Consider the following 72,089-nt stretch of genomic DNA (forward strand, 5'->3'; position numbering starts at 1 on the left):
GACATCAAGGTGCTCTAATTCATGATAATAAATATTTGCTAATCCCAACACTGCTCTAATGTAAATCATTTTTACAACTAGTGAAAAAAATTCAATGGAATCAATTCTTTTGCTGATCATATCCTTTGACCACCAATTTGACCATATATCTTTTCTTTCTACCTTCTTCTTCCTTCAACATATATACCCATCTATATTTTTTTCCTAATTACGTGGAAGAGGTGCTAAATGGATTTTAAATTAGCAAAAGCCATGATCGCTATTTCTTTGTATTAATGCAAAGTGCATATTTTGTAACTTAATTTTTTTCCTTATTATGACTTCTATAAGGGGGCACCATAGTATTTTATTGCCTTAATTTTTTTTTATAAAAGTAATGAAGGGGTTTCAAAATGTTACTATGGAGATACAATTGTAAAGTCAATTAAGTATATTTTTTTAATATATAAATACCAAATAAATTTAAAAACAAGTGTTTTTATTAATATGTATGTAACATTAATGATATATGAACTATTAGATCAATTAAATAATGTAATTAATTTAGATAAATAATTTGAGATTCACATCAATAGATACTAAATGAAATGAATATAAATGCACATGTTTAACTAGATTTGAGAGATGTTATTATGTGAGGAACTGATTTGTCATACAAATAGAATTTTAGGACATAATTTAATAATTGACATAAAATCTACAAAATAATCGTGTTTCAATATTTTTTACATCTATGTTTATAAAACTCATTTCCATCAATGTGGAACTATCAAGCATGGACACCAAAATTTGTTCCCATGAGAATGATCTTCCAAAAAGTCAACTAGTTGATTTTTTTCCTTCAATATTTTGATATCAAAATGTTGGTAATAACTTGAAGTGCTTATAAGCATCTTTTTACGAATTTGTTGAATTATGAGAGTCATGTTCTCATTAGTCATACCACTAGGATGATTTATTGAGTGACTTAATTATAGTTATCAAGGATAGGAACTTCATTCCTCTTTGGGAATGATGATCTCATTTTTATACCTTTATTTTTTTATTCCTCGGTCATACCTATAATATCCAATTGTTCCTAAGTGGGTTCCTTGCTCTACATTGGCTCTCTTCGTATTTTGGCTTCTTTGAATTGAAATTTATTTAATTCTCATTATTTCCTCAACAAAAGCCATGACCACTATTTCTTTGTATTAATGCACCACTATTTTTTTTCTAATTAGGTGGAAGAGGTACTACATGTATTTTTGTTGTTCTCCTAATTGTCGGTCTTAAGCTATAGATATAGTGTTGAGGACTTATTTAGAGAGGTATAGGAAATTGTTTGTGGCTTTGGGCATATTTCCCTTTGTTGTGGGAATGGATGGTTTGTTTGATCTACCTTCAAGGTATGAGAGGCTTACATATATTGATGACATGTTTCATTTGATTGAATGTTAGATGTTGACATCCTTTCAGTATGGGAAGGTGAAGGAGATATTACATTGCACAACTTGGTACATGTTAGTGTGGGACAAGGATATGGTTTGATTTGCAAGTTCTCTCTTTGGTCTTGTTTTTCTTCATGGGTGTTTGTATACACATAATTAGGTGTGAAGAACTTGGGAGAGCTATGGAGATTGATGGTGAGAGAGGTATTGCACCTTTTTTTATTGTGGTATTTGCAAATCATGTATATTTCCTTGACACTATTTGATAGAGGAGTTAGTCACATCTTGTATATGAAGTACAATAGATGGACTTTGTATGCTTTGATCTTTTTCAAATTTGACATTACTCATACAGTAGGAGTATTTGGATATATGTTTGTTTATCCTCTGTAATATCTTGGTTTCCTGATTACTAATGTGATAACGGGTTTGCATGTTTTATTGAATTTGGATCTACAAGTTATACAATTTGTAGGTGTGTACAACCTATTGATTATAGTGGCATAACTTGAATGTGGACTGTCTATATTCACGATATTGTTTAGTGGTGATACATACTTTGTTATTTGGCGTTGTTTATGGTCATTTGTGCATTGGTATGTTTCTTTGAGATAGGAGGTTGGATATAAAGAGACTTGATTGCAGGTTTAGAGTTGATATGTTGACAACATGAAGTTTATCTTGGTTTAAGGTATGATTCATTTCGATGAATTACAATTTGTTGTGGTTGCTATTCTAGGTTTGGAATGAGTAAATCAATTACTCAAAGACTTTGTTATCATTTGAATATGATGCTTATGTTCAAGTAGAGATTGGTGTAGGTTTCAGTGACAGTTGACATGGTTCACCTTGGCATGTTCCTTTTTCTTTCATATGTGACATTTTGGAGGATGTGTGGAGTTTGTTGCTTAATGCTAGTTATCATGGTTGCTTTAGCAAGTATCTTGTTCGAGCAAGAGAGCATTGTGAAGATTCAAATGATACATGGATAGGTAAGGGATGGTTTTCCCTTATTTCTGATTCCTATGGATGTATTTACAATGTGTAGTGTCATAAATTGTCACCAGACCAATTTGCACCTCATGTTTGTGCCCCTACTTTCTCATCGTCTATCTAGGTCCGTTTTGTGCCAATTCTCTAGTTCTAATGCCATGGACACCCATTGATGGATTTCCTGGTGAGGTACCCCCTTCCACTGAGGCTTATTCTGGTCCCTTTTGGAGAAAGACCATGGCACCCAGTGCCTTGGTCCCTCTCAATGGGGCCCAAATTTGAATTAGGGCAGGAGTCATATCTCTCTGGCGAGAATTTATCTCGATGGCTCTGCATGACTGTTGGAGGTTTACCTTATGGATAATTTACCTAGACACCTCTATATAAAGACATTTTATTAACCTAATTTCATACAAGCAATATATCGAATCTAAGAAATCAGTTCCTAACATCCTTGCATTCGTGAAGTATTCATTATCAAGCGTTTTCAAAGATCTTCAAGGCTACATATTCATCGTTAAACCGTTGTGGAGAAAAATCACATCATTCATATGCAATCATGTGTGTGTGATTAGGGTTTTTTCATGTTCATGTCATTTTTTACAACATATTACATTCAAAGAACAAGCATCATCATCAATAATTGCAGATTTGAGGTATATCTTTCCAGTATTTATTTCAATATTTATATTTATTCATTCAAGGTTAATTCCTAAATCGAGGTTTGACTTAGGCAAACCCCTATTCCCAACCATTTTCCCCTTTTCACTGTGTACGGGAATAGGTATAGAGCTATGTTTTGGAGGAACAACAAGATTCATACAGATGAATAGGTTTCCCTATGGACAACAAAAAGTTAGGAGGACCAAGGCGACCACCACCACGATCCCGACAATTTAAACCAAATCTCATATGAATCATATTTCTTAGACCAGATCTAGGTTTGTGGCTCCATACAAAGATTGTGTCTCACTATTTATGCCCAATATTCACCCATTTACCCTAATTTCAACATTTTCACAATTCAACTTAGAAAGAGGGAATAAAACCCTTACAAAGATGAACCTAATCAGTATTTCAAAGCTTCTTTTTTCCCAACAGGGATTAATTCTAGTTCTATTAGGTCCCTCCCTCTTTCAATGTGATGGTCTTTTAAGCAAAATTAGTGGTTTTACTACATTTTATGGTGAAACCCGAATTTTCACCCATTACACAATGTATGGTGTCAAGTGGGAGAATGTTAGGATAAAGGTGCCATCTACCTTGTAAATCCTATGACATGGTTCCAAAATCCTTTAAAATTTTCCTTAGGCACTTAGGATGTATTGATAAAATAATTTGTAAATATTTAATTCTCATCATTTTTTGTAATACATTCATAAGGGAAGGGGTGATGGGTTACACTAGCAATGGTAAAAGTGGGTTGTGAACACAACTATTTGATATTGTTTTTCCCACTTATGGATGCCTATAATAAGATATTTAATGACTTATGAAAGTGGAAAAAGAGTGACCTATGGTCTTGTCCAAGTGGGAGCATGGAATAGGTAACATGTGTCTCTTGGTTTTCGATCATTTATTATATTTAATGTAATGTGTATCTTGCAATTATAGGTGTCCATGTTAGAGGGAAGGTATTGGAATATAAATTGATGTCTTTTTGAGTTTCATGGAGGCATTCCAAGGGTTGTGGTCATGAGTAAGGAGGACTCTTCTTTGGTAACCTTTATTGGTGGTTTTGGAGCTCTTACCAGTCTATAAAATCGATCTCTGGTGTAGATTTCACGAGAAACAAAATGTGGAACAATTGAATGTAGTTTTCTTTGTAGGAATGAAGGATGAATGAGAGGCATAAAGAGGTTGTTCACATGTAAATAAGTGCTTCTATGGTGGAGGTAAATACCAGAATGGAAGTGATTGTATTGTAAGAACTTTTATTGTTGTTAATACAAGCTTGTTCTCTCTTCTTGGTGGAGATTTTTATCACAAGTGTTTCTCCATGTAAATCATGTGTTATGTGTCGATGTTATGTTACTAATTTATGCCTTATTGCTGCTATCTTATGATAATGTTAAATATTATTTAGTGTTGTTATAAGTTGACATAAATAGGTTTATAAAACATGGTTAATAAGCTGATTTTTGGCATCATAAAAAAGAAGGATTTAATCATAGTTTTTTCATAATTAAGGCAACTTAATTTTCAGATTTGAATATGAGTTTTAGATTTTCATGTTGTTGATATCCAAGCCTTGAATCTCATCCTTTGATTATTATTGGATAGAGATTGATCTTCATAATCTTTGGTATTGAACCTACTTATTTCCCAACACAAGGGACTTTTGAGAATGAAAGTGAAAAGGCTCTATTGATGGCTATAAAAAATACTAATGGTAATGCTAAAGATATAAAGTCCAAAAATAATGGTGATGATATAGATCTTGTGGAAGAACTGTATTGTGCTATCAAAGAGATCAAGAGGTTGTAGAAGAGGATCGTTGAAGAAGTGAAAGCTAAAGATAAATTGTCTTAGAACCTTGAGAAGGTGGAGAATATGGCTATTTATTTGAAAATCTGAGTGGAAGAAGAAAAGAGGAGATAAGTGTTTATGATAGAAAGGTTGTTGAAAAGAGACAAGGACTGTGAAATAATTTCAAGAGAAAATCTGTTATTGAGAAGGGATTTGGAAAAAAAAAAATAATCAACTAAAATTGAAGTTTGGGAAAAACATTGAGATCTTGGATCAAATTATAGAGAGTCAGACATCGCCACATATAAAAACCAACATTGGGTTTACATAGATACTGATTGAGCAACCCATAAACTCAATTGACAAGAGTCCAAAAGAGAATGGTTCCAGAAGCTCAAACTTTGAACAAGTTGTAGCAACCAAAGAGACCAAGAAGGTGGATGATGGTTTGACTCAAGTGCACATATAGAATAGAAGGTCTAGAAGAGAAGATTCAAGAGGAAAAGAATGCAATAACTGGTTTAATTATTCCTTTTCTAGTTACTATTTTAATAGCAATCAATTTTGAGTTACAAGTCTATGAATTATAGAAAGGTTCTATTAAAAAGAAATAACTTTGTTATCATAAATGTTTTTGCACCTATGTTTGATTTCAATATTATCTATCATAAGTACAACAAATTTGGACATATTGCAAGAAAATGTAAAAGCAATTTTGTGAGTCCTCCTACTTGGAATATAAAAGGAAATAAATTAGTAAGTCAAGGTAGTGAAATTGGAAAGGATTGAAGAAGAAACCAAAAGGATAAAGAACAAAGAAATCCATGGTGGATTAGGCTAATTTACATGCTCAAAAGGAGAAGAATATATTGATCATTAATAATAGATGTTCAAGTCACATGACAAGGGACAAGAGAAAGTTCATGCATTTCCAAGAGGTTTGACGAAGGAGTTGTGACCCTTGGTAACAACTCCGTTTCTAAGATTATTAGTAAGGGTAATTTGAGTATTGATGGTGGAAAGACAAAAACATATGATGTATTGTATGTAAAAGGATAGAAACACAATCTTCTAAGTGTTCAAGTGAAAAATGTGATAAAGACTACACACTTTCATTCAATGCAAAGGGGAGTGAGAAAAGAAAAAATAGACACCAGTGAGCTAGTTGCAAAAGGAAGTAGAACCAAAACTGATGTGTATCATCTCAATGAAGTTGACAGGTAAAAGTTCCATTCAGAGGGAATAAATTTGTCTTTGGCACATGAGGTTGGGGCACATTAATTTTGATGATCTTTTGAGGATTAGTTCAAAAGGTACAGTAAGAGACATGCCTATAGATGCTATAACACAAGGTTTAGAAGGATAATAGAAAGTGTCAATGTAAGCATTGGTGAGACAATATAGTCAACTAATATTCTAAATGAAAATGACAATGATGATTTAGTTCGTAGTGGAGATGAATATACAATATGCAAGTCACGAAATATAGTTGCTAAGACTTTGGCTAAGTATGTCCATAAGAATCATTGTGAAGATTAAATCATATGAGATAAAGACAGTGGAGTTCAGACTTAAAAAAGATTTGAGAAAGCAAATGAACAAGTATTGAACCAAGTACTTATGCAAAGGGAGGCAAAGAAAAAGGTTGGTCAAAATCTATGGAGGAAGAAATATCTCAAATTGAAAAGAATGGAACTTGGGAGCTGGTTCCAAGACCTAAAGACAAGAATTGGTACCAAATGGGTCTTTAGAAATAAGTTGAATGAAGATAGAAATATGATCTAGGACAAGGACATGATTTTATGCAAAGTATATGTGAAAGTTGAGGGAGTTAATTTTAAGGATACATTTTCTCTAATAGAAAGGTTAGAGGCAATCAAAATATTTTTGGCATTATCAACATTCAATAATTTCAAGGTGTATTAGATGGATGCCAAATTTGTATCAAATGGATGTCAAATTTGCATTTATAAATGAAGAGTTAGAAGAGAAAGACTACCTTAAACAACTAGAAGGGTTCTAGTGTTTAAGAAAACCAGATTTTGTGTGTTGGTTAAAGAAGGCTCTTTATGAACTTAAGAAAGCCTCTAGAGTGTAGTATTCCAAACTCGATAGATATCTGCGACAAAAAGGTTTTAGGAGAGGTAGTGGAACCAACAATTTGTACATAAAAATAGAAGGTAATAAGTTATTGATTATTGTTGTTTATGTTGATGACATTATTTTTGGAGGTATTAGTGATGCAGTGTGCAAAGAGTTCTAGGATGCAATGCATAAAGAGTTTGAAATGTTAATGCTTGGCGAGTCATCATTCTTTCTTGGCTTTTATATTTCTTAGTCAAAATAAGGAAAATTCATATCTCAAACCAATTACATAAAAGAGATGTTGAGTAAGTTTAAGATGGAAGAGAGCAAACCAATATGCACACCTATGGTTACTACGTGTAAATCAAACAAAGATGATAAATTTGCACCAACAAATCAGACCTTGTACAGGTCAATGATTGGTAGTTTGTTGTATGTGATTGCATCTAGACCAGATATAATTCATGTAGTTGGAATGGTAGCTAAGTTTCAAACAATGCTTAAGGAAACCCATTTCAAAGTAGTAAAAAGGATATTTAGATTTCTAAACGTTACATTGAATTTTGGGTTGTAGTATCCTAAGAGTGAAAACTTCACATTGACTGCATACATAGATGCAGATTGGGCTAGAATTATAGATGACTAAAAGGGTACAAGTAGTGGAGATTTAATTCTTGGTGACAATATTGTATCTTGATTAAGCAAGAAGAAGGATACAATATCCTTATCTATGATAGAAGTGGAGTACATTGCGATAGTATCTTATTGCATTTAGGTGTTGTTGATGAAGCTAAATTTCAAAGAGATGAAAGTTTATTTTGGTGAGCTCATTTCCATTCTTTGTGACAATACAAGTGCCATAAATATTTCCAATAATCTTGTGATGCATTAAAGAACACAACATATTGTAATTAAATATCATTTTTTGAGAGAGAAGGTTGTTGACAAAGAGGTGAAGCTCAAGTATGTTGAGAATAAGGAGAAAATTGTAGACATTTTCACAAAAACTCTTTGAAAGAAGACTATTGAGTATCTTTGGTATAAGTTGGGAGTGATTTCTTCCTCCTCTCAAACCAAGAGGAATTACAAGTTGAGGGGGAGTGTTGACTCCTTGATTCAAGCTGACTTGGTGGTCTTGCATAGTGTTTTAGTTCATTATTTAGGGATAGCGAAAGAGCAAGTGAGATGATGAAGTAAGAAACTCAAGATGAAAGGGGGAGTGTATCCAAAAAGATGTAAAATGCTATGATGTTGTCATTTGCCATTGATGTCAAAGGGGGAGAAAAAGACCCAAAATGCTAGATCTTTCAAGAGGGGTAAGGTGGTCAAATGCTCATATGTTTCTTATAGATCAAGTATACATCATAGGGGGAGTTTCTAATTGGTTTGGTTTGTGTTTATGTGCTAATTTTTTTGTTGTTGTTTATCATCTATAACAAAGGGGGAGATTGTTGAACATATGATTGTCATTGATGTCAAATATGTGTCAAAGGTGTAATAGAGGTATGATGTCTAAGGTGTCATTGAATGAGCATTTGAGTTTCAAAATGAATTATTATGATGTCTAAATTGACAAGTTATGATGGATATCTCTCTTAATGTTATCATTATACTTTGGTTTGAGTTGTTCCTAATTGAATACCTTATGTGATGTTTTCTAGAGGCATCTATGGTATGCTTATGAATTTTGTTTCTTAGGATCAAAATGTAGATTCAATTGCACTATCATAATGTTGGGTTCCACATTCTACCATAGATGGTAGTTATGGCCTACAGTTTGGAAGTAAAGTAAGTTTACACATGATGTTTCATATTCGAGACTTTTAGAGGCCGAGATTCAATATACATGAAGTTAGAAGTGATAGAGTGTTCATCATGCTTGTTGATTAACTGGGTTAATGTTCACATTGCATAGATAAAGTAAAGTGTAAGTACATAGAAATAATCCATAAAATGACATAAATCACAAGTACTGAAATACTGCAAATAAATTATGTATCTCATATCCAGATAAAGCATGAAATAATGTCATATAAGTCTGAATAATACATCATGGTAATCTATCCATTGAAAGTAAACAATAATAAAATATAAGTCTAATAAGTTCAAACGAGTAGGGGTACTACATTCTCCCCCCCAAAACTAGGCTTACTCAGTTACACTCTTGTGAGTGTCGTCAGTTGGTCGTCCTGTCAGTTTGTTTGGCCTTCATGTATTGTCGTTTAACTTTTTATGAGTCTTTGCTTGGGGTTTGCTCAGTTTGTGTGCTTAGTGGTTTTAATTAATTAATTAAATTTATGGAGTTATCTCATAGTTGGTATTTTTGAATTATGTATTTTATGCATTGAGATTATAAATTTAATTAATTAAAAGAAGTTATTAAATTAAGTTGCAAGCTGCATGATATTAGAAATATATTTTATTTAAATCTTAGTGAAAAATAAATTAGATTAATTTCATTTATTGTTTCCTAGAATTTTAAATAAATAAAAGAATAAATAAATAAATAAATGAATAAAAGAATTATTTAGAATTAAAGTATTGCTTTAATTTCTTTATTTAGAAAATTAATCAATTTGCATGAGAAAAGAAAAGAAAGGAAAAAAGTTTTTTTTTTTAATTATTACATGTTAACTTATTCCTTTGTTAAGAAATTAGAAAATAAAATAAAATGGTTTTTAATTACTAAGATTAAATATTAGGGTTTTGGAAAAAATATATTCAACCTAGAATTTTAGTTTAAAAGGGGGAATATGTCTTTTATTTTTGGGGAATCACGAGAAAGAGATAGGAATTTAGGTGAAGAGAAATTATTTGAAAGCTTGTTGAAGGATTGATTCTCTCCATCAAATTTCTTCCAGGAAAGCTATACCAGGTTGGGTGACTTCTTTTGATCGTTTGTTTTAAAGAGAATATTTCTATTTCTTCCCTCTTTCTGAATGATGTGTGTGTTAAAATGTTTGTCAAATCTAAAATCCTGTCTGATTATTTCTTGTTCTTGGCTAAAATCCATTCCTGAAATTAGTTCTAGTTTATGGAAAGAAGTTATTTCCTGGGTGTTTATAGATTAAAATTTTGAAAAGATTGGGAAAAGTTAATATGGCAAATTTTGCCAAGATTTTTATTATGCATGAAAATTGCAAGATTTGGGAGGAATGGGATTTACCAGAGAAAATATTCCCTCTTGTTTGATTTTTGTTTCGATAATTGGCTATGACAGTCTTTTTTAATATTTGTGTATCTCTGTGAAATTATTTAGTTATTATAGAAATAAATTTAATCATTAATTAAATTTATTGTGTTATTAAAAGTTAAGGGAAATTGTTTTATTATATTACTTTGGAGAAAATATGTATTAATTAATTTCCCTGGAAATAAATTTGATTGAAAATAGAATTTACTGGTTTTAGGTTATTGAATTTTTTTTAAAAAAAAAAAATTAAAAAAATATATATATTTCACCCTTTAGTTGCCTAGTTATGTTGTTTTCCTTTAGGGTTCCTGGCAGGGCATTACATTTGGTATCAGAGCCAAAGTTTCAACACTGGTTACTCTGGGTTTGTAGTGAGCCTATTTAGTTTGACCTTTTTACTTAGGTCTTAATGTTTGCATTTCTCTTGTCTTATCCTTGTCGTAGATCTGAACCATTTTCTCTTTTATGGTGCTAGGTCATGGCTAGGAAAGCTAGGGGAGGTGGCCAGTAGAGTTGGCTACAGGTGTCCATGTCTCTGTAGATTCCTTTATTCCTAGTTGTGAGTTGGACCTAGGAACCATAGTTATCTCAGTTGACTTTCGATTCATTCCTTTGGGTTCTTATGGAGTTGTGTTGGGGATGGATTGGCTATCATCTCATAGTGCTTGCGTAGATTGTCACAAGAAGAAAGTGGAGTGTTTAGATGACCTAGGCAAAGAAGTGGAGATTGTTGGAGTTCAAAGACTGATATCCCTACGTATGATTTCCGCTATGCAACTTAAGCGGTGCATGCGTAGAGGGTGTCAGCTTTTTGCAGTTACTCTTGAGGATGTGGATGAGTCAGAGAGTCAAGAAATCACTCTTGATAGTCACCCTATTCTTAGAGAGTATGCTGATGTGTTTTTGTTGGATATTCCTGGTATGCCTTCGAAGCAAGACATAGACTTTCGCATTGATTTGGTTCTTGGTGCAAAACCTATTTCGAGAGCTCCATATTGGATGACTACTTAGGAGTTGAGTGAGTTGAAGTTGTAGATAAAGGAATTGTTGGCCAAGGGATTCATTCATCCTAGTGTTTCCCCTTGGGGTGCGCCTCTTATCTTCATTAAGAAGAAAGATGGTTCTCTTCAGTTATGCATTGATTACCGACAGCTGAATAAGGTAACCATCCGGAATAGATATCCATTACCACATATAGATGAACTTTTTGATCAGGTTAAGGGAGCCAAGGTGCTCTCTAAGATTGACCTGAAATCTGGATACCATCAGTTGCGCATTCAGGATGCAGACATTCATAAGACAATGTTTCATACTTGTTTTGGTCACTATGAGTTCACAGTGGTGCCATTTGGGTTGATGAACGCGCCTTCAGTTTTCATGAGCCTCATGAATGGGTTTTTTTGCACCTACCTTGATCATTTCATCATTGTATTTTTGGATGACATTATGATTTATTATAGATCTATGGAAGAGCATGAGGGTCACTTACGTCAGGTATTGCAGTGCTTGAGAGAGAATCAACTTTATGCCAATTTGGCAAAGTGTGACTTCTTCCAGTCTGAGATGAACTATCTTGGTCATGTGGTTTTAGGAGAAGGTATATTCGTGGATCCTTCAAAGATCCAAGCCATTGTTGATTGGCCAGCGTTGACCAACGTTTCAGAAGCTCAGAGTTTTATGGGTTTGGCCGGATATTACCATTGCTTTGTTGAAGGCTTTTCCCGGATAGGACACTCGATTACTTCTCTTTAGAGAAAAGGGAAGAAGTTTGTTTGGTCAGAACAGTGTGAGGCAACTTTTCAAACCTTGAAGGAACTCATTGTCAGTGCTCTGATTTTGGCAGTTCCTGATCCATCTAGAGATTTTATGGTATGCACATATGCTTCTTTGGAAGGTATAGGTGCAATGCTTATGCAAGATAAGCAAGTGGTTTCTTATGAGTCTCACAAACTCAAGAACCATGAGTTGAACTATCCAGTTCATGATTTAGAGTTGGCAGCTGTAGTTCATGCTTTGGTTAGATGGCACCATTTCCTGTTAGGGCATCGATTTGAGTTGCATAGTGATCACCACAGTTTGCAGTATATATTCACGCAGCCAAACTTGAATGCTTGACAACGAAGATGGATGGAATTCTTCTGTGAGTATGATTTTGAGGTTCGTTATATTTAGGGGAAAGAGAACGTAGTGGCAGATGCTTTGAGTCGTAGGCGACATGAAGTTTCAGGATTGTCCCTTGGAGAAGACTTGAGAGAGAGGATTCTTGGAGTTCTTCCTTAGGATACTTGGTAGCAAGATGTTAGAGAAGCGATAGAGTCCAGAAGGCCTTTAGAGGGTAGATTTTATGGATATAACCTTGAGGCAGATGGACTTCTTCGTCACCTTGGACGAATCTATGTACCTCCTTTGGAGGGTCTTCGTGTTTTGATCATGACAGAGGCCAATCGTGCACCTTATTCGGCACATCCAGCTGTCAAGAAGATGCACACAGATCTTAGACAGATTTATCATTGGGCTAGCATGAAACGTGACATTGCTGATTTTGTGTCGAGGTGTTTGGAATGTTAGTGGGTGAAGGCGGAGCATCAACACCCAATAGGGCTTTTACAACCTAATTTGGTACCGGATTGGAAATGGGATATCATTTCCATGGATTTTATTGTTGGGTTGCCAGTCTCTTCGCATCGTCATGATGCTATCATGGTCATTGTTGACAGATTGACCAAGGTTGCTCATTTTGTTCCTATTCGAGCTTCCTATATGGCAACAGTGGTGGCATGAGCCTTCTTGGAAGATGTAGTGAGATTGAATGGGATTCTGAGGCGGATCATCTCTGATAGAGATCCTATCTTTACCTCAGCATTGTGGACCTCACTTCAGCATGCTTTGGGGACTTAGTTGAACTTTAGTTCAGCTTATCACCCAGAGACAGATGGTCAGACTGAGCGAGTGAATCAGGTTTTGGAGGACATGCTTCGCATGTATATTATGGACCAACAGTCGCGCTGGGAGGATTATATCTATCTAGTGGAGTTTGTTTATAACAATGGATATCATAGCTCCATAGGTACGTCCCCCTTTCAGGCATTGTATGGTCTTCCTTGCCATACTCCTTTGAGTTGGGATTGACTAGAGGACAGGGTGCTTATAGGACCAGATATTCTTCAGGAGATGGAGCAGCAGGTAGAGCAGATTTGTGTGCATTTGGTAGCTGCACAGGATAGGCAAAAGAAGTATGTAGATGCTCATAAGATAGATCGTCAGTTTTCTGTTGGCGATCGTGTGTTTTTGAGAGTGCGTCTGTGAAAGAGTCCGATCTGTTATGGAAAGGGTTCTAAGTTGGCGCTTCGGTTTGTTGGCCCTTTTGAGATCCTTGAGAGGATAGGACTTGTTGCCTACCGTCTTGCCTTGCCACCAAGTCTATCCCGCATCCACGATGTCTTTCATGTTTCAGTTCTTCGACCTTATCATCCTGATGTGACACGTGTTCTTGATTGAAACTCTTTGCAGGTTGAGGACGGACAACTTTCCATGGAGCGCATGCACATTCTTCAACGTCGGGATTTGATCCTCAGGGGCCGCACCATCGACCAGGTAAGGGTCCTATGGGACCCAAATGATGAGACCTCGGCAACTTGGGAGGATGTAGTGAAGATGAGAGAGCTGTATTCTTATTTATTTTAGGCTTCCAGGAGTAAGCCTAGTTTTGGGGGGAGAATGTAGTACCCTCCTCGTTTGAACTTATTAGACTTATATTTTATTATTGTTTACTTTTAGTGGATACATTACCATGATGTGTTATTCAAACTTATATGACATTATTTCATGCTTTATCTGGATATGAGATGCATAATTTATTTGCAGTATTTCAGCAATTGTGATTTATGGCATTTTATGGATTATTGCTATGTACTGACACTTTACTTTCTCTATGCAATGTGAAACTATATGTTGCATGTCTGCGAGTGTATTGGATGCAAGGGGACGATTTTCCTTCACTCATTCCGGTGAGACAGGGAACATCGTGATTCTCCTTCATCGGTGTGTATGCCGTGTTTTCTATATTGTATATATGCATGTGTGGTTTGGTGATGCAGGATATTGCATGTACAAGTACCGGGTAGGTACAGGGTATTGTCTCCACCTGGCTTTACAGGTCTGAGCATGCCTTATATTGTCCGATGGAAGTGGAGGAGGTAGTAGTTGACCCTATTTTACTCAGTTACACTCTTGCGAGTGTCGTTAGTTGGTCGTCCTGGTAGTTTGTTCGGCCTTTGTGTATTGTCGTTTGACTTTTTCTGAGTCTTTGCTTGGGGTTTGTTCAGTTGAGACCTTGTGGTCATTGTATCAGACTTTTATGTAACCTTGATATTGTAACTTTTGGATTCCGTGGTATTTTTGGAAGCCATGTATTTATGGATATTGTAATATTATGTCAGTGGATTGTATGTTAATTCAATTGCTTTGATCTTTTGTATAGATGGTTTATGGATAAATAAATGCATTGGAATACTTTGATTCTTTCGTTATGGAATTTAGATGTATGTGTAGTTTTAAATATTGAGCATTTAATTTACCTAATTAAATGGACAATTGAATTAACCATGGAGTTAATATAATCTGCGAATCAATCTTCGTTGGTAACCCTTAGGAAATCATGTGTTAGACTTCCACTGTGTTATTAAACGTGCTATTGTAATAATTAATGCACTTAATCTTTTAAAACAAATATTTCACCCTTTAGTTGCTTAGTTGTGTTGTTTTCCCTCCTGGCGGGGCATTACAGTGTTCATCATGCTTGTTGATTAACCGGGTTAATGTTCCAATGTAATGCAATAGAGGATTGCAATGTGTGCTAGTCGAAAGTAGCATGATTGTGCATTGGGTCCAATGGAACATGTGTTGGGTAATACTTGGTGTGTCCATTCTTTTAGAGTAACATGTGGACTTTTGAATCGAGTCTGTTACATATTTTGTGTAAGGTTTATTGTTGTGGCCGACTTGCAGATGTAATAAGATTATTATAGGCTAGGATGTGAATGCAATTATGATTGTATTTCATATGCTTTCCTATGCTTCCACACTCCACTTGGATGGATGTCCATATTTCATTCCAAAGCATGTCATTTTATTGCATGAAAATAATATATTGATAAGCGATTTTCAATGGTTCTGGATATTATCTTATCCAAGTGTTTATACAATAACATTTCTTATTTAATAATAAATCTGATAGTTATTGATCTAATATTATGTTATGTTATCAATAATTTTATATATAAAGAATACATCTTTTTTTCTTTTTCTTGAGGAGGTTTCTACACCTTCTTAGTTATGTAAATCTTAACACAAGATATATAAGAACTTATGAGGATTTATTTTATGTTTACTTTTGACTTGAGGTAAGAGAACAATTTACTCAATGTGTGGGGAAACATTAGGAGAAATCATTACTCATTTTTACATGTTCTCTATATGGCTTTCACATCTCGTGCTAATTAGGCTACAAAATTTGGCCATTACATATCTTTTCCACTTTCTTCAACTAGAATCCACAATATATAAACTCAAATTGAGTGGAAAATTTCCATCATTTTCTAACGTTAATTTTATTCTTGTATATGTCATGGAGAACAACTTGGTCACAATACCATGAATTTTTATATGTTGTAATTGCATTCTCACATTTATATGGTTTACACTTGCATGCATCATGAGGGTAACATGGTCATAAATTAATTTCATCTTAGATTTACATGGATTCATGCTTATACATGTTATAGGGGCCAAATTGGTCACAATTTTAAATTGACCAATATGTATTATAAGATGGTTTCTCTTTATACACCATGCCATGCATTTACTTTGAGGGATCTAACTTAGTTGTGCAACCCCATAATGAGACATTATGATATGCAATGCACCTTACTTTGCACATTATATGCTTTTATTCTTACAAAAAATATAATGTCTAATGATTGTATATTTGTGACACTATCATTGTTTTAAAAGTACAAGTAATGATTTTTTGTAAGTATGTGTTAGTGTAGGTTTTTATTTTTTTGGTGGGATATTTGTTTTCTTTAGTCTTAAGATTTCTCATAGTTTTATTAAATTTTATTAGGTTAATAAAGTGATTTTAATCAATTAATTGAAAACTAGTAGATAAGTTGTTGAGGTGTCACCATCCTAAAAAGGAGGAGCATTTACTATTTTTAGATCACTTGGTGCTCATCCCCTATCAATTGGATTGTTCACCCACATCCTCTCCTTAGCTCTATATAAACTCATAAACTAGCTTGTATTTTCATTCATTTAAGTATATTGATGCATGAAGCAATTATCTTGTTGCTTCTCTTTGAGTTCTTGACGCAATATTGTTATCTTGACATTTGCACAACTCTTGGATTCATAGGTCTATAATTGTGTTATTTTATTCACAGTTTTATAACTCGTTTCTCTCATATAAAGATTTTGGTTATTCATCTGTTTCAAATTTTTAATAGTATGGAAGAAGCCACTTTGCAAGTACATAAATAATTACTAGGTGTTGTCAAAATATTGTATCTTAAATCTTCTTATTATTTCATTTACTACATATTTTACTTTGGTATGTTTGATTTGTGTAGTTAAAATGTACACACCAAAGTGGAGACAAAATGCAAAGAATAAAAGTGCATGTCATGCACTTTTACACATTTGTTTTACACCTCTTTGAGTACTTCCATAAATAAGTTGTTGTAGTCCTATAATTGACTATTTTGTTAAAACTAACCCTAATATTGAATCCACCATTTTAGATAGAATCATTGTAATCCCATAAAACTTTTGGAATCTTGGACTAGGTTATATGCATAACCTTATTTGTGGACTATGTCGCATGGACAATCTAATCCACTAAATTTAAATTTGGGATCTCTAGATCCCTAGTCTACCAAGTCTTGGAGATTTTTACCATAAGTATCTTGCACACCAAATACCTCAAGTTTAGTGACTAGGATCATGATCATGTATTTCTATATAAATATTTCTAAGTCATTAGTTATCATCAAAATATCAACAATATATTTAATTTAAAAGTATTTAAAATTGCCTACATAAAGATAACTACAATATTATGTCAAGATTACTTGGTATGACTATGATTATTGGTAAATAACCTAAGGGGTTTAACTACTAGTAAGAAATTCCATAGTGTTCTCCTAGTGAATAGTAGACCCCCTATTATTTTTAGCACAAAACTCCATCCAAACATACATACAAAAGATAAGAGTGTAGCATAGGTCACATCAACATTACATTTAGTTCAGAAGAAAACATTGGTTATATGAATCTTAAACCAAAACCTAGGATTTTAGATTTGATTGTTGACTTGAACAAATTAGCAAGTTGACTCACACTAACACATTATAATAAAAAGATAAACACATTTCATGATTCTTATCACTTATATTTCAATCTAACTCTCATCTAATTTAGGCCTAATTATTATTCATTATTTGCTCCATTAATTAGATTTTCAATCTAGGGAAACTTAGAGATTGAAAGAAAGACAAAATAAAAATAAAAATAGACAAGTGTTTGTAAGTGGAAGTACCCAACAATTGAATCAAATTTAATATAATTGTGAGTATATTAAATATCAAACCCAATTATTTTCTTTTTATTATAAAAGCATTATTTTAATGTTAAAAGCTATTAATTATATAATTTTTATTTATTTTTGGTTGGTAATATTTTGATTTCATTAATAGTATATAAAAAAGAGTACAATATCATATCAAAATTTCCTATATATGGAGGACATGCATGTCATTTCTATAGACTACCCCTACACCAAACCACCCCGCAAAAACCTACAACATACATTTTGAAATCCCTAAACAAAGTAAAAATAACAAACCCTTGCCAACCCAAATTGCCAAAACAGGGGAAACCCTACTCTATAAACCAACCCTAAACCCAAAAATGGTTGGACATGTATACATTTTGTAAATGTCATAAAATTTTATAATTATCAAAATTATAGATGAGAATTGAACAACATATCTAGACAATCCAGAAAAAAAACCATCACTAGACACAGCACCCAAACTCACCACCCATCCCTGCCACCACCTTTCCTACCTTCTTCCACTTCCCTGCACCTCCTGAGTTTTTCTCAACCACCAACGCATTGTCTTGTGACACCACCATCTTCTCTTGTAGGAAAAACCTTAGTGAATCCCATCCAATTGCCGCCTACGCTCGCCGTTCATCCTAGTTTTCTCCAATTTCCCAATGCATGAAGGGTACCAGTTTGCGCACTTCCTCATAACCCTCAACCCCTTTTTGAATTTCAAATCCTACACCTAAAATCACCCATTCCAAGATTGAGCCCAACTTGTGAGTCCAATCATCATGGATGCAAGCGTTCATGACCCATTTTATCTCCTCCTCTCCACGACCCAATTCTAGGCAACCACCATTGATGCAATGCCAACATTGGTGCGATATTTGTGCTTTGAGTGCAGGAAAGTATCCCCTAGCAAGGTCACCATGATCTCCACAAATGCATCATCCTAGAAATTGAAAAGGGCTTTGAGTCATTTTGCAGAAATTGACCCTAAATAAGCCAATTGTTGTTGAGGAGTTGTAAGTGAGAAATTGGCCTCCATGTCATTGCAAAGATATGCTACCCGCCAACATCACTATTTAATACGTCACCTTTGCCAAATTTGCCACCTTTAAAAACTAGCTCGCACGAGTGGAGTCACACCAACATGCCATTAAATGAATGCCATCTACTCATGGTAGAGAATGACCTCTCTCCCAATCCAATTGGGACAAATATGTAAGATTATGGAAATCCTTTAAAATCTCTACTGTACCATCGGTATTGAATTTTGTTGCCCATTTTGAAAGGGCATCGGTCACGTCATTTCCCACATACATGCGAAACCTCAAACTCCTCAATGGTGTGGAGTAATTTTTAATAAAAAAAATAAATTTATTTAGATGTCATGCATGGGCTTCCCCATTTTAATAACATTAACAATAATCAAAGATTCTCCTTCAAAGTGAATTTTTGAGAGGCCTAGCCATTTACCCATTTTGATCGCTTGTAGAGCCGCTTGGGCCTCTGCCATATTGTTGGTTCAATCAGATAATTTTTTCACTCCTATTGTGATGATGTTGCCATGCCAATCTCGCACAATAAAGCCTTCTCTAGACGAACCTGGATTACCATTAGATGCACCATTAAAATTTACCTTGTACCATGCTTCCCTTGGAATGCTCCATGCAACTTTCTCTCTATCTTCCTTGCTCAGATTAACCCGAATGAGCCCATTAACAAAAATTATATGATATTTATTACTAATAATAAAATATTAAGTATTTCTTATATCAGGTCAAAATTTATAAAATAATAAAACATATAAGAATGAATCTATATATATATATATATATATATATATATATAAGTTGTGATGAAGTGGGCTCTAAAAATACATTAGATAATAATGGACGCATAAAAATACATTATTTAAATATATAGATTATGAACTAACTATTATTCTTTTTAATATTCTTTCTAATTTTATGGTGACATGTTTTGATGAGGTGGTTTTAGAATTATTTTTGTGTCAAAAATCAATTCTCACAATTACTTAGTGGGCCTTAGTAAAGATATGATGCACTCAATAATATTTGTTTGTTCACGAAGAAACGAAAAAAGAATATTTTTCCTAAAACTATATTTAATAATTTTTATAGAAATTAGAATTAATCTCGTGTGATATCCATCCCACCATTTAATTATTTGCAATATCTAGTACTTATTGTCTATTAATATGTCATATTATATATATGTGACTTATTTTTTTATTAGTTCTTGCCAAAGGCAAAATACTATTACATTCATTGCAAATATTTTATAATTTAAATTTTATTTTTATTTTAAATGATGATGAAAATACCATTTTTCTTAATTCTTATTGGTTTGTGTAGGTGTAAAAATCAATTTTCTAAAAAAAATAAATACATGCACTTGCAAATAAGGCATTAAAATCAATATAGCACAGTAAAAAAAAATTTATTGAGGACATTTAAAATTTATTGGTGTCTCATGATTTTTCAATCTTCCCTACTAAAGTAGAAGTTAAGACATTTACTATCAAATCAAATGGGTCATTTATTTTATTCTTTATAACCAATGTACACTTTTTTTTTTTTTGAATAAAAAGGGGTAAAAACTTTATTGAAAATCAGACACAAAAATTACAAGGAGGACCAGAGCCCCAAGGCCCCAAAAAAGAGCCACAAGCCCAGTCCAAGATCAACCAACATCATAGCTATCCATGTCCTCAACAAAAATCTTCTGCAAGACCTGATAGTAATCCGAGGAGAGATGCTCCCAACCTTCAATTTTCCAATCACTGTTATGTTTCGAGGCCCACTTAGCCAAATAATCAGCTGCTCTATTCCATTCACGAGGAATGTGGATGAAAGACACCTGCTCCATTAAAGAACTAATTTGAAGAATCCGATGAAAAATCCCCACCAGCTGCCAATGAATCCCACTCACCTTCTGCTCTGTCAACAAATTAACAATAATTTGTGAATCTGATTCACAGATAACCTTCCTTTGACCCAACTCCCAAGCTCGCTCCACGACATAGAGAATAACAAGTCCCTCCATAAAATTATTATATTGCCTCCCTTTATGCATCGAAAAGAAGAAAACCACCTCCCCCATACAATTCCTACCAACACCACGAACACCTGCAGGGCCTCTTGGGTTGCCCCTGGAGGAGCCATCGGTGTTAATCTTGATAAACTCATCCTGAGGGGGTCTCCACTTTCCCACCCTTTGGACCTTCTTCATAGCCCATCTACCTCTCCTGACACAAGCGAAAGTGGGAGACAACTCCTGCCAGTCAAACCTACTCAAAATATCCGCCTCATCTCTATCCAAGGGAAAATTCACCTCACATTTAGCTTCCACCGTCTCCCGAATCATAACCATGATTCTATTCCACACTTGCTGCACTAACAGTCTAGCCTCACGAAAGATCCTCCTATTCCTCTCAAGCCAGATCCAGAGTATGAAAATGGGCCCAATATACCAGGCAGTCTGAAGGAAGGAGGACAAGATAAGAGGTCTGCCCAAACTACTCCAAAACTCCAGTAGAGAATCAACATGGACACAAGGACGCTTCCACACCCCCCACCAGTAATGCCAAATAAGCATAGAGAAGGGGCATTTGAAGAACAGATGAGAGGAATCTTCCTCTCCATAACCACACAAAGCACAAATAGAAGGCCCCAAGAATCCCCACTTGCGAATATTGTCCCAAGTTAGGCATCTATTCAAGGCCAGAGTCCAATCAAAGTAGTTGCATTTCGGCCAAGAAAGATTATTCCAAACTTGTTTCCACCAATGCACCTCTCTTCCCTCCAATCTACGGTTCAACAATTCCCGGTATCCACTAGCTACAGTAAAGACACCCTTAGGATTCGGAGCCCAGGCAAGTCCATCCCTACCCTTGAGGGCACTACAGTGTCTACTCACCCAAATGCCATGCAGCTCAACACACTCTTCCTCCATCCCAGTAACCGACCACTCATTAGGAGCCTTCCACCACCACAACTCCAACCACCCACACCTATAAACAACCTTGAAGTCACTCACCCTTGACCATCCTGCCTCCAAAAACCTCTAGCTAAGGTTCCCAAGATTAGGAAACTGATCAAGGATGGGGGGGTAACCATCCCAAGAGTCGTTCCAGAAGAGGACCTCTTCCCCCCTCCTGCATATCCAAAAGAGACCTTCCTTAATGAGAAAAGCCCCCTTCTTGAGAGTATACCAAATCGTTGAGCCTTTTCCCTCAAGCGGATATCTTGGAACCTCCTGCACTAGGATCCTCTACATATATTTGAAGGCCAAAATCTTAGCCCAACCTTGATCCCGCTCGACACACCACCTCTAGTACAGTTTAGCCGCCAAAGCCTCCCCAAATAAAATAGCCTCCCTTAAACCAACCCCCCCCCCCCCCCCCCCCATCTGCTTCGGGCTGCACACCAAGTCCCAATTGATAAGACTCCATTTGGCAGAGGATAGATTGCCTGCCCATAAGAATTGCCTTGCCAAAGAGTCCAAACCCCTCAAGAACCACTTAGGAACCACTTGAAGCATACATTGGTAAATCAAAAGAGCCTTAACCACCGACTGAATCAGTTGAACCCTCCCAACAAATGATAACCATCTGTGAGTCCAGTGATCAACCTTCGAGCGAAATTTATCCAAGATACCCTGCCATGACTCCCGAGGAGGGTTACCAGGAGAAATATGAATACTCAAATAAGTCTAGGGCAAAGATCCAACTTGGAATCTCAAGATAAGGGCAATCCTCCTTTGAATAGATCCAGGAGTGAAGGATAGAAGATTTATCCTCATTGATCAACTGGCCCGAGGCCGCTAGGCAAACATCCAAAACCTTACGCAAATTAGAAGCTTCTCTGATCCGAGCAAGTCCCATCAGGGCTGTGTCATCAACAAACTGCAAATGAGACTACGGCTGCAAGTCATTACCCCAACTCCAACCCTGAATACTACCCAGACCCACATTATGCTTGATCAGCCTCCCCAGGCCCTCAACCAAGAGAATGAATAAGTAAGGGGAAAGGGGGTCCCCCTGGCGAAGACCCCTAGACGCACCAAATAGATCAGTATGATCACCATTGATTAGCACCAAGAAAGAAGTGGACGTAACACAACTCATAACCCATTGGATCCATTCCTCAGCAAAGCCAAAAACCCTAAGGATCTTATGGAGGATGATCAATGTACACTTTAATTAAATATGAATTATTTGATTATTTTCATTAAGGTGAAAAGGAGGGTAGAAGTTGTAAAATATATTTATTATTAAATATTTATGTTTTTTTTTATAGATAATGGACCGAAGCCGATAAGGTGTAAAGTAGAAGTTACCAGAGAAGTTAGGCATATTTACTATCAAATCAAATGAGTTATTTATTTTATTCTTTATGGTCAATGTACACTTTAATTAAATATATGAATTACTTGATTATTTTCATTAAAGTGAAAAAGAGGGTAGGGGTTGTCAAATATATTTGTTATTAAATATTTATGTTTATGTTTATTTTTATTTCATTAGTTTATATTTATATTTTATTATTAAATATTATATTTAATATTAAATATTAGTAATATGTTTATTATTATTAAATTACATATTTTAATTTATAAATGGTTTTTAAATTTAAGATAGAAGATAATAATTTCTTAATACATTCATTTTATTATATTCCACTCTTTGTTGTCATTTTGTTGTCAATGAGTCTTAGTTTTTTGGACCTATTTATCTTAATTGTTGATTTTTCATATTTTTAAAAACTAACTTCACGTAAATTCATAATTTTAATTATATTTTAATATTTGATAAATTAATTTAATAATTTATTTTTAATCAGATTTTTTTCTCATTTAATTAATTTTTATATATAAATATGATAATATTTCTATTATATTAATTTTACATTAAATTTAATATATAATTATTCAAAAATATATTTTTGATAGATGCCTTAAATATATTTATGTAAAAGGTATCCAAATATTTATATCTTTTTACAATATTTATATTAAATTTGATACTTATTTACAGAACAAAATATTAATATTTAAACTTTTATTAAAACAAAAAATATTAAAATATGAAAATTATTTTTAAGTTTGGTTTTACTTGTATTTTTAAATATAAAAGTTAAATTTTTAGCTTTAACAATTTTAATATAGTTGATTTTTTAACAAATTTTATTTGTAGTACAATTTTAATTTTTTATATTTTATTTATTTAAATTAATCTAAATATATTTATATGTTCAACTTTGTTTGCTCTCCATTGCTATCTCTCCATATTTCTTCTTCAATCTATTTCTTTATATCTATCTTATTGTCTTCTAGCTCTTTCTATCCCTTTGTCCTCCCTTTCTCCCCATATCTTCCTCTCATTCTCTATTTCCATTTCCATCTCTACATATCTTTACTAACCTCTCTAACTATTGACATATCATATCTTTATCCAATATTGACCAAAAAAAAAAAAGCATGCCAAACAGTAATCAAAATTGAATTGATTTATGTGATAGATGGAACTGCTCATAGAAAAGGTTTGGCAGAAATAGTGTGAAGGAATTTAAACATAACATCTCAGATGCCCAAGCTAAAATTTACAGCTACATGGTACTCGCAGTCTGCTTTACGTTCTTGTCATAAATACATTCACAATGTAATAGTGAATTAATTTTGATTGCTATCTTTAATCTATTTTATTCTGATTGAAGAGATACAAAAGCATTCTACATGTTTTCAAAGGTAAAAATTTATCATATTGTAGATATTAAATTTCCACAGTTCATAATGATAATTATGCTGAACTTGTGGATTCAACTGTGTATGTATACACAGTTGAATCCAGAAACAGCATAATATGATGGATTACCACTGTTGATTGTTTCCATACGTAGATATTTATGATACATAATATGTATGATGGATTACCAATATTCAATGTTCATTTTTTGTTAGAGAACAATAACTTGGCCCTTTTGAACCATGGATTTTATATTTGATCAGAATTCAACAAGAAAATTGACAATAGTTTTTTATTGAGGTTGCTTTCAACAGCTCTATCAAGCATAGTAAATAAGCTGAGAAAAATGTTTTTTCCAGTGATGGCATTGCTCTTACATGTTATGGTTGCGGCAAGATTCTACTAACATCTCACATAAAAATACTATTGATGGGCCTTACCAATGTGCTTCGGCTTTCACAAGAAGCTGAAAGATGCCAATCCATTGATTTCGGGCGCCATATACAGGATTCCATTACATATTCAATCTAATCAGCTCTAAAACTACTCAAAAATATCAGACCTAATGTTGATTTAAATAGAAAGATCTTAGGGACCTGAGCACCCACCTAAAGAAGATACAAATAAGTTCACATAATTGAAGGAAATTCATACAACCATGCAAAATACAGCTTATGGTTTGAACTGATCCTAAATGAATATGATCAAATTTACACGTTTTTATGTGCTTTTTTCCATTGCTGTTGCAAAAAGCCTCGTCATAGACTACTTAATATCCTCTTCTGTCTAACGTCAGGAACGACACAAGTGAATCTGCCCACATAAAAACTAAATCAGAAATCAGCCTCTTCAAATGCTAATCACAGAAACATGGCACTTCAGAAACAAATGATAAATGTATCTAATCTAAATCCAAATAGAACCCAAATGAGTAAAAATGTAATGACTGAAATGGGCCAGAGCTTTCGCCTTGGAAGATCCAGTGGGCTGAGCATGGATTATAGTCAACCTATCTTTCAGTACCGAGGTCACAGAGAGTCTATAGAAGAGCATGGATACTTTCCTCACTCTCATCCATGCCTACCAATATCACCCTTGTTTGCTTTCGCCTTGGAAGATCCAGTGGGCTTAGCATGGATTATAATCAACCTATCTTGCTCAGTACTGAGGTCACAGAGAGTCTATAGAAGAGCATGGATACTTTCCTCACTCCCATCCATGCCTACCAATATCAACCTTATCTTGTTTGCTTCTTCCATAGATTTCCTTTTTGTTTTCTAACTATGACGCTGCAATTTAGCTTAGGAGTACAAGTAAGATAAAGTTCTTGATATATCTGCTCTTAGACTAGGTCCTGTTAAACCAATGACATATAAAGAGAGAAACAGGAGCATTGCAATTTATGCTCGTTGGATGAGCTTCTATTCATTTGAAGTTTTGGCAGTTTTGTTATGGTATCTGCATCGTATACAATTCATGTATGTAACTACTGACTCGCTGTTTTGTTCAAGCATGCTCCAGAAACTTTTGTTTGATTAGAAATGGATAAGGAAAAGGGTACTAAATTGAGTGGAAAAATAATGTAAGCATTTAAGTGCTAAATTGAGTGGAAAATGAATATATACATACCATAGTGAAAAGATTTACCTCTAGATAATGAATGTGCTGATGCAACATCTCACTTTTGTTGAGCTTTTGGCTTTTTATAGAGAGATTTCTTTGAACGTGCTGATGCAACAGTGGAAAGATTGACCACTAGATAGTGAATGTGCTGATGCAACATCTCACTTTTGTTGAGCTTTTGGCTTTTTACAGAGAGCCTTCTTTGCAAATGTCCACTAACAGATAAAATAGATATAGTCCAATAATTTTTTTTCTCTGCATGACATAGATCCTATAGAACCCAAACTATCAAGAGGAAAGCACCCAATAATCCTTCCTTCGTTAAATATACATACAATGAAGCCCAAATGAATACAATCATTGCCTACTCTGTTCAAACCTTGGTATATATAAACAAGAGTATGGATGCAAAGGCAACCGATGCAGAGAAATGCTCTTCAAAACAAATAGGGAACATATACCAGCTACTGCTGCTGATATAAAACAACAGAATTGTTCTAGAATGAAATAAAACAAAACAAAAAATGATTTGGTTGTGTACGGATTAATAAAAACAAAATCAAAGCTCGCTGAAACCATGGCAAGTGACTTACCTTAAGATTCTGCACAAATTGTGTCACGCAGTCAACAATGTTGATGAGGAAAAATGGGCAGAGTTTGCAGGAAATATTACATAACCCTAACAAATCAGAATTTCAATTTCGAGCTTTCCCATGTCTACATACTTGGATTTTTTGGGTCTGGTTTTGTAATGAATGGACTACAGGTGAGAAGCTTTAGATGGCCAATGAAGCTGATAAATGAGGGCTATGCTATGGTTTCTGCATGTATACAAAAATTTCATATCAGAGACAAGGCATGTGAACTGTTTGCAGAATGCCACATAACAACCAAAACCTTATACGAAACATTAGGAAATGTCTTACATTTTTCCCTGCTCGTTGTTCGTTGGTGAGAAGATTTTTTTTCTTGACTTTCAATAGGAAAATGAAAAAAAACACTGGGAAAAAAATGAGGGGCAAATCAGAAAAAGAGAAAACGTTCTAAAATTCTGATTTTAAGATCAGAATGCTGCACACCATAGAAAAAGCTGGCATGCTTCCTGAATGGAGATTAATAGACGTTTAGTGAGGTGAAAACATAGTTTTAAAACTCGTGGACTCGCCACAGACTCACGAGTCCATGGGAGCCACAAGTCGACTCGCCAAGGACTCGCGAGGCGAGTCCATCTGAAAGACTCGCGAGTTTTTGCCAGGACTCGCGCGAGTCTTTTGCATGGACTCGTGAGTCTTTCAGATGGACTCACCCGACCCAGAAAACAGTCATGCAAGCTTTAAAAATGAGTTTAACATGTGAAAAATTTTGGTCTCTCTGTCAGGATTCATATATGGAATATAACATTTAAGTATAAGTTTCTTATACTTTAAGTTATATTCCATATATACTGTCAGAATGTTTGAGAGTGGTTTCGGACCTCCAGGAGTTATAATGCAAAATCTAGTTTTTGGAGGATTCTTCAATTTTCCAGACTTAGTCAAATTTTAGGATCCTTCGGTGATGCCCCTTGACCCCAACTTGGGGGCGCTGCCCCCAAACCCCCGTCGAAAAATATAGGGGGAAATTGCGCCGATGGAAGTAGGGAAAATTTAACCTCTGAGTTTGATTAGGCTCCATATAAAAGCATAATTAGCATTGAAGAAATCTTGGTATTATACATTTTAGAGTTGAAAGTTTGAAACTATGAGTATCTGACATGTGTAATGTTTCAATTATGGCTCTTATGTTCTCTAAATGCATTAATTTCTTTATGTTTTTTTGTAGAACTATGGTTTTTTTTTTTGCCGAGTCCTTGTCGAGTCTTTCACGAGTCTTTCACGAGTCCGAGTCCGAGTCCAAATTTTTGGTTTGCCGAGTCCGTGGCGAGTCCGAGTTTTTCAACTATGGGTGAAAACATAAGTCTTTGCCTATACAGACTAAAAACACATTATACAAGGTTAATCACACACTGCTCAGTTTATTCTACATGCAAAATAAAGCATATTAAACACATTTAAAATTACATAGATTACCATAAACAAGTATGAAAAACAAAACAGTGAAGAGGAGCTTTTGGTTTGCAATGAAGTACAAAAGAAGAGGAAAGAATGTGATAGAGGAAAAGAGCACAGACAGCGTGAAAGGAATTCGCGAAACATGACACTTGTTTGTTGAAAAGCTGAGCTTGCATCATGGCATCTAATCCCAATATCCCAGCAAGTTTCCAATATTTTATAGAAGCCTCTGTCTTTCATTTCTGGTTGTTGGATTCACGTTGGCTGCACCATGAATTCACATTATAAGTAGAAACAAAAATTACACAGCGAAGTCCTTCAAAACAGGGTTCTAATTGTAACATCAAAATCATCATCTAGATCTGGTGCAGGAGCACCTAGAGGGCTCACGAAGATTCCTTGTCTTTTGTTTTTGTGTTTTCATGTTTTTATGATGTAATAAGGTCCCTTGGACCATTTCATAATGTTTTGATAATGATGTAAGGCTTTGGTGCCATTTTGTGCTTTGTAACCTATCAGGACCTACTTGGTCAACTAGTGGTCAATGGACACCCAAGTGTGCACAAATGGGTGACATCAATGTATTTTCTATGTTTGAGCCATATGTGGCCTATTTGTCCTGATTCTCATGTGTCTAGATGAGTTTGGTCGGTTCGAGTTCAATGTTGCCAAAGTTGCAACAAAAGTTGTATGTGCAACTTTTGCCAAATTTGTAAACCAACGGCTATTTGGTTCAAAAGGTGGTTATATCTGGTTGGCAGTTGTATATGGGCCTATATAAGCCACTTCCCAACTGAGGCAAAGGTTGTTAAAACATTTTTGAAGAATTTGCAATACAAACATCTCCGTTTTCCTTGAATCTTGCTGCAAAAACATGTAACAGTCATTTAATTCTCTTTTGTACGGATTGATGCTGGCCTAAGATGTACTTGGCATGTTAGAACAGTGAGTTGTCTTCCATCTCCAATTGGTTTGAGGTGTTTTAGTGCAGTAGGGAGAGAGATCTTCACAATTTTCTCATACCGGGTCAGAAAACCCTCCAAACCTAGGGTTTTGAACAAATGGAGCCATAACTTGACATTCCATGGGCCAAAAACCAAGATCTTTTGGGGAATGTCAAGTATAAACGTGTATTATAGGATTTTGGAGGTTTCAGAGATGGCCATGAAGGATGGAGGAAGGACCAAGAGTTTTTAACCTGGCATCTCCACGTGACAGGTTAACGGTTTGACTAAGTTTTGAGGACTGGGCAGAATTGAAGAAGGTTGGACCCCAAATAGTGATGGATTTGCTGGATTGGAGGTTGATAGAAGGTTTTCCATGTGGTGGCTTGTTTGTTTGACCAATTTGTAGGGTAGTTCCTTTGTAAAAGTGACCTAATTGGGGCTCTAGGGCTAGTAGGTCAGCATTGATTCTCAAGGACAATCCAAAGCATCAAAGGTTGGATTTGTTGCATGTCTTAGACCTTGTTGAATCATTTCATTTCATGTATGCACGTGGTGTCAATATTCCTTGTGGTTGTGTATATTGGTGCTGTCCAACGTTGAAGGGCTACTAGGTCAAAGTGTGGTCTTCATTGTGTCAAACTCTAGATTGAAGGTTGTGATCAATCTAGTCTCCTTTTGGGGTTCATAAATGTTGTCATAAACATGTTTAAGGGTTTCTTGATCACTGCCCAATGTCCGCCATGTCATGTGCAAGATACCTTGTGAGTAAGTGTTGAAGCCTTAGAAGGGTTGGCTTGGTATTGTATGATGAATCACCCATCATACCTAGAATGCTTGTGCTGATGCTTAGGGTCTTGTAGGGTCTGAGATTGTTGTGTGACTGTCCCCAAGTTGGACCTATAAGTTTTGGAGCTCTGTCCCAAAAAGTTGTTTTGTCAACTCAAACCCTCACAGGGCTCTGCATCAAAATCACAGAGGAAAGTTGGGTTTGACTGTTAACATCAGAATCATCATCAAAATCACACAGTTGAGTCCTGTTTTAAGGAATAAAAAAGGTTCTAACTATCAACATAAAAATCACACAGGAAAGTTTTCCAAATAGCCTTCTGATTGTCAACATCAAAATCATCAAAATCACACAGTTGAGCCCTATTTGAGGGACTTTTTATTTGGAAAGTCCTCCAAGCAAGGCTATGATTGTCAACATCAAAACCATCATCAAAATCACAGAGTCATTCCATTCAAACGGGCCTCTGTCAACATAAAAAATCACATAGTAAAGTCCTTCAAACAGAATTCTGATTGGCAACATCAAAATTGCAGAGTCTAGCTCTGTTTGGAGGACTTCCCACAGAGATGCCAAAATGAACTAAATAGCACACATACAATTGCCTCTCAGAGAGTTAAATCCTTACAATAATTTTTTTCAAAGGAAATATGAATACAATGTTGCTTACCTTTTTAGGAATGAAGAAGCCTGAAAAGAGAATGAATAGAGAATAGCATACTGCACCAACAACTGCAGCAAATCACACAGGAAAGTCCTTCAAACAGGGTACTAACTTCTGATTGTCAACATCACAATTACACAGTCGAGTTCTGTTTGAAGGATTAAAAAAGGCTCTAACTATCAACATAAAATTCATACAGGAAAGTCCTCCAAATAAGGTTTGCTTCTCAGCATCAAAATCGTCAAAATCACACAGTCAAACTCGGTTTGAAACATTGAAGGACATTCCATTCAAACAAGACTCTGACTGTTAACTTGAAAAATCACATAGAAAAGTCCTTCTAACAGAATTCTAATTGGCAACATCAAAATCAGAGTCGAACCCTGCTTGCGTTTGGGATATTGGGATTAGACGCCATGATGCAGGCTCCGCTTATGCATTTCTTTCTGGCAATAAAAACATAAGTAAGGGTTCCTTCCATACTCCCTGCGCTCTTTTCCTCTGTCACACTCTTTACTCTTCTTTATATGATAAAAAGCCTTCCAAGAGGGCTCTATACCACATGATTTTTACGTTAACAGTACCCTGTCTGGAGGAAAGAAGCCCTACTATTAGTAGGGGTCTGTTAAAACCACTGTCATTTTTTAACTGAAACTCAAAATAGAAGTGCGAAAAATGTGGGTACCGTTATTTCACCGTTCAACACGATGAAAAGTATTGGGCCCTACTCAACTATTTATTTTTCTTTCTAGCAATGCTTTTTTCGATTTCTTTATTGAAGAAAAATAAAAAGTGGAATTAATTAAAGGATCAATCTAATGAATAACAATCAGGGTTACATTAAACATGAGTTAGTTTGAAATGTAATAATAAGAGATGAGAGGTATTTAATTTTTTATTTTCATGTATTGATATGAGATAATTTGTTTTTTTATTGTTATCAATGATTAGATTTAAAATTTCAGATTGGATTCAAGATTTGTAATTTATGATGAATTATGTTTGCTTCTAAACTAATACAAAACAAAATCAATTCATGTAGCTTAGTTGAGAACTAATTTCTTTCCATACAATCTAGTCCTATCATAAATCTATCTAATGATGATGCGACTGCACTCTACTCCTATCTTTTGTAACTATTTTTAGATGGAGGGTTGTTTAAAAATTATAAGGGTCTACTATTTACTAAGGGAAGACTATGGACTACCTTGTTAGTAGTTAGGCCTCTTCCATTGTTAAACAATATCTATGTACACAACTAGTAACCTCATTGTGATACTCTACAATTATTTATAGTTAGATATTTTGTTGATATTTTGATGAAACTAATAGTATAACATTGTTTATATAAATATGTGATCCTAGTGATTCAACTCAAGGGATGATCAAAATCTTTGCAAGTGTTGGCTAGGGACCTAGACATTCCATATTTGAGTTGAATGGATTAGGTTGTTTCATGAAACATATCCACAAAAAAGGTTGTCTATGTACCCTTTTTCAAGCTAACAAAAGTCATTTGGGATTAAATGCCCTTCTCTATAGTAATTGGATAAAGCTACAAATTTTGGATGATAGATTCAAGATTAGGGTCATTTTGTGTCCAAATAGTTTAATTTAAATATTTCACTTATGACAATACTCAGAGTGTTGTAAGACAAAGTATATGCAACGCATAAGGTGTAAAGAGGAACCATCTTGTTTGGATGAATACATAAAAATAAGGTTAAATAGTCTTGTGACCAAATTAGCACACATAATGCACACAAGCGTACACTATGCAAATATGAGAATCCAATCATATCATGTATAAGAAAATCATGGAGCTATGACCAAGTTGGCCTCAATGATGTATAACACTATGTATAGTTGGAAAATGATGGAGATTATATTTTCCCCTCAAATTGAGTGCATAATGATGTTGTCAATTTTGTTTGAAATGAGTGGAAAAGATATGTGATAAGAAAAATCTGCAATGTAACAATATGTGAACTATATGATATAATCATTATTGAACATGTAAACATGACCACAACTTACCCTCCATGTGAGAAAAACCATTAGTGGAATTATATGTGTCTAATGCCATCATGTAAGGTCAAGTAGTATTGTGTAAGATATGAGCATGCAAGTACAATGAGAGTGATCGCATGTATAGCATGATCATGTAAAAATGACATAAGGAATGTTCTAGAATATGTTATCATGAAATCTCAAATAATAAATCTTGTTTTTAAGGATTAGATCATCTAAGCGTAGTGGTAAGGCATTCCATGTGAAATGAAAAATGTAAGAGAAATCCTATAATTACCAGCATTTCATTCAATCTAGATTTATTTTAGTCCCATACCCTTGATTAGTGGTTGATATCAATTTTATAAATGCATGTTGTTGAATTCCATTAATGATTAGTGGAGCATTCATGAAACAAGGTCCCTGCGATAACACCCAAGCCATTCTCATGGCTTGTAGAAACTATTGCATTACTTCTTGGGTCTATAGCACTCTAGAGTGCCTCAAAGATTCTCTAGAGAACATGCCTTAACCATTCAAATTGAAATTTATACCAAATCTCTAGCAAGGTCCAATAATTTTAAAAAAGATTCAACCTCAAATTCTAACATGTGCTCACTATATCATTGTGAGTTTCATTATACATTATTCAAACATAAATATTAGCATATTAACTAAATTGTTGCCCAAGAGAAAAATTCAACACACAAAGTCAAACAATAGCTCATCAATGAAATGTCAACAATTGGTTTCACTTCATAATTGATGGGGGGTGCTTGAAACTAATCAAGGAAATTGTTCCACTTCTTAAGGAGATAGTTCAATTTCCCACTGGCTTTTTATCTCCACTACATGATTTACCATAAATTATATATACACTAGTGTATAATATACTTAATTCATTCATTATTCACCTAGGAAAAACATAAATATCTACACAATATCTACACTCATTTCTCAAGAGTAGAAATGCCCAATCTAGTATAGATGATATCATATATCAAGCTCCAAATCTTCCATCTCTATGCCTTTTATAAGACATTGCTCAACTAAAATCACACTCCGTATAAAATAGGAATGTTTGCTTAATGGTCTACTATATGCTAAAATGAAATGTTGTGCTATATAGTACACATATTTACTCTAGCCCAACCAAATATTTATGTTTTCTCTCTTTTCTAATCTTCATACCCAAGATATACTTGGAAACCCCAAGTCCTTCAACTCAAGCTATACTAATAAATGAGATTTCAAATCACAAAATCATAATCTTGTTCACAAAAAATAGCATATAATATGCATACAATGTGATAGCAAGAAATCAATCACTAAATTTAGTTTATAGTAAACATAATAATTTGATACAACAATATTCCCCACTATCAGTTACCTAGTAGTCTCTTAAATTCCATATATTGAGATCTCTATTAACACTAAAAACTATTGTCTAACCTAACCATTATGTTTTCACACTCTTAAATACCATATTTTTTGAATATGATTAGCTTAGTGTCTTATGTGCTTACATGGGTATTATTCATTAAGGGCCACATCACCATGTTTGATGTGCTTATTCTAGGGACATTGTACTCCAAGATATATCAATAGTGTATGTGCTTATAACACATTACTTAATATATCTCATCTAATTGTCTCATGATGTATCCATGATATTGACTTTACATGATTTACATGCTCATTTTACTTCCATGTTTCATGTTAATTTTCCTTTCCTTTATTTTGACACTCCTACATTAAAATTGTAGATTATTATAGGTTTTCACATAGAAATTTATCACCATTACCATATAGATCATTACCACACAACATGGTTGTGCCTAATATGTCATGTCATCCTATGACCATCACACACGACAGAGAAATTAAATTACATGTAGTACCCCTGCCCTAATCAATTTCTAATCTCGGTTTAATCTTGGTTAGTTTATCTTAATATAATGTTATAGTCAGATGTTTGATTTAATGCATAGCTGTTGATGTGGTTTTCGCACTAGTTGTATGGAAGTTGTTCAGTGTTCCTTTTTCGTGGTATTAATATCGGGCTAACGCTTTCATTAAGTTTATATATGTATGCATGTATGACTCTTGGTTGCAGGAGATTTCAGGTACAATGCCGCATGAGTGCGAGGTTCGTCTTCACCTGGGTTTGCAGGTTTGAGTGTACCTCTTTAATCCTTAGAGTTGGATTAGGTGGTCGTAAGACCCTAGTTGACCATAGTCGTGCTCAAGTGAGCATCGTCAGTCGTCGTCGGTATTCCCTTTTTGTTTGGGTTTGCGAGTCGTATGTCTGGTTGACTTTCTTGGTTTGCGTGCTTGGTGTGTATGGTTAAATTGATTAATTAGTCCTTAGTATTTAATTTGATTAAATATGTGTTTGTGCATTAAATATTAATGGACTAAATTAATCAGGATTTCGTTATGCGATTATCGTTGATATTGGATTGCTCGTCTTAAATTGGGAGTAAGTTCAATTAAATGGTTGATTTTGAATATTAAATGCATTTTGTATATGCTGTTGAAAAAGAAAGATTTAAATTTAATTTCAATAGAATTAATTTAATCTTTTGGCATTTTGAAATAGAAAGGTTAAATTTTAGTTGAGTGAGAAAATCAATTTTATATGGGAAAAGCAATTCAATTTATTGATATAGTTAGAAAAGAATCATTTTCGTGAATTATTTTAAATAAAAATTTTAATTCCAAAAAAATGAAATTTTGGTCAACTCTTCCTTATAACCTAGACTTTTGGAAAAATGTTGGTGGGGAAAAAAATATTTTTGGATGAAAATTTGGGGGTTTTGGAGGAGGAGAAATCTCTTGAGCCTGCAGGTTGGGCTCCTCACTAAATCTTTTCCAGGATTGCTATAAGAGGTAAGATTCTGGTTTATATTTTGGTTCTTGCTTATCAGAAATTGTTTTGGATTTTGAAGTAATCTGTTTGTGGAGATTAAAAATAAATAAAAAATCTCAGCTATTGGGGAAAAATGATACAGTTGTGATTGTAATTCCAATCCAATCTCTTCTTGTTCTATTTCCATTTCAGTTCTGGATTATGGTTGCTCTGGTTGTTGTTTTTTTTTTTAAATTCAAAGATAAACTTGAGATTGGCTGTTCTTCAATGAAATTTGTTAAAATTCTAAGTTAATGCTTTCACATTCAAGTTTTTTTATCAGAGATATTTGCCTGTTGGTTGATATATGAATGTTATTCAATCTTATTTGGCCAATACGCTGTTGGTATTGGAGAAATTTTCCCCTTTCCTGATTTGGGTATTTTAAAATTGCAAATGGGAGAATAAATAAATTTTTTTTTTTCATTTTAGTCTTTGTGAGGCTGTGTTTTTTTTTATTGTGTATGAATTTTACTAACAGCAAATTTTTTTTTTTAAAAAAAAGATTAAAAAAAAATTGTTTATATTTTGGGGAGCTGCGTATCCCATTGGGATAGCAACGCACCCCAAGGGATGCTGCGTGCTTCCCTTTGGGAACAACAGCGCTCCCTTTGGGGAGAGCTGCGTGCTCCCTTGGGAAGCAGCGCTTCCCCTTTGGGGGCTGCATGAGCTTTCCCATGGGGACCACGTGGGGTCCACGTGGAAACCCTTGCCCTCCCTTTTAATTTGTATTTTTTTTTATTATTTTTTTTTAGTTAAAAAAAAAAATTAATAAATAAATTTATTAGTTTAAAAGTTTTTTTTATAAAGTGTTTAATTAATTATTAATTAATATTAATATATATTTATCAATGGAAATAAATGTATATATGTTGATTAATATTTAATTTGATTATTATGCAATGTTAAATATTAATTGTGTATATTTTATTAACCGTAGGGTTATAAATATATATGAATTAATATTTAATCCTTTTGGACCTATAATATTAGGGGAGCATCTTTTGAAAAAGATGAAATATTGTTTATATTGGAAAAAAATTTTTCGAGATAAATCATACTTTATTCAAGAATATATATTGTTTGAAATTTTTAATGATATAGGCCATCTGGAAATGTTAGAAATGAATATTTAACCCTTGGACATTATGAATTTAAATGATGTGCTTTTGGAAATTTAATTAAGTATCATTTGGGAAAATTGTTTAGTTACTGATATTCTCATTTAGTAAAATGAATGGTTAATTTATATTTTCCCTCTGTTTGAGAAATAGACAATGGTACTATTGCAAATTGTGGTAATGTACTCACTTGGTAACAGTGATTTTCCGTCAATGCATTTTGAAAACTTAGATCAATCAGAGAATTGGATCAACTTTTATGCTTAAATCAATATGAGAAAATATTGTCTTTTCCGATTATTGCCTTTGTGAGTTTAATTTCTGTATTCGCTTTTGCTTATGTAATGGCAAGTCGTGCTTTGTTCGATAGGTCCCTATCGTATGGATTTACTTGGGGTACCTGTTTTAGTCCTCGGTTCCGAGTTGACTGTTGTATTGTGGTGGTGTCGTAGTTGGTCATATCCTTTGTGTGGGTGTCGAATGATGATTCGTGGTTGACCTTAGTCGGTCAGGTCTCTAGTTAGAGTACCGTCTGTCAGTGCACCTCGTATGAAGTCATGTTTGACCAAATGGTGGATCTCTCCATTTTGAACTCTGTTTGTCTGACCATGTGTATTCCTTGGTTTTTGAGTTCGTCCGAGTTTAGTCTAGTGTCGTATGGGAAAGTGGCTTTCGATTGGGGGCTGCACCCAAAGTGGCTATTGGGTAACCCATCGAAAGTGAGTCTAATAAGTGATAACCTATCAGTAGATTAGAATGTAATCTCTAAGTAAGATAAATGTGCCTCACACATGGGATGAGTGCTAACATAGACTCGACATGCTGTGAGAAGGCCTGAAATGGCAAACCATCATCCTTGTCTTCACGAGAGGATGTGTGGGTCCACATGAGGCTTGGATGGGCCGGAGGCTCGGATTAGGTTGCCAGGGTAACCCGTGTATGGGGCCGGAACCTATGAAGACCTGCCATGGTAACCATACCAAGTTGTGTGATGACACTTGTCCCTATGTTCGCTAGTGTGTTGTTGTATTGTTCTGTTAGGAGCACGTTTGTGGGTCGCCCTATTGTCTTTGCCCTTGTGAGTATCGGTTTCATGTTAGACCTTGGGTGGTGATGACTCAGTCTTGTGGATGCTCCAATGGACCTTGTATTAGCTTTGATTATGTTCAGCTGGATCCTTTTCTTTTCAAGGATCGTTTATGTATTAATTGACCGATGTGGTCGTTTGTATATTGTTTATGTTTCGCCTTGATGGCAGGATTGTAAATGGTGTAACCTCTTGTATTCCTAACTTTTTAATTATCAGAGGGGTCTTGCAGTTGAGTAGACCCGGAGATGTAGCCCTTTAGGGGTGAACTCCGAGATCATTATGGTGTTATGTGATGTTATTCTCTTATGTTTTCCTTATTCAACTTTATCATGTAGGAATAGCTTATGTTAGAATGTATAAGTGGATAAGATGGAATTAACTTTATATGCTTATTTGCAGTCCTTTCTTGAATGCCATTTTGATCGAATGCATAAGTGGTTTAGATTAGAATTATTGTAGATGCATGTATGCAATCGTCTTTTAAAATGCAATAAATTGGTATATGAAAGAATGTAACTTAGAGTAATGGAATATATTCAGTTGTTGTTAAGGAAATTCTGTATGCTTGAAAGATCTCATATGGTTATGATGAAATTCTAGTGTGTTAGAATATTAGAAGTATGGCTTGTATTTTTATGAAAAGCTTGAATGAGGATTATGAATGGATCTTAATGGATGAACCTTATCTTGTGAATTATATATTTCCATCTTTTGAAAGAAATTATCCTGATTCAGAATTATCTCGTTATTAAGATAAACAACTTTTTGGATTAATTGTGTGAGTTAAGTGAATTGTGAAATTTAAGTAATCTCGTTGGGAAACTCTTTAGGTGTTAGTTGATGTCTTCCGCTATGTAATCTGAATCTTTGATATCTTGTTGTATCTTAATGTGGTGTAACTTAAAAAAAATAAAATTATTGCACTCTATTCTTGTATTTTGGCTTATCCCTTCGGGGTTTCCTGGCGGGGCATTACATTACCACTTTCACAAAGGAAAAATAATTCTAACCTCTCTCTCCTCTTTTCATGATTAGTGACTCTAAAATTTATATTGTACTTAACTTTATCTTTACATGCATGATAGAATATACTAATGGTATATTTTTAAAAATTCTTGTAAACTCTCATGGAGAACACATGCCTAAGGATGGACAAAAATTATGACATCTAGAGAGTGCGATAAATTAAATACAACTATGCACCCTTGATAGGTTAACACTATTACTTAATAGGATATCATATCAATCTAATCAAAGAATACTTGTAAGATAAAATAAAATCATTTCAATGGAGAAATAAATACATAACACAATATATACCCCCCAAAAACCCTTATCAAAATAATCTAGCCTTCAAAGCACACCAAATGTGTTATTAGCAACAATCCTATTACAATATAATATTAGAGTATGAATTATGTATTAAAATGAAAATAATATATTCAAGATAGAAGATGAATTATCACATCTAGCACGTTGTCTTAAACTTATGATTAATCCAACAACATCACAATCATACATCTATAGCCATACTATAATCTCACAACCAAGAGTAACAAGAGATCAAAACTTTTCAACCATGACGGTGACCTAATAGGATATCCTTGAATTATATAGTACATTTTTCTCACACAAATATCTCATCCCCATTACTATATAAAGATATGAGGATCATCCACTGAACCCTTCTATTTAGCCATGAGGCTAGCAAGGGTTATGGAAACTTTTAGGAAACCATTACTAGGGTTTCACCATTATATATATAAGCTTATAATATTTTTGGTATTATTTACTTCTTAAATGTTATTACTATTTTCTTTTATCTATTTATTTTTGCAAGTGTCATGATTATACCAACAAAATAACCTAAGAATGATTCTTTATAAATTACCATTGGATAGTTTATAAATAGTTTCAAATTCATAGGAATTACTTATTGGAATTTATTTTTTACTTCAAGTGACTATACCTTGTCTAAGAATTGTTTTTATGATATTTTAAATTTGAACAAGGTATGAATAATAACTTTGATTTCTTTTTATGTATTTTCACCTTCAAAATAAATATGCTCAAGCAACAATTAACTTTACCAAATTAGACTACAAGTTACTTATTGAATGGCGACGAGAGGGAGCGATGAGAGTTCTGGAGTTAGGGTTTCTTCAAGAGAAGAGGGAGCCGAATCGGAAGATGATGGCGATGACGAGAGTAGGTTCGAGGCTGGATGGGTTCTTTTGTGTGTTAATCCTACCTGGGAACCTCTATTTTCCTCTGTATCAATGGTGTTTCTTCCTAACCCTTTGGCTCTTCCGGTGGCTGAGGGGGTTCTCAGGGGAGCTCTGAGGTTTGTCCCCCATGGGCTTCGATGGATGGATGGCTCTTCTCGTGCTTCTCTAAGCTCCATCTAGTTCTCTAGCGGTGCTATTGGAGGGGTCACGATTGGTGCTGTGTGGGTGGAGCTTGTGCTTTTTGGCGGATCTATGGCTAAGAGTTTTGTTGGCCCTATTGTCAGTGTCAGTGGTTCTTGCCCCTCTTGTCCCCCGTTCTTGCCCTTCTCTATTGTCTCTGGTAGGTGTGGAGGGTTCACAGAGCTCTTTGGGGGTTGGGAGCTTGTTTTGGTTTTGTTTTTATGGGATTCCCTTGGTACTCTTTGTGTTTCTTCTTTGATGAGAGATTTTTTTGTTATTTGTCCTTGGTCTCCTGGGGCTTTCTCTGAGTTGGGTTACTCTCCTATAGAGGTGGAGGGTCTTCTTCTGTGTTTCTCTATGAGAGGGATTTCTGGGCTTTTGGACTTCTCCCCTCATTGTCTATTAGAGGTGGAGATTTGGTGGAAGGGAGTGGTTCGACTTTTGCTTGCTGCAAGAGAGTATTTTGAGCTGTCAATTTGCCTTCTTCCTCATCCTATTGAGGTGGACCTCTTTCCTATTGAGGTGGGGAGATGGAGTAAAGAGGCTTTTCAGTTGTTGTTGTTGTTGTTCGAGCTACTGGCTAAGGTTGCTTATCATTTCTCTCAGGGGTGTCTTCTTGGAAGGGTTTGGGTCTATTCTGTCCCAATTTCCCATCTGGTTTTGTGGTCAGGATCCTTTTTCATTCTTTTTGGTCTGGCCCTTTTGTTTCAAGTTTTGGGTGCCTCAGAAAACCCATTTTTAGGTTGTGGGAGCCTTGTAAAACCCACATGCAGGCTAGACACTACTAGTTTTCAAGGGCCCAGTTTGACCAGTTGTTATTTTTGGTTTAGGACAGGTTTTGCGTTTGGCGGCATTATGACTATGTCATAGGTTAAGGGAGACCGAGAAAACCCTTTTCTGCTGGTTTTGGGTGCCAGTTTAAAACCCAGATTGAAGGTTAGGGGAGCCTTTCAAAACCCTACATGTCCAGATTGTGATTGTATGAATATCTATTGTAATCTGGTGCTTTTGAAGGTTATGGGTGCCTTTGAAGGTTATGGGTTCCTGGAAACACCCATGGTATCTTTTGAAGGTTAAGGGAGCCTTAGTAAAACCCTTGTGCATGTGAAAGACGCTGGTCTTTTTTGTCATGGTTGAGGTTGGACTGTTGGTTTTTTATGATTATTCCTCTTAGCAGCGTTGTATTGTGGGTTCCAGATCCTGGTAAAATCTGAGGGTTTTGAGTCCCTCCAAAACCTGTTGTATGAGGTTTTGGGTCCCCTCAAAACCTGTTTTTTCTTTAATCAAAAACTTCACCCTCCTTACCAATAGTAATTTAGATTTTTTTAAACTCACAAATATATTACAACCATTTTTAAATCTCTTACCTTTTTTGATAACCTAATATTTTCTATATAATCCATAGGAAACAATATTATAATTAAAATCTACAAGGGCCTTCACAAACCTCATATTTATGAAAAAATACTAACAAGAGAAAATTCTAAGTTGCAAAGCTTAAGTACCTTCATTTTATGCTCCTTAATGCATTTTTAAAAGTTCTCCTTTACAAATAGTTACAATAACTTCTTCTTTTATTTTTTTTATGTGGGCCCTTCATGAACCACACAATTTGGAGGAAACTACAAGAAAAATATTCATTTATCTATATATCATATTTTATACTAACCCATAAGTCAATAAATAACCAATCGTTCCACCAAACCATATGGGTCATAATGCTATGGAGTCTCTCACTAACCTTCAAGCCAAGAGAATACAATAGACCCCATATAAATATTGACATAGATGTGTGATACACAATGCAGGCTTCTTCCAATATAGACACAAAAAAATGATAATCCACAAATATTTGCCTCGATACAAGAAGAAAAACCGATGAATTGAAGTAGAATTATACTAATTTAAGAAGCTTATTATTTTCTAAGGCATGACTAAGAAACAATCAAACAAAGCCCACAAAATTATACACTCACTTAAGAGGATCTTACATAAGTGAAAATATATAGTGACTAATAAGGAGATATAGGTCAATAAAATAAAACCTACCTTCCACAATAATTTTTTTAATGGAATTATGAATAAGACCTCTTCTTATTCAACCCTTTTCCCCCTTTTTCTGCCATGTTTTTCCAAAAAACAATCTATCAAGAATATTTGTTCTCTTAGAAAATTCCCTAAAATAATCCCCAAAAATAGCATTCCAACCACATTCTAATCTCCTTCTCAAATACCCTAACCATAGTTACTTGTGTTGGAGTATAAAAAATGGCCTAATAACCCAAATTTTCTCATTTTATACCTGAGAAAATAAATTAGAAATTTATATATGGGTTAGATTGTTACCCACATTTAAGACACTAATAAAAACACCTAATGTCTTCACCATATAAGTGAAACACAAATAAAATATAAACAACAAAATTATTTGGCTCACAAAAGGAAAAACATTTTTCTCAATATTTATGCAACTAAACACATTACATCAAACATTAAGTGGGGATAATTAGGGTCTTGATGATTCTCTCATCCACCATTGACTCTTGTATATACCTACATACTTATTGTGATTGTCAATTCACTATGATATATGACCAAATAAAAATATTCAAAACTCATATTATCTACTTACAGTAATAACATAATCCTGATGCTTTGTGGAGAAGGAACTTCGGGTTGGATTGCGAAAGATTTCATCAATAAATGTCAGCACATCCTGACAACTTTTGGCCTTGTCAGGCTCACCCACACCCTTAGACTAATTGATTTGGGTTCATTCACTAATTCCTTTCAAATGTGGATCACCTTGCATGAGCTACTTGTTGATGATTGTGCTGCAATCCAAGAAGACATAAAATATAATGATGTGTAAAGATCCAAGGATTGACTTTTCAATTGTGGCCTTTTTTGTCATTTCCTATAATCATTTCATGATTGGGAGATGATTTTTTATATTTAGAGAAAGGATTGCCTTTTTTAAAACCACTATTCGCTATCCTTTTCCCAAGTTAGTTTTGTCTTACTCCTCCTTGATCACTGTCATTGGTTTCCTTGTGAATAGGTTTACCATGGGAGGTGATCTCATATAGACTGAGCTAGACAATTGTAACAACTTTAAGAAAAATGCTACTCTTTGGCCCATGATTTTGAGGGGTAATCTAGCTTTCTATTTGGAGGGTATGAAAGGCTTTAACCCCACTCTCTCTAAACAATTTGATCATTCTTGGGAAGAGGGTGAAATTTGCATTGAGAGTGTGTCCTACATTGTTTCCATGGAGTAAAAGTACAAAGTTGTGTCACACTTTTATAAAGGAAATGGCTAACATTGATTCAAGTTTTTAAATTGAACAAATAGAAAGACACATATACGTTTTGAATTTTGAAATGATGTAAAGTAAAAAAATGTATATTTTTTAGAATAATAAATTGTTTATGTTCATACTGATGGAGCACAGAAGGAGGTTAGGGTTTGCAGGTGGCGGCGGATATCAAACGCGAGAGCTGGAGAATGGCTCATAGCGCCTCGACAACCATCGGCCTTGGTTTCCACCTCGGGCTAACCAGTTCTAGCGTTATGGTTCAGATCGAAGAAGGGGGGATAGGGGTAGTTTGGCGATGCTTGCATTTCCTTTGAGGCAAACAAGAATAAATGGGGCCATTCCAGGATCCCGATCTTTCCTAAGTGGAGTAAAAAGCAGACTGAGGAGCGGTTTTGGAAGAAAAAACCAACAACTACCAAGAAACCCATCATGTGGAGGCACCGATGACGACGAAAAAGAGAACCATTAGCATCTGTATTGATTCATCAGCTTGGAAGGAATCGGTTCAAGTTTTGTGTGCTAGAGCCTTCTTCATGAAGTGGGGAGGAGATTGGCCCACTTTTTCAAAGACAAGGAAATGAATTGATGAGGAATGGGGGAGCCATTTCGAGATCAAAACCCTAACTAACGGCTTTTTCCTAATCATTGCTCAGTCAGAAGTGGAAAAAACCAGAATCATGTATAATGGGTCTTTCATGATGAAGGGAGTAGGGTTCTACATTAAAGATTGGATCCCCAACTTTGATCCTCGACAAGCCTCCGTTGAGGAAATCCTAGTATGGATTAGGTTGTACAACTTACCGCATGAGTATTGGAAGGAGGAATTTTTCAAGATAATCGGTGACAAGTTAGGGAGATTCATCAAATCAGATGAAGCCATTGATAAAATAGACTCATGCATGTATGCTCGAATCTACATAATGTGGAAACCACACCCCTTGCTCCCCAAGGCCATTGAAATCCGCTCCCCTGAGGGCTTCTGGAGGCAAGAGATAGAAGTTGAAGAGATCATGATGAAATGTAAGTCCTATAAAGAGTGGGGGCATGAGGAATCCGAATGTATGGCAGGTCAGAAAGGCAAAGGCAGGGCTGATAGAGCACTAAAGGACCAGTTGGTAGCGTCAACGAGATCTGCAAAGGACGTGTCGGATATCATGCTCACAGAATTGGCTCCTGCCATCGACTCTGTTGTTTGTCCGGGAGCGACAAGCCTAAAATGCTTATGGGGGTGAAGTTGGTGTGGCAGATGTATAGTATGCCAGAGCAGAGATGGGTATGAATTCAGGCCAAGTACCTGGACAATGAAGATAGGGAGAGAATACTCACGATTGAAAATCCCACTAGAGGATCTTCCCTTTGGAAGTTTCTAATGAATTGTAGAAGCTTGGTTACCAATCACCTGACATGGCAAATAGGAGATGGCCATAAGGCTAGTTTTTGGCAGGATTCTTGGGACGGACGCCCATCCTTGGATGTCGGGGTTCCTCCGCGGATTGTTCAAAAGACCACCCAACAATGGGGAGACAAAGTGAGCGACTTTTTGGTCCCAGAATCATTTGATCTGGGACAGAGGATGACTTGGAAGGATCCTAGCGATCTGGATTTGGGGGAGGATGATCAAAGGATGTTGAGGAATATCCTAGCAAGTAGAGAGGTGACATGTTCCAGGGAGCAAGATGAAATCATTTGGTGTGGTGCGAAGAGTGGAATTTATTCTGTCAAGTTGGGGTATGCCTTGTTGGAGGAAGATGTCAGGATGGTGGATTGGGAAGCAAAGATATGTTGGAACAACGCTTGTCTACCCAAAGTAGGTGCATTCTCATGGTTGGCGGGTAATAACCGTATTTTGACCGGGGATAGACTTAAAAGAATGGGGTTTGCGGTTCCTTCCGTTGTGTGCTTTGTAAGGAGGAGGAAGATGTGGATCATCTTCTTCTGAGATGCGAATTTTCTTAGGAAGCATGGCGATTTGGGTTGCAGAGGCTGAGGTGGAAGGGGCCGTTGGCAGAGAACCTGCGAGATTGGCTAGAATCGTGGCCGGTTTTGAACAATTCTTCAACTTTTGCTGCAATTTGGAAGGTCATGCCATCAATAATAATGTGGGAAGTTTGGAAAGAACGGAATCGACGGCTCTTTGAGGATAAAACGAAACCCATGGAGCGATTTCTGATCAAATTGGAGAGGGAATTTTCGGAATTAGTCTCTAATGCTGCTTCCCAGGTAAATTTGGCGAAGACCCCATTCACTCAGTTTGATGCTAGTATCCTGGTGGGTTGGCCTTTGATCAAGTTCAAGCCTACTAATGGGCTTTTGAGGGCTTATCCTCTTAGGGTTGGTGAAAAAAGTTATGTGTGGATGTCGCCAGACAAGGGATGGATCAAAATAAACTTTGACGGGGCATCTAGGGGGAATCCCGGGATCTCCGGTGCAGGGGTCATTGCTCGAGATGAGAAAGGTAGTATTTTAGCATTTGGAGCAAAGAGATTGGTGGATGGCACTAACAATGAAGCTAAGTGTTAGGCGGCAATTGGAGAAATTCTTATGGCGAAAACATTGGAGGTGAAAAAACTACACCTTGAAGGGGACTCCCAGATAGTGGTGAATGACATCGCTAGGGGTAGGATGGATGCTTGGCACTTGGATAAACATATCAGAAGAATACATGACCTGATGAATGGATTCGAGGGTTTTAAAGTATTGCATGTTCTAAGGGAAGTGAATGCAGAAGCTGATGTGCTCTTGAACGTAGGTGCAAATGGTTCCTTGGCTGAACATTTTAATTTCTTTGAAGACTTGAGGGATTTGGATCCCTTAGAATTTGTATGATGAAGCTTTGAGTATGAAAGGGGAACTCGAGAAGTCGTGAATAGCTATGTGTGAGCCATTTTAGATATGCATGTTGAGGGGTGAGGAAGGTTCATGTGGTTGAGTACACCACAATGGCAGCAAGTTGAGATTACGGCGACGTAGATGCAATGATGACAGTGAATGGAACTTTGGATTTGCTGGCGATGTGTGGTGTGAGGTGCTGCGTGTGGTGTAATAAATGGATGGGGTGGCAACGGATTGTGACATTATGGTCCTCGTTTTTGGCACTGCAAAGAGGATTGCAATTTTCGCTACGAGAGTTGTTTCTTGGCTGTGTGGTAGGGGAACGATGGAAACAAATTTCTCGCTACTCACTCTAGGCCAAATGCCTGCCTTTCGAGGCCCTATTTCAAGCCATCGTCTGAAGAATGTATTTAGGGTGGACGAGGAAGAATTTTGGAAGGCTGTTCATTTGATGTTTGGGAACGAATTCCTAGACATTGACTATCACCCGTGAACTAATTTGGACGTATCGTCCCTGTTTGTGGCACTGACGCTGATGGTGGGAAGTTCAAGGGAGGAGGTGACGCAGGTGGCGTCTCTAGTTCTGAGACCAAAATGGTCGGGTGGCTTGGCGGAGTTGGTGGAACGTGCGGAGATTGGGGTGGGTTTGAGAATGGAGCAAGGGTCGTGGAGGCGGTTAGGCAGGCAAAATGATGCAGTGCAACCTCTGGTGGTGTGGTCAGCCTCTCGCTCGGTTGAAACCTAGTTGGAGGATGCAAGGAAAGGGTGGCGGGATCTGCTAGACTTTGTGCGGAAGATGGGACCGACGGAGCGGGCGAAACTGCGCGGCAAGCAGACCCCGGTAAAGTCGCAGGCTCCGATTGGTGAGGATGGTAGTCGTTGGTGCATCATCAAATCCCTCAGAAGAGTGCGAAGATTGTGGAACGCAGAGAGTTGCGAGGAGGACAATCGGGAACCACGACCAGTGTTGGGATGGCGCAATCCAATGCAGGACCTTGTCATGCCATCCCCAACTTCTCCAGGGAGGAGGCCCTTGGTTGGTTCCAGTAGGTTGGTTCCTTGAGTAGGCCGTTAGTTTTTTGGGGTGGTTTTCACTGATGTATGGAATGTAACCTTAGTGGTAGGCATAGCTGGTGTGGTTTTCTGTCTCGGGCTTCATTTTGAGTTTTGTAGGGGCAAGACCCCATATAGTCTTAAGATAGTGGAAAGCTGCAGCAGAGCAGCTGAAGGCATGTAATTTTCTCCTTTCAAGCAATACAAATATTAAATTTGTTACTGATCAAAAAAAAAAAAAAAGTATATTTTTTAGTGTATTTTATGTTTGTAATTTAAAAAAAAATCTAGAACATTATTTGAATATAGTTTTTTATAAAGTAAACCCTAAAATTTAGTTGCTAATACGATGTTGAAATTGAAGTTACATGATGCCCCACACTTTATATAGTATATTTTATTTTTTTTCAATTTTTTCTGTGTATTGATAACTTTAAACTTTAGTGCTTAGATATATTTTTCACTACTTTTTATAAATATATATTTTTAAATAAATTTGAAAAGTTGTGTGTATTGAAATATAACTCTTTCCATTTGGCACCACCTTTTGTCTAAATTATTTATCCAAAATATAAAAGAATTATATCATCTTGACGTAGATTCGTTTCTCTACTACATCATATTTTTTTTAAATAAATAAATTTTAGTATTTTTACTTGACAAGATAATCAACCGTGTATAAAAGTGCTAATGACCTACATTCAATAAAAATTAAATCTAAAATATAAAAAGATATATTTTGGAGAATTTACTTATAAATTTGCAAAAAGGGCATTTCTATTTAAAAAAAATAAAATTATTTATAAGAGTAGAAGTTGTTGAGACATCAATTTTGTTTTAAAAAAATATTTTTTTGGTAGACACTTCCAATTGAAAAAGTTGTGGATCATATATAACTTAGCTATAATGAATCATAGACCATATGTTTGACTAAAATTAATTTTTAGTTAGAAATACTTAAATTCACTTGTGCTGATAAGTTGGCCTAACATGTGTCACAATTTTTTACTTTTACCCCATGGAGTCTATAACAACTGCTAATAAGCTCTTGGTAGAAGGTGTGACTTTCCCTAAGAAACCTAAAGGGAACTACAAAGATGGTGTCAAGAGATTCTTGAAGGTGAGAGAGAGGACTTCTTGTTTGTAGAATGAATTCAATAGGGAAGACCTCTTAGGGGATTGGAAGGAGGTTGCACTAGTTTTGATGAAATACATCACCCTAGACTACAAGTAGAAGATATTCCATCGTTGTTCCCTATGTTAAGTAATCTTAAACAAAATTTTAAAATGAATTTCTCCTACTAGATATAAGTTTAGGGAAGTGCTCCCCCTTAATCAGGGGTTAATTCTGAGGCTTTATAATTTTCCTTTGGCTATGTCCCCTTCTAGTGCACCCTCTATAAACCCTATTGGTCCTTTTCCTAACCCCACTCTAGTTGTGGAGTTATCCAACATCCTTGAGACCAGTTGCAAAGGTGCTTCGAATTTTGTGATGACTACCCCTCTTCCTTGGGTTAACCCCTAATGTTTTTCCAAAATGAAGAATATTAACCCCAAGCCCGACAACAAAAGGAAAATCCTAGGAAAGTGCTGGTCATTGAGGAAGATATCTCTGAGGAATCCTCTTCCTCTTGGATTACAGGCTCATATTAGACCCCTAACAAGCCTAATGTTGTTGTAGTAGCCCCTAAATCCTCCACGCCTTCCCTTGGTTCCCCTCCCCCTCCCTCGTTTCATCTCCTTGAGTTTGGGAATTATTGGAGGTTGCTAAAAAATTGAATGAACTTTGTGGAGCATATAATAGGAAAAATCCTATCATCCGCTAGCTCCTTTCTCATCTCAACACTACTAAAACAAAAATTAATAGATTAGAGGTTGTGGCTAAGGCAAAGACTAGGGTTTCTAACTTGGTGACAAAGGATAAAGATGAGAGTATGGTTGTCTGCTAATGACTTGGAGAAGAGGCTCATGAAGTGGGAGATTTGGAAGAATTAATCAATGCGCTGAATGCTAAGGTGACCTTGTATAAGGATAGAAAGGAAATGGCTAAGGTAATATTAGACATCTAGGACAACTAGGAAACCCTAAAAAGGAAACTGGAGTAGGTGGTAGCGTGTAATAGTGAAATGGTGCACAAAAATTTGGCTTCAATGCAAGCTATCTTAGAAGAGATCGAGTGAAGACATAGAAAGAGGAAGCAGTCTATGGAGATTACAATTAGTGTTGCTTTGGAATCTACTGGTACCATTGTTAAGGCGAAAATTGAGTCCCTTGCTACTTTGTCTAGCAAGGGTTTGATTAGAAGATTATCTTTCTATGAGAAGGTCAAAGAAATTAGCCAGGATTGACAAGTTGTGAAAACCCCCACACTATAGACCACCAGTTTGGGTCTTTTGTGGGTGGTGTGTTTAGGTGTTACAGTCATTTTTTGTTTTAGTGTTTTTGCCATTTTTTGGTCTTCAATTGGTTCTTGGTTTTTGTTATGTTTGTTGGTTCTAATGCTGGGTGCTCTCATTCCTTGTGAGACCCCTATCTTTTGCCACATGGCTACTATGTAAGGGTTTAAGCCCTATCTTGCTTTATCCAATCAAAACCTAACAATTACAAGTAAAAGAAACTCAACATTCAAACCAACAATCAACTTCATCATTTACACTTATACTTGCAAAAAAATACTAGATAGTGTTAATCCCTATATGTTTAAACTAACATAATAAATATAATCATATTCATAAAAATAAATAACAATCATACCCATGTCTATCAATTCTAGTCAAATATCTTTATTCATATTAAATCAATTAACATATTAAGTCCACTATATAAAATATTTTAATACTATAAGAATCATTTGCATGAGTATATAATTAGGATAAAACTTACATTTGAGGCAATCATTTAGTTAAAATTCTATTAAAATAAATTACCAAGATAATATAGCTAATGTCAAACTAGGATATAGCCTTATTTTAGTTAAGGAAAGAGTACATCTTAGAAACAAATGAAGAATAAATTAAAATAAACTAAAAATAACAACTGTCAACGATTTATTTTCTTTACTACTCATGTTGCAAGAGTCCATGTAATTTGAGGTCATTATAAGTATCCCGATTTACAATTTATACCAGTACAAGACTTATCACTCAAGTAGACTATAGCTATTTTACTATCACTATACATAAATAGGTCACAAAATTGAAGCTAATACACACTAAATTTCCCTAACTAAACCTTTCAAAGATTATCCCTTTACTAATACATTAGGGAGATACTGATGTAGCAATGATGATCATTGAGTAATTATTTCTAATATTAAGTGCATATATGATACATGTTCTGACTACATAACCCATACAACATACAACACATACAATACCTCTGACTACATAATCCATACAACATACAACATATACAATACCACATACAAGTATACATCACAAGGTTCATATCAAATCAAGTTTGCATAGGTCATCGGTTTAACTTACTATTTAATTATAATATAATCTAACAAATATAAACAAAGAGTTATAATTTTTGCACAAAAAGTGAATCCTTATAGTTGGAGAATGATTATGTACTAATCATGGGATTTCTTTCTCTAACTTTGCTTGAATGAGACAAAGAAATCACAAAATTGCATCAAATATCATCCATTCATTGTATATGACAAGAAAAATTTGAGACCTTTTATTGAAAATAAAGGAATCGCATACAAACTGAAAATGCTTCTAATGAGTTACAATGCTTCTTGCCTTGCTGCATGTAAAAGGTAGAGAGAAAGGAACTAGCGAGAAAAGGAGAGAAGAAGAAGTTAAATAGAAGAAGTTGCATTCCTGACTGATAGATAGATCTGAGATGAAATCCGGCTTTGACTCCTTGAACTCAGCATGAACTGTTGCTCTTCATTCTTATTTCCTCCTCCATCTTGCATGATGAAACTCTCTTGGGTCGGATGTGATCAAAGATCATGCTAAAATAGGGTTGGATGAAGTTGAGCTATTGCAAAACTTGCCTTGACCCATGTGCAACTCATGTGGGGCCCAAACTGATGTAGACCTACTTGATTTGCTTTTAAAATCCTTATTTTCAGGCCTCTAACTGCTACATAAGTTTAAGAAACGCAGCCTCCCTCTCTTGGGTCGGATGTGATCAAAGATCATGCTAAAATAGGGTTGGAACTGCCACTATGAAGTTGAACTATTGCAAAACTTACCTTGTCTCATGTGCAACTCATGTGGGGCCCAAACTGATGTAGACCTGCTTGATTATTTTCAGGCCTCTAACTGCTAGATAAGTTTAAAAAACCCAACCTCCTAACTCTCAAACTGATCCTTGAACTGGTTGCATGATAGAATCCAACTATTACTTGAACTTTGTAATTGAAACAAGATATAAGGATTTAGGAACTTGTAAGTTAACAAACCCTTAATGAGGCGTAGGGTATTTCAAAGATCCATCGCTTCCTAATTTTAAGCTTGCACTTATGTCATACATAAGAAACCTAATCAACGTTCAAACACCATTAAATATAAAATCATCGTCACTTTGAGTAGGGCTGATATTGTATGATCTTCTTTTACCTTTATTTCACTGTCCTCATTGAGTTTTCATCTTGGACATTCCTTCTTTTGACCACTGTACCTAGTCATTAGTTGGCTTGTGAATGTTTCCTTAGTCCAAATAGTAATCATTATTGCTTTCATTACATAAGCAAGAACATTTGGGACTGCATTTTAAATTATGTGAACTGTAGCATTGTCTTACCCTGTTTTAGACTGTGAACTTTGACTTATTGGTGACTGTGCTAAAGCATTTGTTTAATGGCAGCTCCCATTTTCAAGCTTTTTCCTCATAACAGTGGTGTTCTTTCCTTACTGTGATATGATATTGTCCACCCAATGTTTTAGACTGCTGCTACAAAGGTCTGAAAGTTTGATTTGACAGTGATTTTTTCACTGTTATGACTGTCTTTTGGTTTGGTTATCGATTCATTCTGGTTTGGACTGTACTTTATATGACTGTCTCATTCTTTCTTATAACTACTTCTCTTTGACATTTTGTATACTCACTAGCCCTTATAGCATTGAGCCACCTTCCAGTCACTGTCAAGATTGCTCTCAGGTTCTTGATCTCATATTTTGCAGAGATCACTGAATTTGTCTATATTCTTTGTCCATATGAATTGCTTTGCTATTTTGTGATCTTAAAAACCTTACAATCTTCTTCATTTCCATGAATGTAGCTTAATCTCTAACTGTCATGCTCATTAGTTGTGCTTTGATCTTTTACACAGGCTATTCTTTTGCTATCATAGATTAAGGCTCATTCATTGTTATAAATGGCTTCATCACAGCCCCTTGTATAATCATTAACTCTGACCTTGTGAAGATTGTTTTTTGAATGTGACCTTCCTTTTGTATTGTGGATCTACTCTCTTGATATTTGCACTAATCCTTGTGAATGATCCCTATTTCATTTTGTGTCTTTATCCTTTTGATGTTGTCCTTTATACTCTTTTGACTGTATTCTGTGTCTTGGATGTTACTGTCCTTTCTGAAAACCTTTCAAGGACTAATAAGACTGTTGTGTATGACCTTAGGCTTTGATTCTCCTTATGTAATCGTCTTTCACTTTGACCACTTTGACATCTTTGTTCTGTTCTTATTGACTTACTCAACCTTTGTTCATTGCTATGAACACTGTGTATTGACTGTCTTTTGAAGATTTAACCTCGTGTCTTTGATGCCCTTTTGAGAGCTTTGATCATTGACTGATATGTGGTTTGATGGAGAACTCTCATGGTCATTTACATATCAACAACCACATACCACTACATTGATTGATCTTCCAAAGGCCTATCCTTTGACTACACTGTCCTTCTATTATAAAGCTCTGTAGGGTTTCTTTAGGAATTTGCTGTCTTATGACTCTGTGCTTGTCATGTCTGCTATGAAGTAACATGGTGTTTTGGGAAAAGGCTTTTCAAATACTATAATAATAACAAAACTTTTCTCATTAATGTATTAGAGCTTAAAGAGCTTGTACTGTCATTATTATTCACTGCTTATTTTTTCCCTTGTAGATCTCTGTGACTGAGTTTGTTAGGTGGCTGCTTCTATTTCTTGTGTTCCCTTCTAATACAGTGTCAGCTCATGATTGGCCTACCCAACCCTTATTCATGATGATGACATTCAAAGCTTTCATGATGCCCAAGATGAATTATCTTTGTTTCTTTATTGTTGTTATGTTTTCATTCTCAATTTGGACTGTGTTCTGATACTATGACTGTTATGATAGTCATGGATAGAGGACTGTCTTCATGGATAGAGGACTAAACTAAGAACAACTTGATAAATTGCCCTAACTCCACGTAAGACTCAAAATAGAACCTTTCTCTTTGAAATACAATGTGCAGTTAATGATTCATGGAAATTTTACCTATGAAAAGTAGAATTTTGACCTTTTGACCTATTACAATGTGGAATTTGCAAGCTGAACTTCGATTCTCTCTTTTATACATGGCTTCCTTTTCAGAAAGTATTGAAGTAAATATACCTCTTTTAGATTTTAGAAATAGAATCAAAAGGTATTATATAAAACTATTCTCACCCGAAGGGTTTTAAACCCTCTAAAACTTCAATATAAGGTCTTGGATCGATTGCGGGACTATTTTTTTTCCCTAAGGTGAAAAATAGGTAATAGTATTATTCAACAATAAATATGACAATACATCTTTAGAGAACACCTTTGAAACAACAAGTCTCTCAAATTTATCCTCCACGCCATGCTTCACATATGCACTCTTTATAATAAGGCTCAAACCTCAACTAGCCAACCTTAGACAACCACCCTTCTATTTGCATTTATAAAATCAAGCCCACACAAAACCACCAAGTGATATTACATAAACCATATCACTAAAATCATGAGATTACAAAATTATTGATCCAAATTTTAATATTAATTACTTTATTAAATAATTTTCTCTAAATTTAAATAAATATATTTTTTAGCTTGCATTCAAATAGCTCAATATTTGTCATACAACATATAAAGTGGCCCTCGCATGAATGTTAACTCTTGGTGATGCACATATTTTAGGACCTCCTAGGTGCACTACAAACATAATAATAAATTAAACATTATAAATATAATGCAATGTGTACAACACCTAATTCCCAACACTATTAAGGGAATCAACCTAAGAGATCATAACCTTTCTAATGTGGCGATCTTCCTTAGGTTCTTCTAAACACCTTTGATTCTTGAAATTCAATAAAGTATAAAGAATTGAGTCAATTAAAAAATATTACACATTGTACTAGATGAGATATGAAAACAAAAAAATGGCTCAAAGGCGTGGATTCAATCCCTAACAAAATTGAAAAACCATTCTAATTTTGAGGTAGCATATAAAAATAAAAATTAATATTGCGTCATTTTAGAGTACATAAATATTCAAATATTAGCATTCTCGATTTTTTTTTACTATAGCTAGTCCTGTGAAGGGCTCCAACCTAATAGAAAATAACCTTTATGATGGATCAATATCCCTTAGGTGTTTCTAAACACCTTCAATCATTGAAATTCAATAAAGTATAAATAATCAACCTCTTATGAAGTTGAAAAATCTATTCTAATTTCGAGGTATAATATATAAATAGAAAGGAACCATTTTAATATTGGGGCAAGTGAAATTTAGTGCAACATCAAAATTATTCATTCTCAATCATTCTAGTACAAAGAACCTTCATCCTCAATATTCAGTTTTATATCAAAATACTGTTTTTAGTTATTACTCTCATAGATATCATTAATTAATCTACACTAAGGGTGTGTGTAAGAATTTCGTTCCACTTTTTGGCCAAAAAGTGGAAGTGTTTTCCTTAATTGTTAGAATTTTCTATATTTGACCCAAAAAATTGAAGCACTTAGAGATTGAATCAACTCGGTGTCTAGTTTTCAAGCATGTAATTTATTTAATACCCATATGATAAAAATTGAGTTTCAAAAGGGATATCTAAGAACCACTATTTAAAAATACTTGTTTCGGTACCATACCGTGCATGTGTATGTCCACCTTATTTTGACCTAAATAAAAGCTTTTTTTCTAGCTATCTTTGAAAAAGATCTATAAGATATTGAAGATTGACGAGGATATTTTTTTGTAATTCTTTATTGAATAATTTTTTATTTGCCCTAATTGTTGTTTTAAAACCTGTCATGTACAACCACCATAATTAGACCTAAACTTATCATTTTTTGAATTTTTTCATTCTGAAAATTTAATTCTATGTATATTGATGTCATATAATTTATTTTTAAAAAAATGTAAAAAATAAGTTATTAAATAAATAAGTAAAGCTAATATTTTGAGTTTTCGGACCAATTTCTCAAGTTAATTGAAAAATAGAAAAACAATCAAATCCTAAAAAAATTACATATTTTAAATCTACACAATGTAATCTATAATGGGATTTAATTTTTTAAAATATATCCTTAAAAAAGGCCACTAGACATATGCCAGAAGTTTGTATTTTGTTATGTCAACGATCCAACCTTGTACTTGCAAGTCAAAGGCTAATGGTTGGGCTTTCCATGCCTATCCTAACCTAAAACTTAATGCAAAGGATGAACTTAGTCCACGTTATTTAAAGTGTGAAAATGAGTTTGTAGGAATTTAAGAAAAAAACACTTTTACAAAATGGGCCCCATGTTTTTAAATAATAGGGCCCTATTTTTTAAATAACGGGGCCACATTTTTTATATAACGGGCCCCATTATTTAAAAAATATATACTTTAAAAAATGGGGCCCTATTTTTACATAATAGGGCCTCATTTTGTAAATAACAGAGCCCTTGTTTAAAATAATGGGGCCCCATTTTATGATTTTTTGGCTTGAGCACCCAAAGCGTATGAGCCCCATTTTTAATGGCATTTTTCCTCATGAGAAAACTTGACTTGAATTGGTAATTATCTTCTTGCACTTGCCCTTAATTTATACTTATGTATATGCATCTAATTATATTGACCAAGATTTACCATAGGAAAACATTTATTATCTTTACAAGTAGATTAAATGTTTAGATAATGTGTTTTGTTTGAACTATTTATAAAAAATTAATTCCAAAAATTATATGATGCTATAAAACCAAGTCATGGTAATTTTTATTTTATTTGAAAAATTAACACCTTTTGTTAAAATTCGTCAATCAATTAAAAATGTTCATTTTGTGAGGATTATATGTGTCCTCTATAGCCTCTTTAATATCATAAATTATTATATATTTGATTCAAACCATATATTTGAATCATATGAAATCTAAGTATTCATTATTTTTCTATACCATGATACTCATTTTAAATGTATTTTATCAACACCATCATTATCTTAAATGTATTTTTTCAGCTCTAATAAATATATAGTACCAAAAAAAAATAATTGTGAATTTGCTTCTTGGTTTACTTATCTTTAAAAAAGATATTGGTTAGAGAAAATATTCAAGTGGCACAAATAGTGAATGTAAAATAGAAGGTACCTCATTTTCCAAATGAATATGCAATTGACTTAGTTTTATTGCCTATCAAAATTTTATGTCTCCAAGAGTGCTCAAATGAGCAACCATCTTATTAAAAATATTGAAAACAATAGACAACCCGACACCATCCTTTTCATTAGTGACTAAATCCATTAATTTTTCCAAATATTATTCAACCTTTGCAATACCACTTCTCCTTTTTATTATATCATCCTCTACATCCTCCCTTTAAAAAACAAAAGATTAATTTGTTTGAAGAGATTACAAAATTTGTAATGTCCCCTACTACGATGCTGCCAATTCTTGTAACTTAATAATAGTCCTGATCTAATCTGATCAATGATCATGTCATTGGATGCTTTTGACTCCTTTCCTTTATATCTCTCAATGTGAGGGAGAGGTCACACCTCTTCATTATGGATTCCCTTTGGCAAGAGACACACCCTTTCACCATTAGCATCCTTTGAAAGAGTGCAACTCTTCATTACTTCTGCCCTTCGAAAGGGACACAACCTTTCACAATCAGATCTACACTTCTTACTTAAATCAGATTTGCACTTCCTATTCCCAAATTATCCCCTCCTCCAAATGAGGTTCTCTTCTCCCTTGTATATCCCATGTTTGAGGGAGTCATAACTTTTCCTTCCATGTCCATTCATTAACTTAATTAAATTTTAATTATATTATTTAATATTTTAATTTTAAATTTAATTTTATTATTTTCTATTTTAATATTATTATTATTTATTATTAAATTATATTCCAAAGTGGGGACATTACGGTCCGCCTCACTCAAGATTGCTTTTCCTCAAGCAATGATCATGTAATGTTCAAAATGATTCCCAATATGAAATGGCTTTCGAAAAAACATGCTACTACTTTTTTTTTGTAAAAACCCTAGTTATTGCCCTAAATCACCATTTTATGTAAAGCTACAAATGGATCAAGATGCGTACCTGATTGAGATCCTACAATAGGTTAGGAAACCATTGGAACTAATAATATAAATCTCTAAAGAAAGATAATTAAGCATAAATTAACTTAACCAGGGTTTGGTCCAACTCCCTATAGGAGCTCAATCATAAGAAAGTGGGAGTAAGAGAAATGATGAGGTGTCCAAGAGACCCTCTACCCTAGGCCCAAGAGCAGAGTGAAATCCAGAGCCCTCTTGGCCTGATGGGACCGTTGGTCAAACTACCATGAGGTGGGCTACCTAGTGAGGTATCCTACCATTGTTCCCCTTGATCACTTCCATCCTTATCCCCTTGTTAATAATCAATTATGATAGAGTTTGGAAAGATACAATAGGGTGTCTAGAATGTCATTCTCCTCTAAGTCCAAGAGCAGTGGACTCTGTCTTACACCCCCTTGGCCTCATGGGACCATTGATCAATTGCCATGAGGTGGGCTACCTAAAGGAGGACCTCATCACCATTCTCCCTCTTTGTACTTCCTTATATTACTACCATGGTAGTTCACTTAACATATGCATCACAGGGTATTCTTCATACAAATGGTAACATGAATTACATATACAATTCATAATTATGTATTTTTAAGACAAGTTTTCTCTCATCCTTGTCTCGCATTACTTCTTAAATGGTTTGCACAATATCATAGATATCACTTAATGTTAAGAACTTATGATTAGAAGCATGACACACATCTATGACCTCAAATACAATGTTCCTAAATTAATATGTCTATAGTAGTCATAGACACTCATGGAGAAAAAAATACATCAGATATGAATCAAACACAGAGCATACACTTGAAAACATGAAGCATACACACAGATATCTACAAACACAGAGCATACATGTGAATACACATTTTGTTAGATTGTTTTTCCTTAACTAGCATGATTTATTGATTTATCTTTAGATTGTTTACCCTCCAGGATGGCAGGATCATTGCTCTAATACCACTGTAATGTCCCCTACTAGGATACTGCTAATTCATGTAACTTAATAATTATTCTGATATGATCCGATCGATGATCATGTCACTGGATGCTTTTGACTCCTTTCCTTTATATCTCTCAATGTGAGGGAGAGGTCATCCCTCTTCATTATGGATGCCCTTTGGCAAGAGACACACCCTTTCACCAATAACACCCTTTGAAATAGTGCAACTCTTCATTACTTCTGCCCTTCGAAAGGGACATGACCTTTCACAATCAGATCTGCACTTCTTATTTAAATCCGTTTTGCACTTCTGATTCCCAAATTATCCCCTTCTCCAAATGAGGTTCTCTTCTCCCTTTTATATCCCATGTTTGAGGGAGTCACAACTTTTCCTTCCATGTCCATTCATTAACTTAATTAAATTTTAATTATATTTAATTATATTATTTTATATTTTAATTTAATTTAATTTATTTTTTTATTCTTTTCTGTTTTAATATTATTATTATTTATTATTAAATTCTATTCCAAAGTGGGGACATTACAGTTCGCCCCACTCAAGATTGCTTGTCCTTAAGCAATGATCATAGAATGTTCAAAATGATTCCCAAAATGAAATGGCTTTCGAAACACTCATAAAAACCCTAAACAAAGTTCTTGCCCTAAACATGCTACTTTTTTTTGTAAAAACCCTAGTTCTTGCCCTAAATCACCATTTTATGTAAAGCTACAAATGAATCAAGATGCATACCTAATTGAGATCCTACAATAGGTTAGGAAACCATTGGAACTAATAATATAAATCTCTAAAGAAAGACAATTAAGCATAAATTAACTTAACCAAGGTTTGGTCCAAAGTAGGGTCACTACAACATCCTCCCTTTAAAAAAAAAAATTAATTTGTTTGAAAAGATTATAGAAAAAAATAAAAATATGATCAAATCAATGATATTATATTTTCACAATTCATAGATTTGATTGTTTTGATTTTTAAAGTTAATTGTGTTTGAAATTTTTGCATCAATATTTATGACTTTTTTTCGTGATAAGATTTTAGAAAATATATTCAAATTGTAGAAGGTGGAAGAAAAACTAGGTAAATTTAAGAAAAAATAGCTAAATTTATGCATGTCTTACACAACCACAACATGCACACATCATAAACATATTAAAAAAGAAATTCCAAAAAAAGATATATTAATACTGATCTATACAATACTAAAAAAAAAACAAAATAAAATAAATACTGTAAATACTGATCACATAAAAGAAGGTCAAAATTCAGGGAATTTCCTGCAACACACAAATCCTTTATTTTAGACAAACCAAACACTTACTCGATTCATTCTCCTCGATGGAGGATACAACACCAGTCAAAACATCTAAGACTAGTAGTGAAGCACAGTGACATTATTGTTTATGGTGAAAAGTGGAAACAACAATATTGAAAGACTAAAATAGATTCAACCACAAAACCCTAGCCTAACAACAACAAATATCCACCATAACATATGAAGATTACCTAATACAATGCAAATCAAATGAAATCACAAAGATTATACCATCACATGTCCAATAGGGTTTGAATCTCCATTCTTCCTATCTCCATTGATCTTGCTTGATATATTTGCTCTCAGATTTTATGTGTGCACAAGAGCTCAACAAAGAACGGAAATGTGGTTGCAAGTAGGTTTGATCGCAAATGAAAGTTTGAAAGCGTAGTTGGATAGATTGATTAGTTGATTGAATAGAATGATTAGGGTTGATAATGAAGGAAGCATCTCCTTATATAGAAGACACTATAAGAAATGGAGGGATAAGATTGAGAGGTGTAAAAGATGAATGGTCAGCTCGTTGACATTATATCAGCTAGAGGGAGATTGTTGGCATTCCAATTACAATAAGAGATTGTTGGTATTTCAATAAGGATATTGAGAAGGTTGTTGATGACTATGGATATAACTGATTAAGGATGTTCACTGTCTTAATATTATTATTTTGTCATTGATGTCAAGAAATTGATTTTCTGATTCAATATGATGTTGCCATATCTTAAGAAGTATGTTTTGAAAAGAGTTAAGATGTTGGTAAAAGACACATAAAGAATGTGATGAATAAAGGGAGGAATAAGTTATTCAATGGGCAACTATTACCAAGTTAGACAATGATGATATCATGATGTTTATATTGTTTTGATATCCTACATATGTTGTTAATTGTAAGGTTAATACTATACTATGTTACCAAGCAAAGAACCTAGTCGGTAAACCCTAAGGTTATCGCTATCGGTTAATGAAGGCAGAATGTCTACCGAGTAAAGTTTAGTATTTACCGAGTTGCAACCGAGTAATAACAAAATGCATTAAATGTATACAAACATTATTTAATGAAGGAAGCTGATGAGCCGGAGTTGATTAAATGATTGGTAAGATGTGCATGAAGTTTGTTAAGAATCTATGGCAATGGAAGATCAACAGGAAGATCTACAGCTCAGATTGAACCGCAATACCTTAGCACAAGTTCCAAGAAATATATGCAAGTTCCAAGGCAAGGTAAAACGTTTTCAGATCGAAGGATACATTGAACTTGGTCAAGTTTGAAGATCTGATGGCTATAATTGATCATGGGAAATGTGATCAAGGAGATTAAGTGGTTGGCAAATTGTTTATAAATAATGAACTGTTGATAAACAATGTATGCAAGCAAGTGTAAGCATAGGAATGCTACATAGTGATTACTGAGCACAAAAGCATGAAGATTTGTTTTGATAACAGAGTATAGGGCCTAGCAGAGCGACAAGATAAGTCCTATGACTAGATTGTATTGAGCAAATAAGAATCTGCTTTAGCATTTTTAGATGTGAAGTTGCGAATATATTTTATTACTGTTATTTTGTGAAGTGACAGAAAATCTCTTAACCGAGTGGACTTAACCGTCTTATTTGTAAAACCCTCTAGCAAGGTGACATTCAGATTGAGTGTTTGAAATCCTTTAACAAGGTCACTTCTAACAAGGTGAAGATCCTAACAGATCTGAGGGAAATCTCTTAACCGGGTCACATTTAGCAATGTGTTTGTAATCTTTAACATGATTTTCTTTTAACCGAGCATACTCTAGAAGAGTATATTTCTTAGTGGGTCCAAAATCCCACAATGGTTTTTCCCTATTTGGGTTTCCACATTAAATCTGGTGTTACATGTTTTGTGAACTTATCTGTTTATGAGTTTGCATGCTTTACAGTTTTTCTGATAAGTTTACCGAGGTTAAATTTATTGTTTTTATGGAAGATTAAGTTTGTATGATTCACCCCCCCCTCTCATCTTGTTAGCTTGGTATATGTACTAAACATATTAGTATCAGAACTATTAATTGGTATCAGAGCTTTGGACTCAGGAGAAAAAGTTTAAAGGTACTTGAGGCAAAGATCCAAAGATGTATAAGAGGGATGCACCGAAGCTAAACAAGTCAAGTTTCTCTACATGGCAGAAAAGAATGAAGGTGCACTTATCAGGAGTTGGAGAATATGCTATATATTATCTGGAGAATGATTTCATTGCACCGAGCACCTATCCATTGACAATGGAAGAGATAAAGGCAAAGCAAGAACATATCTAAGCAATGATTGAAATAACATCTGCATTGACCGACTCAGAGATCAACAAAAGTGGATAGTCTAAGAGGACAGCTTGAATCTATGAGGATGAATGAAGGTGAGAACATAACCTAGTACAGTACAAGACTAAAGGAGATTGTCAATCAAATCAAAGAAGCATGTGGAACTATTTAAGAAAAGGATGTAGCAAGTAAGTTGTTAAGAACCCTTCTACCAGCTTATGCAATTCGAGTCTCTGCAATCAATGAATTGAGGTCTGTACCCAATATGCCAGTTTCTTTAGATGCTACTATTGGTAAGCTACATGCATTTGAGTTAAGTAACTTTGATAACAGTGGGTCATCGGTAAATAAAGTTGAGTCTGCATTTAGTTCTTTTCATCTTGATGAATCTGATGATTACAATGATAGAAAGTATAAGTACTCTGAAGGGAATCATAGTGGAGCAAGTGAAAGATTTTGCAAAAACATGGAGGAGGTACACAAACTGTATGAGGAAATCAGAAAGCAAGAAGAGTTTGAAGCACTATTAGCCAGAAGGTTACCGAGAGGAAAAGGTAAGTACAAAGGAAAGTTGCCTTTGAAATTTTTTAACTGTGATAGAATTGGACATATGGCTTCTAATTGTCCTGACAAAGAATCTAGTGAAAAGAGAGATTACCGAGATGACAGAGAGAAAGATAATCATTACAGAGGACACTGAGACTTTAGGGGAAGAGATAAAAAGACATGCCTAATAGCTGATGAGGAATCTAATGATGATAAATCAAATGAAACTGATACAGAGGAAGTTGTTTATGTGGCTATCAAAGATGGATCAGATGAAGAAAGGTATGAAGAAAAAACTTTAATATCTCATATAAATACTAATGATTCTTGGATCATAGATAGTGGATGCTCACATCACATGACAGGTGATAAACACAAGTTTGTTATATTAGAAGATTATGATGGAGGATATGTAAGATTTGGTAATGATGCACCATGTCCGGTAAGAGGTAAAGGATCCATAACACTTCTTGACAATGCTAAATGCAATGATGTTTATTGGGTTGAAGGTTTGAAATACAATTTGTTGAGTGTAGCACAGCTAAACAACACTGGTTACCGAATAGAGTTTCAAAAATGAGTTGTCAAAGTTCATGACAAGCATGGAAAGTTAGCTGCTACCGAGACACAAACAAAAGGTAACACATTTCACCTTGACTCAACTTGGAATAAGTGTCTATATGCAAAGATAGATGATACCTGGTTATGGCATAAAAGGTTTTGTCATGTAAATTTTGATAATCTGATCAAAATAAGTAAGAAGCACCGAAAAGAGGTCTACCGAGTCTTGAGAAACCTGAGAATGCTATGTGTCGAGGATGCTAGATGGGAAAGATGACAAGATCAAGCTTTACAAGTAAGTCCTACACTTCTAAGGGAATTTTAGATCTTGTGCATACTGATCTCTGTGGTCCTATGAAAGTTCAGAGTTATTATGGTGATAAATATTTCATATTATTTGTGGATGATTACTCAAGGATGATGTCAGTAATGTTTTTAAAAGAAAAATCAGAAGCTTTTCAAATGTTTAAATGGTACAAGGCAAGAGTTGAAAATGAAACAGGAAGACAATTGAAATGTCTTAGATCAGACAGAGGAGGAGAGTTCACATCTGATGAGTTCAACTTGTTCTGCAATGATCATGGTATTAAAAGACAAGTCTCTGCATCGAGAACTCCACAGCAAAATGGGATAGCTGAGAGAAGAAACAGATCTATTGTGGATTGTGCCAAAACCCTGATGATTGAAAAGAAAGTTCCACAAACATTTTGGAGAGAAGCAATAAGCACAACAGTTTACACCCTGAACCGAGTACAACTAAAGAAAGGAACTTTGAAGACACCTTATGAAATCTGGTATGACAAGAAACCTAATGTAAGTTATTTTAAAATCTTTGGAAGTAGATGCTATATTCACAAAGATGATAGAAATGGTAAGTTTGATCAGAAAAGTGAAGAAGGAACATTTCTAGGTTATTCTTCTAGAAGCAAAGCATTTAAATGTCTGATCAAATCATCTAACAAAATAGTAGAAAGTGCAAATGTGAAAATTGATGAATTTGCAGACAGAAATGATGAAGGAAACTCCAAAGAACCAGAAGATTATGAAGGATTTGTCTATGTTCAACCAAGAAGTCCTACCGAGAAGACTACTGAAGGAAATGAAAAGAATATCTAGTTACAGAGTGATAAAGAAGATCATACAGAGCCTACCGAGCCTGTATTAGACAAGTATGTCAGAAGGAATCATGCATCAAGTCAGATTATAGGAGATAAGGATGATCCAGTGATGACAAGGAACAAATTGAGACAGAACACATGTCTGATATCTGAATTTGAACTGAGGATAGTGAAAGAGGCATTTAACAGTGAAGATTGGATAAATGCTATGACAGAAGAGATTGATCAAATCAAGAAGAATGACACATGGACACTGGTCCCAAGACTGAAGGACAAAAATGTAATCGATACAAAGTGGATTTTTAGAAAAAAGCTAAATGAAAAAGGTGAGGTCATTCAAAATAAAGCACGGCTAGTTTGCAAAGGTTATGCTCAAGAAGAAGGAATTGATTATGGTGAGACTTTTTCACCTGTGGCAAGACTTGAAGGAGTAAGAACATTGTTGGCATATGTTGCTTACAAGAATTTCAAGGTATATCAAATGGATGTCAAATCAGCATTTCTAAATGGTATATTAGAAGAAGAAGTTTTCATTGAACAACCTGAAGGATTTGTTGAAGGAGAAAATATTGATCAGGTATGTAAATGGAACAAAGTTTTATATGGTTTGAAACAAGCACCTAGAGCATGGTATGAGAGATTGCACTCATATTTGATCAAAATTGGTTTTATAAGAACAAGTGAAAACAACAATATGTACATGAAGAATGATGAGAATGGAATATTGATCTCAGTCATATTTGTTGATGATATTATCTTTTGTAGAAATGACTCTCTATGCAAGAAATTTGGAAATGAAATGAGCAAAGAATTTGAGATGTCATTAATCGGTGAGATAAAGTATTTTATAGGTTTACAGATACTGCAAATGAAAGATGAGATTTTCATTACCCAATCCAAGTACATAAAGGAAATCTTAAAGAAATTTGGAATGGAGGATTCAAAACCAGTAAGTACTCCTATGACTACCAACTGTAAACTATCAAAGAATGATGAATCTACATCTATTGATGAGACACTTTACCGATCTATGATTGGAAAATTGCAATATATTGTTCACAGCAGGCCAGATATAGCACATGCAGTAGGAATAGTTGCAAGATTCTTTGCGGATCCCAAGGAAACACACATGACAACAATCAAAAGAATTTTCAGATACTTGAAAGGCACTGAAGATTATGGCTTAGTATATCGGAAAGGAAATGTCTTTGATTTAAAAGTTTATACTGATGCTGATTGGGCAGACAACATTGATGACAAAAAAAGCACAAGTGGAGGAGCTTTCTTTTTAGGAGAAAGACTAGTGAGTTGGCTTAGCAAGAAACAAGGATGTGTTTCACAGTCAACATCAGAAGCTGAATATGTTGCTGCAACATTGAATTGTACCAATATAGCATGGATCAAACAATTGTTGGAAGGCATAAATGAGCAAGTTACCGAGCTAGTAACTATATTATGTGATAATACTAGTGCCACAAACATTTCTAAGAATCCTGTTATGCACTCTAAGACAAAGCACATCTCTATCAAATATCATTATCTTAGAGAAGAAGTTCAAGAGAAGAAAGTGGTGTTGTAGTATGTTAGCACAAAGGAACAAATAGCAGATATCTTCACCAAGCCACTACCAAGGGACACTTTTGAATATCTCAGAAGTCAGTTAGGGGACAATTTTTAGAATTTCAGAATTTCACAGCAATCCGAATCATTTAGGTCAAATCAAATTGGTTTTGCCATCAATGCCAAAGGGGGAGATTGTTGACATTATATCAGCCAGAGGGAGATTGTTGGCATTCCAATTACAATGAGAGATTGTTGGTATTTCAATAAGGATATTGAGAAGGTTGTTGATGACTATGGATATAATTGATTAAGGATGTTCACTGTCTTAATATTATTATTTTGTCATTGATGTCAAGAAATTGATATTCTGATTCAATATGATGTTGCCATATCTTAAGAAGTATGTTTTGAAAAGAGTTAAGATGTCGGTAAAAGACACAAAAAGAATGTGATGAATAAAGGGAGGAATAAGTTATTCAATGGGCAACTATTACCGAGTTAGACAATGATGAGATCATGATGTTTAGATTGTTTTGATATCCTACATATGTTGTTAATTGTAAGGTTAATACTATACTATGTTACCAAGCAAAGAACCTAGTCGGTAAACCCTAAGGTTATCGCTATCGGTTAATGAAGGCAGAATGTCTACCGAGTAAAGTTTAGTATTTACCGAGTTGCAACCGAGTAATAACAAAATGCATTAAATGTATAAAAACATTATTTAATGAAGGAAGCTGATGAGCTGGAGTTGATTAAATGATTGGTAAGTCGCGCATGAAGTTTGTTAAGAATCTATGGCAATGGAAGATCAACAGGAAGATCTACAGCTCAGATTGAACTGCAATACCTTAGCACAAGTTCCAAGAAATGTATGCAAGTTCCAAGGCAAGGTAAAACGTTTTCAGATCGAAGGATACATTGTCAAGTTTGAAGATCTGATGGCTATAATTGATCATGGGAAATGTGATCAAGGAGATTAAGCGGTTGGCAAATTGTTTATAAATAATGAACTGTTGATAAACAATGTATGTGGGCAAGTGTAAGCACATGAATGCTACATAGTGATTACTGAGCACAAAAGCATGAAGATTTGTTTTGATAACAGAGTATAGAGCCTAGCAGAGGGACAAGATAAGTCCTATGACTAGATTGTATTGAGCAAATAAGAATATGCTTTAGCATTTTTAGATGTGAAGTTGCAGATATATTTTATTACTGTTATTTTGTGAAGTGACAGAAAATCTCTTAACCGAGTGGACTTAACAGTCTTATTTGTAAAACCCTCTAGCAAGGTGACATTCAGATTGAGTGTTTGAAATCCTTTAACAAGGTCACTTCTAACAAGGTGAAGATCCTAACAGATATGAGGGAAATCCCTTAACTGGGTCACATTTAGCAATGTGTTTGTAATCTTTAACAGGATTTGCTTTTAACCGAGCATACTCTAGAAGAGTATATTTCTTAGTGGGTCCGAAATCCCACAGTGGTTTTTCCCTATTTGGGTTTCCACGTTAAATCTGGTGTTATATGTTTTGTGATCTTACTTGTTTATGAGTTTGCATGCTTTACAGTTTTTCTGATAAGTTTACCGAGGTTAAATCTGTTGTTTTTATGGAAGATTAAGTTTGTATCCCCTCTCATCTTGTTAGCTTGGCATCTATACTAAACATATTAGTATTAGAACTATCACGGCTAGGATTAGAGGGTAGGTAAAAGAAATAATAAAATAATGAGAGGGGTAGGTAGTGTAGGAATTAAGAGATGAATGACATGTGTCATGGGTAGAAAAGGCTAATGAATTAATTAAATAAATAAAGATTCATTTAATTAATAGAGGAAGTGGGATCAATTAAATAAATAAAAGTATTTATTTAATTTAGGAAAAAGGATAATTTAAATAAATAAATGTATTTATTTAAATGAGAAATAAGGCTAGAAGAGGATAAATGAATGAATTAAATAAATAAAGATTTATTTAATTAATAGAAGAATTAGGATTAAAATAATAAAATAAATAAAGATATTTATTTAATTAGATAGGACAATTTTAGGTGTCTACATTTTGCCCCTCTTTGAGACAATACAGCTTGTCGCGTTGTTTCAAAGAAGATAAGATGAACTGATACAAAGTTGCCCCAAGATGGGAATGATATGCCCCCTCGAGAGATTGGATGAAAATGTTTGAAAAGATCGCAGACAATCTCTTGATAAGAAAGAAAGGCTAGAATGGACTGATCAGATAGGATAGAGTGACAAAGTCACGGGATAAAGAAGACTTACACAGGAGACTAGGGCTAGGATAGTCTATAAGATAGACCACGAGGGGAAAACATCATCATTGTCATCCACACATCCATGAGATCAGAGTGTAGAGAGAGCAAAGAGAAGTCAGCAGTCAGCAGTGATGGCATTGGTGCATAGATTCGATTGCGTTCGCCGATATCAGAGGCCAACAGATGCAAGAGAGCCGGTAAGTACCACAAAACCTCCTTGTACTTTGTTGCAATAATTGTTGTCATAAATGCATGCTAGGTAATGTAATAAATGCACATTTAGGAAATTGCAAGCGGGGTAAAAACGTTAAGGCGCGTCTGCGTTGGTGCCAGGCGCGTTTATGAATGTAATAGCGTCTGTGTCAGATGTGAGAGCATCTATGAAGTGCAGACGCATTTATGCAAGACAGGCGCGTCTGGGTAGATCAGAGGCACGTCTGTGTGATTCAGGCGCATATGTGCAGTATGCAAGCGCATTTGTGTCATGAATGCGTATTTATGTCTTCAAGGCCAAATCGGCAGTTCTGTGATAAACATACATTGTCGATTGGATAAGTTGCTGAGAGGATACACTCAAGCAGGTCCTCTAGGGAAGACTAGAATAGAATATAGGGCTAGGATTGACAATTCTGTGATAGAACATATATTGCCAATCAGGAAACTACTCAAGAGGATAGATCAAGGCACTTTGTGATGAACAAGGAGTACCAAAGAAATTGACAATTCTGTGATAGAACATACATTGCCAATTGGATTAGGCTGAAATTGATAATTCTATGATAGAACATACATTGTCAATTGGATAAGCTACTCAAGAGGATACACTCAAGTAGGTGCCCTAAAAAATAGGATCAAAGCAACACTTTGTGATGAACAAGGAATGCTACTAGGATAGAAAGAGTAGTAATTTGTGATGAACAAGGAGTACTAAAAAGAGAAACACTTTGTGATGAATAGGGAATACCAAAAAGTAGTACTTTGTGATGAACATGGAGTACTAAAAAGAACAACACTTTGTGGTGAAGAGGGAGTACAAAAACATAGTACTTTGTGATGAATAGGGAGTACTAAAAAAGAGAAGCACTTTGTGATGAACATGGAATGCCACTAGGATATAAAGCAGTACTTCGTGATGAACAGGGAGTACCACTAGGATAGAGAGCAACACTTTGTGATGAACAGGGAGTACCACTAGGATTGACACAGTTGATTTGCTTGACTGCATGAGGACTTGCCGATGGTGGAGTCACAGGAGCGATTCCCTTCAACTCAAAGTTTACAAATAGAGCTGACACTCGAGGAGAGGGAAGCAGTTTAGGCTATGGGCTTGCAACATATTCTGTATGTGCCTGAGTTTCAGGCGAACATGGGGTTGCTGACTGCATTAGCTGAGAGATGACACTCAAAGATGTACATTTCATTTGCTGATGGGTGAGATGATAGTCACCTTAGAGGATGTGTACAGGATACTGTGGATACTGATTAATGGGGAGTTAGTTCCTTACGATCAATATGAAGACAAGGATGCATTGAGACAAGTGTTACAGGATCCAGGACTAGAGATGAGGGCAAGACACGTGGCCTAGGACACCATGACACAGACTAGATTAGCGCATAGGCGGTACTGGAAGGAGTGATCAGTGGGTTCCTCTGTCCGGATAGGGCGAAACGAGGGTTGGCTATGGGATGGGGGAGGACTCTAGACAGGGATACAACTAGGCTCAAGAGACAGCTGAGGGATATTGAGCGGGATAGGGATCGAGCTATTTAGTGTTATACAGAGGTTGAGACAACACTGAGAGTAGGGAGGCAAGCAGCAGAGGACACAGGGGCCGGATACGCCTATGTTTTGCGGGCAGGGGAGGAGATAGGCTACTGGAGAGACTTATATTATGGAGTAGTGCCACCAGATCAGCGAGCTAGGAGCTTCTAGAGACCATCACAAACTATGACAACCACTGGAGGGAGAGACAGGAGATAGGCATCTGGCGGTAGGGTTATGGGTCCTCCACCACCAGATAGAGGGGGTAGGAGAGATGATCCTAGGGCGGGTCCTTCCAGGGCTCAAACTCTGTCGAGGCTAGCCAACTCCAAGGGATGAAGTTCATCATAGCCTTAGAGGGCTCCCTATGTATTAGTTTTTGTACTATTTTGTATGATGACACCTTCGGGTGATTGTAGCCATATGATTTTTTGACATCATTGTATCATGACACTTATGATTTTGATATCTATATGAGATGATTCATCTTTGCAGCATCTATATGCATGTATACCTATGTGATGTTTCTATATGTTAATGCATGATTTCTATGTGATGCTTATTATATGGATGCAAATATGTACATGAGGAAATGCAATATTTTTGTTCTTTTATGTTTTTAAATGTTATGCATGATGCAAATGTGAATGTATGATATGCAGATGAGTATGATAATGCAAATAACTATTTACATAATGAAAATGTAAAATGTGCTAATATGTGTTGTGTGTAGGATGTGATGTAATTGTGATATCTATATGGATGTATGAAACGCTGATATGTGGTAATGCAGGTGAAAACTAAATGAAATGCAAATATTTTTGGTGTGTCATTATAATCAGTCATGTGATAGTAGGATACACAGACTCAAGAAGGATGATGGAGGTCAATCAAGAAAGGGGGATGAAAGATAGAAGATATGGAAGTGAAAGAGCTTCTTGTGCATTATCACCATTGAGCTTTATTATGGCAAAATAGGTTATGACAATCGAGGCATATGTTTGACCCAGAAAGTCATTGTACCCATTTGCATGGAGATAAGACAGTTGCAAACAAAGAATTCCCCAGTTCACACTAGACTCACAGTGTCCTCATATCCTTGGACAAGTCATAGCATTACTAAGAGACAATCCACAGACAACAAAAGAAAAACAGGTGACGATACCCCATCCTCGCCTTTCTAGTCAAAGACATCTTGGAGATAAAATCTCTAGTCAGAGACATCCTAGAAAAGCTAAAAGACATGTCACCAAAAAGATAAAAATCAAAAGAAAACCAAGAATCGACACCAATATTCACTGTAGTCCTCAAGTTTAGTGTCTCTTGTCACTTGTATCAGTCTATTTGATTGTGGTCACAATGTTTTCGTTCACAAAATGATAGATAGCACTGAACCATAATGTTGTCCGAGTCTGCTGAAAGATTTGATTTGTTGAAGCTCGTTGTTGCTGTTGTGTCTCATCTGAAACTGACTGAATCCATGCAATTGATACTTTATTGCAGAGAAGATGAAACTTTATTGCAGATTGGCGATGCAAGTGTTGCTTTATTGTGGATTGTGCACGGATAGACTGAAGAAAATTTGGAAGAAACTGTACTCCTCAGAACATGTGATGCTCTCAGTTCCACACCCATCACTAGACTTAGGATTTGCCTTAGCCACAGATAGGAGCTGATTTATTATGGATGGAAAGGGGTGAAGAGGAAGTATTATGAATGGCTAACCAATCTTAGGTAGATCAATAACAAGCCATGATGAGAATGGGTGTTTATTATGGATGGATAGGTTGTGAGTGTGTGCAAAGTGAAAGGATGAAAGTGAATCCTAAAGGA

General features: G+C 35.1%; 1 long non-coding RNA gene across 1 annotated transcript; it reads right to left on the minus strand.

The window, feature by feature from the left end:
• Nucleotides 1-24,816: 24,816 nt before the first annotated feature.
• Nucleotides 24,817-31,294, minus strand: LOC131031471 (uncharacterized). The gene is made up of 2 exons (XR_009103047.2): nucleotides 30,630-31,294; nucleotides 24,817-28,489 (listed from the first exon to the last, which is right to left on the minus strand). It is a non-coding gene; the product is annotated as an uncharacterized LOC131031471 (long non-coding RNA).
• Between the last annotated feature and the right edge of the window lie 40,795 nt (nucleotides 31,295-72,089).

The sequence above is a fragment of the Cryptomeria japonica genome, chromosome 10, assembly GCF_030272615.1.
Source record: "Cryptomeria japonica chromosome 10, Sugi_1.0, whole genome shotgun sequence".
Taxonomy (NCBI): Eukaryota; Viridiplantae; Streptophyta; class Pinopsida; order Cupressales; family Cupressaceae; genus Cryptomeria; species Cryptomeria japonica.